Source organism: Hyperolius riggenbachi, chromosome 3 (assembly GCF_040937935.1).
Source record: "Hyperolius riggenbachi isolate aHypRig1 chromosome 3, aHypRig1.pri, whole genome shotgun sequence".
In the NCBI taxonomy this organism is placed as follows: Eukaryota; Metazoa; Chordata; class Amphibia; order Anura; family Hyperoliidae; genus Hyperolius; species Hyperolius riggenbachi.
Genome location: NC_090648.1, coordinates 314,683,546 through 314,753,257, shown reverse-complemented (window position 1 = coordinate 314,753,257; position 69,712 = coordinate 314,683,546). Strand labels below are relative to the sequence as shown.

Sequence of the window (69,712 nt, the reverse complement as noted above, 5' to 3'; positions counted from 1 at the left end):
AGCCTTCTCTTCCATATGCAGCAACCCCTATTTCATTTCGCGTACGAGAGGGATCGACGCGGGAGACTTGGGCGCAGGATACAGCCGGTATACGGCTGATCCTGCTGTTGCACAAGTTCCCGGCCATGTTAAATACTATTCCCCCTCCAGGCCGCCATGGATGGTGGGGAATGAAATAATTTGGCTTCCAGCGATTGCTAGAAGCCGAATTATTGTATTTAAAAGTAACTTCAGCTCTGTCTTCTGATGGCACCGAAGTTACTCCCTGTGCGCTGCTATTGCCGTAATTCCTAATATGGTCTATGGTAGCGCCGGCTGCGCCCAAGTCTCCTGTGCTGGTTTCACTGTGTTCGTTCATTTCCAAGTTCCCCTTGAGCAGCTACCACTCAAGGCCTGGGCCTTTGTGGCCTTTCCAGTAATCCGGCCCTGACAACTCTCCATAACGGTTTGCTGTAACTATGTAGTTGCCCGATTTCCACAAATCATGAGCTGTTGTCAGGGTTAGAGGGCAATGCAGACACTGTCCTTGATTCTACTGTATATCAGACTGAGAATATGAACACGATTGTTATTGTTATAAGTGAATTTTACAAAATTTGTAGTTAAACACCATTTCACAATCCACACTTAGTAAATCATGAACTGCCTCTCCAGCATCCAGTGTTCTCTGCAGCAGAATTACTGTATGTTTTGACAAAGGTTAGTTTGTGCCCATGTGACCAGAATGGTACCAGAATGATCCTGTTCAGAAAGTTTCACCTTTAATGTCTATTAAGTGCTTAGGTGCAGCTTAATGGTTCAGCTCTTTATGAAAGATAGTTGAAGATACACCGGATTTACTGGTGGTGACAGTGGTTCATCAGTGATAGTTTTATTACTTGACAAATAAAACATGTAAGACAGGCTTCAAAGCAAATATATATGATCTACTTACACAGAATGAGGAGCGTTCATGACATTTATGGGTAGACGGTTCTCTCTACAAAATGTATTATCAAAGTGGTATCACTAACGATCCGCCTACATTTACACGCAGTGTTAAAACAGAACCTTTGATAAAATTAATACTTTCAACGAGGACAGTTTCTAGGGGAAGTAGCCATCAAGAGCAATACAAGAAAATAAACAAATAATCATTCTGCCCCATCCGCTTTGCTGGAGTCCCAGATGACCCAGGGCACCTTTGGGCACCAATGAGGGCAAAGACAAGTGATGAGGGAATTCCCACAGCAGGCTGTGGGCAGAACCATATAATAGATGTAACAGGCGTATGTGATATTGGTACTTGATGGGCTTCCTCCACTGAAATTACATGAGGAAAGCCATATTTGACAAATTCCTGGAGGAGCCAAGATCCAATGAAGTTGACACTTAAGCCTAGTGAAAAAAATCACCTGAGGCTTCTCCAGCCCCCTGCAGCCGTCCTGTGCCCTCGCTAGTTCTGTCACTAGTATTGGTGGTTAATGGCCCATATGCAATTCACTTTTTCTCCTGAGTCTTCTCCTAGATAATATTTTCACACCTTAAAATAAAATACCTTTTTACTACCAACAAGCAAACAAATACTCAAAATAATTTTGACATAACTTTTCCACCTACTTTTTGGTACCTTTTCCATTGCAGAGTGCTAAAAAAATTATTTTAAATTGAAGATAAAAAATTATCTCCTAGAAGAAAACTCAGGAGAAATAGTGAATTGCATATGGGCCTATCAGAGGCAAATCATGCTTTGTTGATGCAGGTCTAAGCAAATTTTGTATACAGATGTATGCTGTTTGTGTACAAATGTATGCCGCTTAAAAATGGACTAATCAAATTCCACCTTTGCAGGAGTTTGGTCCATTTTCAAGCTGCATACCTTTAATACAACATTTGCATTATCCTGCATCAACTCAGAATTATTTGCATCTGAATGACCTTCCCTAGTCACTATTGCGACATCCAGGTGAGCTATTTCATTTTACTATGTATTTTAGTACATTACAAATGAGTAATCATTTTTTATTAGCTGTAATTTGTTTAAACAGGTGCATTTGAGTGTTAACACAAGTAATCATTGTCAGCTCCTGTACCGATTCTACATGAATGAGATGGATGACAGGGTAGAATGTCAGCTATCTTAATGCTGGGAATACACCATGAGATTTTTTGGCAGATAGATGGTTCGATAGATAATTTCCTACAGGTCTGATCTGATTTTCGATAGTTTTTTCTGATCAATTTCTCATAGAAGTGAAAGGAAATCTATCAGAAAAAACGTTCAGAAAATCGATCGGACAATAAATCTGCTGAAAAATCTCATTGTGTATTCCCAGCATTATATACCTTCAAAATTCCTAAGCTTTGGCAGTGATGAAATGTATTTTATGCTACATACTGATTGTTTAAAAGGAAATAAATGTTGCACCCTCCATATCCCTCTCACTGGATTCAGGCACATTTACGGACTTCGTAGCAGGGGCATGTCACCAAAGACTCATTCACACAAACGCATCAACGGCCATTCGCTACAGCAGTCCAATGCCGCAATGCACGTCATCACAATGACTGTTTGCATTTCGTCCTGGTGCTCACATGGCATAAGCCCAGCAGATGGAACACAATAGAAAAATGCTGGATAACTGCTCGCAGCTTTCCAAGTACTCAGAAAATGTGACATCACATGAATGCACCTACTGAAAGCCCAAGTCGACTTGGTCCTCCTCCCATTAAATACTCGGGCTATAGTTGTCTTGGGGGCAACCGTTTCTCAAAGGGAAATTGCCATTGAATGTGAGCCACATGACACTAGTGTGAATGTTTCCACTGGCTTCCTATCCAGTCCAGAATCAGATTCAAGATACTGTGTCTGACATACAAATCTGTGCACAAAACCTGTCCAACCTACATTTCCGATCTTACTCAGAGGTACACACCTAGCCGCTCACTCCGCTCTTCCAATGAACTTCGCCTAACCGCCCCCCGCATCACCCAGTCCCATGCACGCCTCCAGGACTTCTCAAGAGCTGCTCCAACACTATGGAACTCCCTACCTCCACCCATTAGGGCAGCCCCCTCCTTCAACATCTTGAAGAAAGCCCTCAAAACTCACCTTTTCACTCTGGCCTACTACCCCTCACAAGTGCTCTAAACCCACAGCTGAACTCTGGTCTCCTACCTCTCGTGTCCCTACCTCTCCCTTTAGATTGTAAGCCTTTGGGCAGGGTCCTCCTCCTTTTGTGTCCAACCTGATCATGCACCTCCATTACTGTGAACCCATGCTAGGCATCTGAGTGAACCTAACTTGCCTAATCTCCATGCTCCATCCAGTGACTGACTAAGCATTACCTTGTACTCATACTGTGCTGCATGATCTGATCTTTCTTGTATTCAGGTATTGTCATTTTGCTGTATGTCACCCCTAAATATTGTATGTATCCCTATTTATTGTCCAGCGCTGCGTAATATGTTGGCGATTTATAAATACAATAAATAAATAAATAAATAAGAAATTATAATTTTATCTAGTACAGCTGTTAAGAATCATTGCACACTAGCAGTAACTTCTTGCTGCTTAGAAATGAAGTGTAGCCATCTACAAGTATATGCTAATATGCTAAAATGTCACTTGTGTGCATGTCCCTTTGGGATAGTGTACACTGAACTTTGACTACAGTTCAGCTGTTATTTTAACACTGGTTTCAGTGCAAGTCAACTTCACTTTGAAGTCAGTTGCTCAGTTTTCTAGATGTACAAAGACCTTTTGATTCAGTGTGAGCTCAAGTTCAAGTTATTGGAACTCAAGACTCTGTGTACGCTTGTTCCAAGTTCAAATTCCAGAGTTCTTTAGCACAGGAGCAATGTGCACAGTGTGATAGGGTTCCTCTAGGAAATATGCAGTGTAATAAGGTTCCTCTGTAGGTGGAGGAAGTGGAAAGACACACCGTGGAGGTAAAAGGCAGCTGATACATAGTCATTGGATTAGACCATTCACACTATATGCATTGTATTATGTTTGTATTGTAGCATTTGCATATTACAATGCTCAAACTCACAGTTGTACAATGCGCGTCTAATTTTTACACTTCAATTACAACAGGATGCTTGTACGTACGTTTTCCAAAAATGTGAGAAGATGTGTGTAGACAGTCAGCAGGATGGGATAACAGAATCCACTGTGGTACAGAGACGTGAACCTGTTCACAGTTATGTGGGCAGTGTGCTGATGCATGGTGTTATTGCACACAACACAAGGTTGTGAATATTTCCACAAAGATGTATGGGATGTGCAGTTCAATGCGTACAGTGTGACTGAGGCCTTAGAGCTGTCCATGCTCTACACAATGACCTTGCATGCTACCTTAGCCATGACAAGGACAGCTTTTTTTAGTCGGTGTAAATCTTTTTCCACTCTTTTTAAGCATAAAGTTGTTTACTTCATTAAATACAATCTCCCACACAGTAATAGAAAAGAATAACAAAATGGCAGGCTTGGCAAACAAGGTTCATGTAGCTAATGGAAAGCTTTTAGCTTCAATGAATAAATGGATATTGTGTCAGTGCCAGCAGTACACACTCCCACACCCACCAAATGCCAAAAGCATGATAATTCAACATGTTGTTTCTTCCGTCGTTATCTCAAAATAAATTGCTGCTCTTCCTTTAGATTTATCATAAAATCAGTCTAGACAGATTAATTTCCACTCTTATAGAACACTTTGTGGCCATTTCTTGCATTTCTAAATGGATATTTTCTTTAATGTCTGTAGATGTGAGAACTATTTAACATACATAATATGTGTGGCAAGAGCTGAACCAATACAGTATTACAAAGTGACCTATCAGCAAAGCTACATAGGCATTCTAGTAGAAAAACCTAGAGCACCCTATATTTTCATTGGACTCTTTAGCCCTTAGACCTCCTACATGCGCTGGACAAAACATGGCTAAAACAATCGTTCTGCATTGTCACAGCTGAGAGACCAGCGCACGTACAGCTGCCCCACAATGCCCTTTAGCAATGTGCCAAAGCCAGTGGTAGGCCCACCCCAGTATGGGGTAGCCAAAAGTAGACCCCAGTAAAATTAGCCAGAAAGCACCCCAGAATTTGGTAACCAGAAGAGCCCCCAGGATTAGGTAGCCAGAGGAGCCCCCAGTATTGTCGGAGGTAGCCGCCCACCCCAGTTTTAAGTAGCCAGAATTGGCCTTATCATTATAGGTAGCCCTCTTCTCTATGGCTTTGGTGGCATCTCCTGTCACTTAACCCACTGGTATGTGCACACTAGTCATGTCATAACAGATGCCTCTAGAGTCCTGGAGACAAGATGCCTAGGAAGAATGTGGCTTGCATTGCATGAGTGCAGTATGGTAGTTACCGCTCGAATCAGCTCTGCTTGCCACTCTACCTTCCAAAGGGTCCTCATGAGGTCATGGCGGACACCTTTGATCGGGTTGCTGAGACCGGCTCTGTCACAGAACAGCCGTGAGAAACGCAGGCGAATCGGAAGGATTAGCACAGTCCAATTTCTGATCGCTTTCTGGTTAAATTTGTGCAGCCATTGCAGTAATCAGAAACAGACATTCCTGGTTTAAAAGACAAGTTTTTTTTTCCTCTCTTCCTCTCAGCAGAGGACTAGCAGTAATTTCGGTGTAGGGTGTCTTTTGATTTGCTAATGGACAGGAACAATGCTTGTGCCCAAGAAGAATGTTTACTTTTAATTACCTCAGATAGATGTCAATAGTCACCAAATGGTGTGCCTCTTCCAAGAACGGCTTGCCTCACAGTTGGGGGCCAGACTGGCTGGCAGCCTGGCACCGATGGGGGCAGATCTGAATGCATGTGTTGGATGATTTCTTGTCGGTATACGAAGACCGTATATCGCACAGCTATAAAATACATATAGTCTTATTCGGTAAAATCTGCCCAACTTGCTGATATGAAATTCATCGCAATAGCCCGTCCGGTTATTGATGTATGACCCTTCTCAGGAACTGGACCTGCTGCCCTAGTCACGTCTATTAACCACCCTGGTGTTCCATTATGATCGCCAGGGCGGCTGCGAGAGGGGTTTTTTTTATAAAAAAAAATCTATTTCATGCAGCCAACTGAAAGTTGGCTGCATGAAAGCCCACTAGAGGGCGCTCCTGCCGCGTACTTCTGATCGCCTCCGGCGATCAGAAGTAACAAGAAGGGCCGCGATGAGCGGCCCTCCTTGTTTTGCTTTTCTCGTCGCCATGGCGACGAGCGGAGTGACGTCATGGACGTCAGCCGATGTCCTGACGTCAGCCGCCTCCGATCCAGCCCTTAGCGCTGGCCGGAACTGATTGGTCCAGCTGCGCAGGGCTCGGGCGGCTGGGGGACCCTCTTTCGCCTCTGCTCGCGGCGGATCGCCGCAGAGCAGCGGCGATCAGGTAGCACACGCGGCTGGCAAAGTGCCGGCTGCGTGTGCTGCTTTTTATTTAAAGAAAATCGGCCCAGCAGGGCCTGAGCGGCACCCTCCGGCGGTAATGGATGAGCTGAGCTCGCCCATACCATTAAGGAGGTTAATCGGTGTTTTCTGACCATTAGGAATCTGTTATCCACCTAAATATGACATGTATCGTTTATGAGTTACGGCATTTTATAAGTTTAAACCTAAATCTCCTCCCAAGGACTTGAACTGTGGTTGGTTGGTAATTCAGAGGGGGCAGGCATGGCCACACCCCCAAACCAGCTTCATCAAAAGCACATTGCCATCAGGTGGACCTCAGTCCTCCACTTTGAACATCATCCTGATTATATCCTTGCCAGCTTGAGGATATGCTAGCACCTGGGTTGTTTGGACTTTGCTACTGAACTGAACTGAAACCAAGAACTTTAGATTTTCCCAGAAAGGGCATCTTTCCACGAACTAAGTATTTTCTCCCTTTTTATTTTCCATACTGGCTATTAATGTTTCCATAATTGTTGATTTTAATAATTTTCTGTATATATTAATTATTTATATTGCATTTCAATAAACCGATGCTATCGTCAGTTGTTTGTTCAGCTACCCTATTATTCAGCCACACACAGAAACGGAACCCGGGTCTCTGAAGAGACGCTACTATTGTCGCTAGCTAGACAGAATAGAGTGTGTTTAACCGTTATTATTAGCAGGTCTAGGCTCAGCCAGTCAGTGGGTGCCTCTGTCCCGTGATAACAGAGGTGGTGGCAGTTACACCCTGAAATAGTGTGTAATTTGTAACTCACAGGCTCCCTTCTAGTCGGTCTGCTGCCAAAATTCCAGCGGTTTCTGCGCACTGATCGCGACCACAGCTTGCATGGTCTGTGTGCTGAAACCGATTGGAAGGCATCCTGCGTTCCGGCCACTAGGGGTCCTGTGACAGCTCCCCTTGGCTATGGGCCCCATAGAAGCCACTATGGTGGCTATGGTGATCCCTACACCACTTCTAAAAATTAGTCATTGAATCTTTAGGGCAAAAGAAATTGAGCAAGTGCATGAACCTTAACTATCTGTATATTGCAGGATCCGCAAAGGGCTCTTTTGAAAGTTCAATAGGCTGTGGAGGAGGGAGTATTTTATGAAATGCATTGGTGAAAGAGCAACATTTGTTCTACCAACTTACCATGCTTTATAGATGTCAAAACTAGTTTTATTTCTATATTTTAAACTTAGAGGGATTTAGAATCCTACCATTTTTAATCATTTATTTTAAAGGACCACTGTGGTGAAAAATTGTAAAATTTAAAATACATGTAAACATATACAAATAAGAAGTACGTTTCTTCCAGAGCAAATTGAGCCATAAATTACTTTTCTCCTATGTTGCTGTCACTTACAGTAGGTAGTAAAAATATGACAGAAACTGATAGGTTTTGGACCAGTCCATCTCTTCATGGGGGATTCTTAGCCAGGCTTTTATTCTTTGTAAACACATTCCCTGAAATGGATTTATACAATGATGCTGACCAGCCTCCCTGCACCTTTTGACAGTTGGACCAGGGGCGTAGCAATAGGGGGTGCAGAGGTAGCGACCGCATCGGGGCCCTTGGGTCAGAGGGGCCCCGAAGGGTCCACCCTCTATCACAGTATTAGCTCTCTATTGGTCCTGTGCTGGTAATAATCACTTCTATAGATGCTTTGAATAGTAGTAATCCTTAACACACTGTTCTCCAACCCCTTCTTGCACCTCCGACACTGGGGTTGTACTTGGCAGGTTTTGGTGCGCCGTATCAATTGTTATGTATAGAGTGCTTGGGAGGGGGGGCCCATGTAAAACTTGCATCTGGGCCCACAGCTCTTTAGCTACGCCACTGAGTTGGACAGAGCAACTGCAATTCACTAAATGCTTTTCAAAAATAAAGAAAACCCTGAGAATCCCCCATGAGGTGATGGGCTAGTCCAAAACCTGTAGGTTTGGTCAGATTTCTACTACCTAATTTAAGTGACAGCAACATAGAAGAAAAGTAATTTATGGCTAATTAAATTAGGAAGAAATGTACTTCTTATTTGCATGTGTTTACATGTATTTTAAATTGTAAGATTTTCACGATAGTGGTCCTTTAACTAGGGAAAAAAAATAGTGTGCATCCATGCCCGGATATGAATTGCGACTATTCTATTGCTACAGAAATGCTGGCAGAAGAAGATATTTGATTCCTGTCTGTGCTGTGCAGTATGGCAAAAATACACTACTCAACATAATGATGAACTCCCACTCCTTATGTTCTCTCATCTTCTTAGAAGACAGCTAGTGCGACATCTTCCCTCCATCATGGAACACTCCATCTGCTCCCTCCTGCAGGAAATGTAAAGGTACAAATAGTGTTCTGCTTCCGTGCACAAGCTACAGGAAATGGACTATTTGTTCCCTGTTTATTTCTCTTCTGCTAAACTTGTCATTGAGCAGCAGTGTTCCCGCTAATGATAATACTGCAACAGGAGAGCAGGAACAAAGCTTTAAATAGAACCATCAAGCTTGTACTACGCTTTCAGTACTGACTGATATTCTGTTGCAGTGCACTCCTAATGAACAGAACAGGAACTAAAGAGCCTTAATTATGGGTAAGTACAAAACCTCAATACAATTAGAGTGTAAGAATTACTGTTTATTTGGGCTTGCACAAGTAAGTCTGATACTTTAGCAGACAGTTTTACTTCTATATTGTAATACTTCTCCTCAACTGTACAAATAGGATATTTTTGTTTGCGTTAAAGTAATGCCTGAAGCTGAATTTTAATTGCACATTTAAATATCACTTAGGTTATTGCAAGCATGTTGCAATATGTGATCTGGCTGATTTGTGAATGGTCTATAGGTCATATATTGAACTTGCACCTTATTGGTCCTGAGAATGGTATTGAGTCAGAGAAGTGCAGTTCATCTTCAGCTTGATACTGCTCTGCGATTATCTGAAGGGAGCACAGACGCATGCAACTTTTTTTTTTTATTAACTTGTTCATGTATTCATTCAGCTTATTTGAATGACTTTTGCAATGTTATATTGGTATGCACTGAGCACCGCGTCAGGGGTGAGTGGCTGTTTATATCCGTATCTTTTTTAGCTCAGTCACTTAATACTTAGAGGTCTCATTATAAAATGAGATACCTGGGACCTTTACATGAGCACAGGCATGCATGCTTATGCTCTGTAGAAGTACCCCGCTGTCAGCCTTATCTTGGGAGATCTGCAGTGATAGAGCAGGACATTCATACCAGGCAATCAGTTTATCCATCTAATAAGTCAGGCCAAGAATGTCTTTACAGCTTGACAGAAGGTTATAGTCTTGAAGCCCTTCACATTCTCATTTAGTGGTCATGGTTAGTAGAAATGGTCATTGAGATGATAATAAGTCTGACTTGTATGCAAATTATATGCAACTTGGAAATTGGCCAATCAAAAATCATTAAGAAGTGCATTTAAATGGTCTAATTCCAAGCTGCATACAGTTTACAGGTAGCTTGGACCTGGGATCGTCAAAAACAGCACAGAGAGCAATTGACCGTTCTAGTTGTCAGAATTTTCAGCATCTCTCGGATTGTTAAGTCACTAAAGCTCCATACCCACGACACAAGTGACGTTTTTGCGATAATGTATTGCAACATAGTTTCAGGAAATTTTTTTAAAGAATGTTTAAAGAAATGCAGCCACCCACAGTGGTCATTTGTATTGAATGATCATGATGATGGATCACTGAAAAGAGCGATCATTCAGATGACCATTCATTCCAATGCAGAATACCACAATCGTTTGAATGATCGTTCACGCTTGTCGTATTCCCATGGTACGCACTGTGGGAAGACGAATTGGGGAACTATTGTTCTTCGTAACACCGAAGATTCCCCGATAAATCTTCCAGCGGGGGTACTCAGCTTTAGGGTGTTGTTCTAATTAAACACTTGGTGATCAGGTCTGTGAACACACAGCTCCTAGAACTCGTATGGTAGGCATACTTGTGTTGATATGCCTGACAGATCTATCACTTTGACCTACTCACTCTAACCCTTATCTGATCAATAAACTTTCAATCCATTTTAGACACTTAATTGATAAAAAAAGGTCATTGTGTTTGGTGGTATTTCTTCCTAAGGGGAATGCATAAGAGCTTCTGGGGATTGATGTCTCCATAGCATAAGTAGAACAAAACTCTTGAGGGCCATAGTTAAATCAACTGTAGATCACATTACAGCAGAGATCTGATCAAGTGAGGTAAGCAGTGACATGGATCACATTTTTGATCAAGGAATGATCATCTGTCTTCCAGAAGGACCACAATCAAGTCACACATGATTTTAAATCTTAGATGCCACTAAAGGGGCCCATACACTTGTCGATTTCAGCCATCGATCTGTAATCAATTCTATTGAATCAGCCGATCGATCGATTTGCGGCCGATTTTGATCGATTTGATCTATTTGACTGGATGGAAAATCTAGGTCGATCTGCTGATGGTAGCAGATTGATAGCCCATGGAGTTGCATTGTATCTAATGGTCCAATAATGCATTTAGATCTATTTCCAAAAATCTGTTCCTAGTGTGCGGCACACATCAGATTCCCTTCAGATGCGACTTGACAGGCATCTGACAGAAATCTATCTGATGGTTGAATCTGCTGGAAATCTATAAGTGTATGGCCACCTTAAGATTTATTAGTGTAATTTAACTCTCCCATTAATTAACCCATTGTTTTAAAGAGACACTGAAGTGAAAAAATATATATGATATAATGAATTGGTTGTGTACTATGAATAATTACTAGAAGATTAGCAGCAAAGAAAATATTCTCATATTTTTATTTTCAGGTATATAGTGTTTTTTCTAACATTGCATTATTCTATAATATGTGCAGATTACACAACACTCAGCATTCAAAATGAGTCTTTCAGAGCAGTCTGTGAAGTAATGAACTCTCCTCTAGCAGAGGAAAAGTAAACAGTTCAATTACAGTTGAGATAATAAAAGTCAGATAACAGCCCTCTCCACGACTAAGTTAGTCTGAGAGCTTAATAGCTTTTTTGCATAGAGATAACAACTGGAGTTTCTCAACTCTTCCTGTACTGGAAACAATTAGACTGATGTATCTGATCTTAATGTTTTTTTTCTTAGCTGTACTACACATACAAATCATAATATCATCATTTTTTTTCGCTTCAGTGTCTCTTTAAGGCACCTACAGTATATGTGGCACAGGATTTTTGCACAACATCATTTTATGATGATCATGCAACTCATTCAAATGAATCTGAATCAACAAAACATTACTCTATTTGTGCTATGTATAGTGCAATTATTATAAGATCCTATTACTACTAATCTATTTGAAGCCCCAAAAAAGAGACCTAAAATGCATGCGTGGAATGATTTACTTAGGCTCGGTTTCCACTTGTGTAGAGAACGTACCCATTAGGTACATAAAATTAAGGACGTGAATCCTATTGTTAAATATAGGATCCGTTTCTTTTATGTATGTGAAACGCAGATACCCGCCTGTCCCATGGATTCTACTCAGCTGCTGCTGGTACCTGGCACTCGGTCTACTGCAGGAGAGAAGCTGGTATACACAGTCCAGAGTCTGGCAAGAGCATGGGGCTCCCCATTGCATTACAATAGACAATTGGGAATCAACCTTAGCAACAAGGAGGAGTCTCATTGGTTCATGGTGGACCATGAAAATCCTCCTTGTTGCCAGGGAGAGTTGGGCTATTGTAAGTCAATGAGGGGCCTCATGCACCTGCCAGCCTCTGGTGTGCTTATACAGTACCAGCTACTCCCTGGACCGATTGGCTTTGGTGGTAGACACTGGCCGGAGAAACGGATGCAAAACAGCAGGTAATGTGAATAATGGTGCGGACATGTGATGGAGCAGATGTGCTTTTACCATGCCATTTTGCATCTGCTTACGTCGGAACCGAGCCTTACGGAGGGCAATAATAAATTGATTGGCACATTCACTGAGAGGTTCATTAAAATAAACAAAGTGCAGAAGTCCAAAAATAGCTTGCAGTAGGGCTTTGTTTAGCTCAAGATACTTGTGAGCAAGTGCCGATAGCTTGTTTTAGTTAATAAAATGTGTCATTGCAAATGAAACTTGCCTGGCTGCTGTACTGATTTTGCTGTTAATACATTCTGAATAACTTCATCAGAATGAGCATATGCAGATCAGGTGCTCTGACTCCACTAGCCACATGCTTAGTCAGGATGTGTGACTCAGATCTACAGAAGCCAAAGGGGCAAAATGAAGCTAGGCACCTGGCATTTTTCTCTACAGGATTACTGTAAGGGATGCTCCAGTGGAACCCAAAACGAATTCTCTTGATATGACTTATTTACTTTTATTTAGCTATCAGTGAGTACATCCACCAACAAGAGATCTGGTGTACAAGAAACTGAAAACCATAATCTGTAGCTTCCATATTACTAAGGCCTCGTCCTTCACACTGTTGGCTTTGTGGTTGGTTAACCTTGAGCATCTGACTGCCCTCAAAACCAGTGGCCTGGCGCTTATTATCGCCTGGTATCAGTGCTGGACAGGCAGCCCCCCATGGAGTCACATCTCAAAGCGGCTGTAGCTGTGCTCAGACATGACATTTCACGGTTGCCTACTGCCGGGGTAGCACCACTGCATGTCAAATGCTGATGCGCATGGTGTTACAACCGCTGCCATTCAGCTGCATTTCAATTGCACCCAAATGGCACATGTGGGCAGCAGATAGGACACTGAATTGGCCGACAAGCACGCAGTTCCTTCATCCATCTGAAAGAAGCCTTAACCACATACATTTGTACAGAGCTGCATTGATGATTTCTAACGTGGCAATGGACAGCAGTAGTAGGAAGTGGCTTCCAAAAACTTTCTAAACTATACTCAAGAAGAGGGTAGCCCCTGGATCTTGTAGAGGTTTCCCGTGCTGTCCCGACCACTGCTGCTGCTTGCCGGGACCCTCCACAATATCAGGGTGCCTGCAATATGGTCATGCTTGTGCCTGAAGAGTAGTGATGCTCCGATCTTCATTCTGGCAAGCCCTTATTAAAATTCTATGGAGGAGGGGGGAAAGCTTGGCAACAGGGGACTAGAAAATGGCGTGGGAAGCCAATATAAGATCCAGAGGCTTCCCTATTCTTAGGTATGTGTTCTCGTACCTGAGTTTTGCCTGAAACTGGCCATTACCTCTTCTTTGTGGCTAGGATCACACTAGGCAGTGTGGAAAACCATATGTTTTCTGCATTGTGTTTTTAATTTTTCAGTGCATTTTTGTTTGCTTTTGCAATTGCGTTTTTTAATGCATTTTTGGTGCTTTGTGTTTCTCAACATTTTCCCTTTATCAATGGAGTAAAATACAGTATCATATTAATAAAAAAACAACTAAAACACATTATAATGCAGGTATATTATGAGCACTTTACATGCATTTTTGAAAAATTTGCAGCAAGGTGTGCATTTTGGAAATCAAGCATTGTAAAATGCACATATATGCGTGTTTACATGTGGCCCATAGACTTTTATTATCGGCATAAGTGCCCAGTGATTCTGCCTAGTGTGCCACTAGCCTAATGGCCCATACTCACTGGCAACCAAAACTGCATGTCGCTAGCACACGGGAGCGTGTGCGCGACAGTTCGGCGACAGCTCGTCACCACGTCCCTCCGCATCCACACTGCGGAAGAGGGACTAGTGGCGCGACGAAAGCTGTCGCCGACGTTCCTCCTCCCCACCGGAAACTCAGTGAGCCGGCTATGGGGTTGCTGTTGCTAGTCCGCATACACACGCGGACTAGCGACAGTTGCGGCGAAGTTGCGGCGGCAACTGTTGCTAGGCGATTGACCGGTTCAATCACCTGACGACATCAGCGACGAGCGACGGTTCGGGGTGCGCGCCCATGCAACGCCTCATACTCACGGGCGTGTTGCGGCGACAATTGTAGCCCGTGAGTATGGGCCATTAAGGTTCTTGCTTCATGGACAGCAGAATGTACTTGGCAGTGTGGACATAAAAATGGTCTGTGAGTTCTGGAGAATGTGCTGCAGTGTAGTGTATAGCACTAAGCAGCCACAGTGGTGACGGAGGATGACAGAAATGTAAATGTTTCTTTTGCATTTTAATTTTAATAAAAAAAAATCTTTGAATTAAAAAGATCAGCTGCATTCTTTGTTTTGCATTTCTTCCCAATGCCAAACTAAAGAGAGCCCCAAAACACAACATTCCTTTGTCAGCTTCAATTGGTATATAGCCAGCAGTGTGCTGAAACTGATATACATACATTGAAGAACCAGAGAGAAACATGAGAAGTGATCACTGGATACATTATAATATATAAATACAGTATAGCAGATATGCAGTAAAATGCAATGGCAGCTTTCAGAGCACATAAACTGTACTTTGGGAACTTGTAATTTGTAAATGGACAATAATACTTGTGCACACAAGCAAATATGATAGCTGTTTGGGTAATAAAAGTAGGACAACAAGTTTTTATTGAATATTATATCAGAGTTGAATCCCTCTTTAAGGAAGCTAATCAGTCAGTTACAGTATATAATGAGGAAGTCTACAGAAAAAACAGCTACAGGAAATTTGGAAACCTGAAATCCCTGCATAACGCATCACATTATATGGTGTTATAACCACTAGGAAGAGGTTAAACATTTGTGTTTTATTACAGTGTGCTTGTCAATAATAAATGCTATGGAATGTTTTTAGAAGTGTTTTACTGTTTTGCCTGTAAAAGCTCTCAAAGTCTGCCATTGCCCCCCACCCACCCACACACGCTCGCACCCACTCGCACTCCTGGATGTTTAAAGTGAACTTGACTTTATCCCACCACCATACAATCCACATAAACAGGCACATTGTATACTGGAAAAGATGGGGCTCTGCTTTATTACAGTGGTACAGTCATGCAAGTATGCTGCATACAAGGCTTTTTTAAGCAGTATATTCAACTTCAGACTTCAGAAGCTACTTAAAGCCATACACAGGGCTATTTCAATCAGCTTTATTGAATTTTCTAGTGATTGTTTTACCCCAGTAAACCCGATCAATAAACCAGGGCTGTGGAGTCGAGGAGTCTGAGTCGGAGCAATTTTGGGTAGCCGGAGTCGAAGTCTGTGGTTTCAATATACTGAGGAGTCGGAGTCGGATGATTTTTGAACTAAATCCATAGCCTTTGTAAAAAATATACTAAGGAGTCAAAGTCGAGGAATCGGAGTGTGTACCTGGAGCCGGAGGTTTCATAAACTGAGGAGTCGGAGTCTGATGATTTTTGTACAGACTCCACAGCCCTGTAATAAACACCTGATCAATTTTAATGATTGGAAGCATGATTAGGCAAGGCTATACATTTAGGCTGGTTTCACACTAGAAACCAGCGTTAGCGATGCGTTGTGCCCGACGCACCGCATCGCACTATCAAAAACAGGCCTTAAGTGTGACACGAGCATGATGTGCACTTGCTGTCACTTTCACTCTCTGGTATGCGGAATGTATTGTATAAATACATTTCCACAAATGCGCCGCAACGTTGCGCCGGTAATTTTTTAAAAATCCTTGCATCACCATAGACTAACATGACTTCCAAGCCGATGCCGATCGCCGAGATGTGGTTAAAAGTCACTTCCGTCATGTTGCGCAATTGAGTGGGTGGGGAACAGATAGCCACATCCTGCTCCATATCTTTTTAAAATATGTTTTCATAATATTTTAATAAAACAATATCACCTCACCTTAACAGGAAAACTGGTGAAGTCCAATCAATAAAATGGCAGATAGCCTTATTAACTTTTGCCAGATTTGCATATTACTGTAAGTCTTAACCCATATCATCCTTATTATCAACAGTGACTTTATGGTTTATACATTCTCCAAATTCCCTATTTCAACGCATAAGTTTATATTTGAGGGAAATCATAAATATTTATTCATATCCATAAAGACAAAGTAGGAGCAGTACTATTCCTCTTGTCTATTTGTCTATGTCGAGCGATCTTTCAGATACACATAGACTCTCACTGTAATTAATGTGATTGTGGAAACCATTGTTTCTGAGATAGTTTGTTTTTCGTCCGCAAATGACACTCAAAGACCAGGCCAGATGATTTGGAGAATGATTGTTCGTCGGCGGAGATTCCCTGATCCATCTGACTGAGGATACTCAGCTTTAGCTTCAGGGTCAACCACAAAGAGGATATCAAAGTTGTCTGTCTGAAATTTTAGGCTAGATCTCCAATATAGTTGAATCTAAATCCAATATGAGATTGAAGTGCATTTGCAGCATTCATAATTCACAGCTTTGCTGATTTTAAATATGAGAATTTAATATTGGGAGGGCAGATGCAAACCAGTTTTTTCACGAAACGTTCTGAAGTTTAATAACCAATAAGTGTCACCAATAAGTCAGTTTGTAACGATGTGCTCCGTTTCCATATTCCCTCTTAGCTGGATAGGGAGTGGAGTCTAGTTTCAGTGTCATTGTTAAAAGGTCTCTGCCTATCTTCAACCTTACAGAATCTTTTTCTAGATCACTTGAAAGCTCTTAAATTTGCTTCACATGTAAAATGGTGGAGAGCTCTGTGTAGAGAGGAGATGTAATGATCCGCTCAGCTGTCTGCACAGACAGACAGCTGTTTGACCATTCCTTAAGTCTGAGGGCTGCAGGTCTCTGGAAAAGAGACCTGTCTTTGCTTTGCAAGTTTCAGACCTGCACTGCTGCTGAGGAATTTGCATACATTCGTTATGCAAATTGCCTACTTGCCTCCTTTGAAGGTTGGCAGTATAAATACCATGTTCTCCCAGAGTCCTTTGCTGCTCATAGAGGTTTGTTCCTGCTGAACTCACCGGGAGTGTCAGCCATTGCTATCTTAGTGTAGTTAATTCTTGAAGAGTGCATTTTGCACTCTCACTAGTGCAGTCAGGTTTTGTGTTTATCTGTTTTGCCTAGTCCTGTCTTGTTGTTCTGTCGCGATTGCGCTATCGCCAGCGGCGGTTGATAGCGAATCGCTCTGTCTTGTTTGGATCGCACTAGCCTCTAGCGGTAGCGGCTGTGGATCCTTCTAATCTGTATTCTTGGAGTGTAAGCTGGAGTAGCGGTTGCTACTGGCTACCTCACCTGTCTGTCTTGTCTGTTTGTGCTCATTTATGTTACTTGTGGCTAGTTAGGGTGGCTTATCACTGGGCGCCTAACGCACGGTGATCGTGTCTATAACGCGTTCGCTGTTTCGAATGAGTGAGGTGTTCGCGTTTAGCTAGCGTTTGTTATTTTCCTTACGTTTTGATCATTGTTTATTGCTGTGTCTTTCTTGCTACTCTTGTGCTCTGTCTTGATTCGGTCTTGTGTCACTATTTGACAATCGCCATTCTTGCGATTGCGTTTCCACTTCATTTCCGCTGTTGTGTGTTCACCGTCGCTGGGTGGCGACTAGATTGGTGGGCACACATACATTCTGTCCCTGTGCTCATTCTCTCTCTTTGGGGGCTATCTTGCCCTGTGTTGCTTCTCTTCGTACAATTTCCATCTGGCATCTGTGGCAGCGCAGAGGGTTTATTCCTCTGCACTCCAAAGCTCCATCTGCCGGTGGGAATTCCCCTCTACTGGTGCTTTGCACCAAAAGCTGGGTTCTAACATTTGACACGCTTGTGGAGGACTTCCGCAGTGTCAGCGCACCTCTTGTGCGCTGACCACGGAGATATCCCACAATCGTTACAGGAGACCATCAATTGTGGAAGTCACATTTGACCCATACGTGGAATAAATTACATCCATAACTTGTGCTGATGCAGCTCTTTATTTACAGGGGGTTCTGATTTTTGTCTTTCAGGTGATGAATGATAGGGTACTGTGTTTGCAAATTGTAATTTTGGCTCTTTTATTATTAATGTTTATTAGCACCTCTTAAACTTTGAGTTTCTTCTTTTTTTCCTGTTGTTTCCGCATACTTTAAGTTATGGGGCATGTATTACCCTTTAGCAATTGCATTCTTTTCTGTGTACTTTAAATAACTTAAAGTTTCCCTGAAAAAAACCATGGTGTGATGACTAATTTTGTGTCACTAAGTGCAAACACTGCAATGTACATGCAAATGTGCCCTGGATGGCATCAATGGGCCATATGGCTGCCAAATAAGCAAATAAAATAATTCATATAACAATTGCACTTCTCTGCTTGCCAAACAAACCTTTGCAAATAGAAATGTATATTTGAAGTTATATTTGACAATTTTGATAATTGGCATCATTTTCTGGCTCCATGTTTTGTTCACCAACATTTTTTCCCTGTATCTGGTGTTTACTCTGCAGGAAGCTCCATCCCAACACATAAAACTGTAGCACATTCAATTTATATTTTCTCAATGGATTTGTTCCGTTCCAGGGTACAGATTGGTTAGTAAATTTCCTGGTATGAAACAGACAGCCTTTGGCACCTTTGTTAATCAGATGGTGTATACGCCATTGCCAAGGTCATTACCTCAGCATATCAAACCACAGCCATCTGCCATAATGTGAAAGAATCTCTATCCTACAAAACACGCCTGCATATTGGATTATTCTGTGAAACCGGATATATGATAATGAAGCGAGAGGAAAACAAGCAGCTTTGCAAATGTTTTTAAAATGGCAAGTGGAGGCACAAACAAACTAACTAAAATAGCCCAATAAAATCAAATGCCTTATGAAAGAGTGACTGCATGCATGTCATTACATTGAAAAAAATGCTCTCCAAAGCCTTATAGGCTGCATGCAAGAATGTGATCCTGGATGGTCAAGCGGAGCCAAAAAAAAACAGTTTTTTACCATTTTTTTATGAATAATCAATTTAATATTGCATTAAATGCATACACTGCAGATGCTTCCTGAACTGGAGGTAATGGTGAGGAAGCTTTCCAGGAAAATTTAAATATTGGAGGTGGAAAGTTAAAGATCGCTGCACTAGCTTTACAACCCAGAGGGTTACCATGAAGGGGTGGGGGAAGGGGTGTTAGTAAAGTAGGGAAGGGAGTCTGTAAAATTTTGCTAGATGGCCTCATAACTTGTAGTTATGCCTGTTTTGAAACCCTCTTTTTAATATTTATATCTATATGTATGGCACTTGCATACTTTTTGGTCTCTGTACCTAAACACCATCACTTTTCAATTTCATCTCCACCATTGATTGTAGAAACCCTTTCTAAATGCTTTTATGGTTCTGAAAGCCAGAAGTTGGTTTTTTTTGCAGGTTTTTGAAAAAAGATATGCTTATATAAAAATAATCAGCCTACGGATTGTACCCCTTTTGCCATATTGGGTGAATTCATTTCCAAGCTGTTTTGCTATTGGTTTCCAAACAAGAAAGGCAGCCTGGCAGAATATGCATGTGGTCTTTTCCCTGATAAACATGCTGTATAACCAAACTCGGGGCAAGCCTTGTACATGCTATTCTTTATCTGATTAGTTGGCAGTACCATTTGTATTTTACCAGGGATTTGATATATGAAATGTTTTGTTGTGTGTGTGTGTCTATGACAATCAAAGTCATTACTTGTGGGGAACCTTATTGATATGAAATGTAAAATATTTAGGCTCCCTGCACACTGCAAATTCGTTTTGCGATTTCGATTCCGTTTCCGATTTGCAATTCCGATTTTCCATGAATGCAATAAACAGAAAAACGGAGAAAAAAAACGCAGCATGCAGTAAAGATTAAAAATCGGAATCGGATGTAAAAACCAATTAAAAATCGGAATCTGAATCACATGCAGTGTGCAGGGAGCCTAAAGAGGGTTTCTTCACACACCACTGGCGTATCAGCAGGTAAGGCACTGCAGCAATGGATGGAGCTTGTGGAACAATAGGCCCATACTTACAGTTAAACCACAGATCGTTGATTACCCATAGATTGAAGGTTATAAGCAATCTATTCCACAGCATGCAGATTTGCTTAGGAAATACATAGTCATCAGTAAGGAACAATAAAATGTCTAATTTCTGTCACATTAACATTAATTCCACGGACACACCTATAGTCAAGGACAAATGGGATGCTTGACTCAATCCAGGAAATGCTATTTCTGGTTTTATATCACCCTGAGATTTGGTCCACTGTATACTGTGTTGGGTTGGGCATCTAATACATGTCACCATCTATCTGATTCTTTGAACGGCTACTGGTCATTTTGTTTGCCGGCAGACCAGAGTGAATGCTTTTTCCACTGCTTTCTGTTATACTGTCATCAGAACCAGCAAATCATTTGTCATTATATGAGACAGAACTGTCATGAGTTTTGCATGAAAGGGTATAGACCTTTTTCACAGTATAGTGTTTCTGTGGCATTTTAATCATAACCTAATGAATAGTACAGTAAGTATGGTATACCTAATAAATCCCAAATGTCACAAATGATCTACACTAACCTAAGTAACAAGTTAATGAAAGCTGGTCAACCTCACATCAGGCTCATAAGAACTACAGTAATTAAATATAACAGTAGCTATTGACAAAACAGTTTTTTTTGGTATTTGCTGGAAGTCATCTCTGTATTAATGGTGACTTAAGTGATTTTATTAATCTTAAAACACTCCTGAATTGGAACTGTAAAGATGGAGGAAAGCCCATGCTTTGAAAAGAGAATTTACCCTTTTCTCCTTCCCATGTGACCCCCCCCTTCCCCTTCCTTTGAGGACTGACTACATTCTATTCTCCAGAAAGTTAAACCTCATTGAAGTGTAGCGATGGTCGATGAAATGCAAATAATTTTGTGTTGATACAGATGTTATGCTAATTTGTAAGCACATTTATGGAGCTTAAAAATTGACTTTATTTAGACAAATGGGTCCTAAAAATTCCTATCACAGATAATCCTCCACAAGTCTGAGACTTCTCAATATGACCAATGTAAGACTAAGGAAGCAGGAGGAAATAAATTATATATAAAAGTACAAATTTTATTAATGACCAAAATACAAACACATATATATGTAAATCTATTTAAAATTGACCAGAACACACAGGTGGGCCACCATGTCTAGGCCAGATGGAAAAATGTAGGGGATAGCCTAAAAAAATATTGATAGTGCGCAATCCATCAAATATCTTAATGCAAAAAAGGGGGAAGCGATTTCTAGCAGGTAACATTGAAACAAAAGACCTTGGAGAGAAATATATCATTGGTTTTAAAGGCCAAGTGTCCAGGACCTAAATGGAAAAAGACATCCTAGTAGAAAAGCACAGGTGTATCAGATACTGGCTGTGTTGCTGCAATGTTTCATTGGTTTTAAGGGCCAAGTGTCCAGGACCTAAATGGAAAAAGACATCCTAGTAGAAAAAGCACAGGTGTATCAGATTCCGGCCTGTGTGTTCTGGTCAATTTTAAATAGATTTACATATATATGTGTTTGTATTTTGGTCATTAATAAAATTTGTACTTTTATATATAATTTATTTCCTCCTGCTTCCTTAGTCTTACATTGGGCTTAAAAATTGACTGCTGAAATTGAAATATGTGATGTGTCCATTTTCAAGCAGAATAAGGTGGCAAAAAAGTGTCAACTTAAAATTATTTGCATCTCAGTGACCACACTTCTTGTTGAACTTAAAAATTCCAAGATCTCACTTGTTTTTTGGTTTCATCATCTGATTATCTAGTCTTCTTTTACCCTCTTGAACAAAGTCCACCAACCTTGATCTTGTAGAATTAATAGCTCTGTCCTCAACACAAACTGCAAGAAAAGTTGTAGGAATATTTAAAACACCTTAAGATACTTCAGCTTATTCCTGACAGGAAGCCCACAAAATGTTTATTCATGGTTACATGATTAAATATCAACATGAGACCAAAAACTACATTTCCTCCCAAAAACACTTTTTGGAGGAGAAAATAATGAAACCCAAGGAGACAAAATATCTGTGGAAATTCTGAAAGAGAATATAAAGAACAGTTCTTTTTAATCTTAATAAATGACTTAGCATAAAATAAGATGACTAGGACAAAAATACTTCTACTATGCAAACAATTATTATTATTATTATTATTATTGATTAATAAAGCGCCAACATATTCAGTGGCGCTGTCACACTGTGTAAGTCTGGAGACTTAATAGAATTTCGAGGTGACAAAATAGAGTGAAAAGCAGGGCTGTGAAGTTGGAGCAATTCTGGGTACCTGGAGTCAGAGATGGTGGTTTCAGTAAACTGAAAAGTCGTAGTCGGATGATTTTTGAACCAAATCCATAGCCTATGTAAAAATCAGACTGAGGAGTCGGAGCAATTTTTGGTACCTGGAGTCAGAGTCGGAGGTTTCATAAACTAAGGAGTCGGAGTCAGATAATTTTTATACTGACTCCACAGCCCTGATGAAATGTGTACTTACTTGTCTCCATAAAGCTATCATGATGTGGACTGCAACCTCTCCGGTCACTTGTAAATCAGCCCAGGCTAGGCCCCGACCCAACTTTGATCCATAAATCCCTGCACATCCGCAGTTTGTCCATTTACACCACACGCATGCGCAGTTTGAATTCACAAGACACACGTGGGGAAGATGGTTGGGGCAGGCGGATTCTTGAAAAGAATCAGGGGATTACTAGTTTATAAAGAAGCTGAAGAGCTCTTCTGCAAAAAAGTGCTGTTATTTCAGAGGAAATGATGGCACTCTTTACATCTTCCCATTTATAAAAATCCTAATCATTTAGAAATATTATCACTTTTAAAGATATAGTTAAATCAATATCCAGTATTTTTATTTTGTGTGTGAATGCTGTCCATTTCACTGACTGTGATGCAGTATTTTGTATTTCTTAGATTCCAAAGGTGAGATCACTGCATCTTTTTTCTCCTCTCTTGACACCCGACACCTGATGTAAAAGGGATATGAAGGCTGCCATATTTATTTCCTTTTAAACACTGCAAATTGTCCAGCTCCCCTGCTGATCCCTTGCATCTAATACTTTTAGCCATAGACCTGATGCAGTACAGGTGCTCTGGCTGAAGTTTGACTGGATACATTTTATGCTTATTTCAGGTGTGTAATTAAGACACTAGTGACGCACGAAAGATCAGCAGGATGCCAGACAACTGGTATTGTTTAAAAGAAAATAAATATGGCAGCCTCCATATCACTCACTTCAGGTGTTCTTTAAAGAGCACCCTAGTGAAACATCAGTACAATGAAATAATGCTTCACTGTCACTGTAAATGCAGAGCATGATGTGAGCTACCCCAACCAGACCCACCACACCCAATGTGAATGTACCATAGGAATATCCTTGCATTGTGATACAATGATATTGTCTGTTGCCATGAAAAGCAATGGGCACAGTATAAAAGGAAGCATCTCAGGAACCTTTCCATTACTCATGCTGCCCCTTCCTGTGTTTCCCGTGAACATGTGTTCACTCCATGGCTGTCAATTAGAAGGGTGCATGTGGGGTTACAATGGGGTGGGCAAGCTGGGTGCACAGTGATTCTAAGGGAGGGTAAGAACCAACAATGCACTTCAGTAGCATCAACAATGCAGGATATGTTAAAGAGGAACTCCAGCCTAAACAAACATACTGTCATTAAGTTACATTAGTTATGTTAATTAAAATAGATAGGTAATATAATCTCTTACCCACCCTGTTTTAAAAGAACAGGCAAATGTTTGATTTCATGATGGCAGCCATCTTTTTGGTTGAAAGGAGGTGACAGGGAGCATGAGACACAGTTCCAACTGTCCTGTGTCCTGATCGCCTCTCCCAGTTGCTAGGCAACGTGAATAACAACATAGGAAATCCCATCATGCTCTGCACAGCATCAGGGAAAAAAAGCCTGGGCTTTTTTTCTTTGATGGGTGGAGCTTAGATAAAAATGCAGCTAAAAATGATGCTTTGGTAAGAAAAACAAAGTTTTGATGCTGTGAAACTGTTAAAAAAAACACCAAGCCTTTTCAGTTCTGCTGAGTAGATTTTTAGTCTGGAGATTCACTTTAAAGTGATTGTGCAGAAAAACGGAATTCATTAGGTATATTTTTAACCTAGATTACCTGTTTACCTCCAACAAAGGCAAGCAGAAAAAATATAGGTACATGTTATGAGCAAGTTTAACACACATTTCTGCATTTTTAATTTATTTTCAATTTTAGTATGAAAAATGCGGCTGAGGAAGTGAGACCATTTTGAAATGACTCAGGAATATGCAAAACAAGGAAGTTAGGAAGCAGAGAGAAAGCTACCAGCTGATTTCAGCCAACCATTATTTTCTTGACTGATGACTTTAAGCTAAACAGAGGCCACACCGATATAGCAGCTGAGTTTTAGATTTTAGAATCATTTTTTATTCCACATTTCCTAACAAAAACCTATGCTGCTCTTTACAAAATGTACTAATATAAACCCCATATTCTTTGTCTGTTTACTGTACTTTTCTAGTGGACAGATTATCATCTCATGACTACCAGTCATTGAATGAATTCCTATTGTTAATCTATTTTAAACAATAGTAATGACTACCAGTAACTTCTACAAACCAGAGACTGATGGAGATGAGCAGAACAAACTCCAAACACACTTCACTAATGTGATCCCACAGGTCACAATATAGTCAGTGTAAACAAACCATGATAGCCTAGCAACACATTATCATCATGAGGTCTCCGATGAGTAATGACAATACATTCTAACACAGTACCAGGCTATTGTCCAGGATGCTCTGTAACTACACAGACAACAAAAAGAGATGTACAAGATGGCTGGAATCCCTTTTGTAAGCGGAAATACTTATGTGACATGGTTGCACTATTTATTTGCTTAATATTGATTGTATCAGGAAATCATTGCTTTTTGTAGCTTGAGAAGTAACAGTCATGATTGCATTCTGGATGCTTTCTTCAGGTCTGCAAGATAGGAACAGAGTGGTACTGCATCACACACCATTCACAGAGCACTCAGTTCTAACCTACAGACTGGGTGCTGGATCTCCATAAGAATGTGGTGCTGTTACGCAGAGGTCTACATTTTTGGAGAGTTATCACCACAATTACAGTAAGAGATGTTGTTTAAAGCGAAGTCCGCGCACTCCAGGGTGTAAAAACATCTAAAACTTTTATTAAGCGATCAGGTACAGCATAAAATGGCTTTTGGGTCCTTAAAGTGGTATGAAACTCTGCATTTCTTCTTTGCTCTAAAAGATTATTTACACCCTAATCCCTATTACCGCAAAAAAAAAATTAAAGCAAAGACAGCTCAGAAATGATCACTAGATTTTAATATATAAATGCAGCAGCTATGCAATAAAATGCAATGGCAGCTTTCAGAGTAGATAAACTGTACTTTGGGAACTTGTAATTTGTAAACAGACAATATTACTTGTGCACAAAAGAAAATATGGTAACTTTATGGGTAATACAAAGTAGGAAAACAAATTTGTATTGAATGTTTTGTCAGAGTTTTATCCCACTTTAATCATAGCTCCCTACTGTACTGTAAGAGAGTTGTATGTAGTCAAGTAAAGCTGCAACTTCCCTCAAAACAAACCACGTTCTGTGTCACAGTGTGTTCTTACCACCACCAATGGGGTGTATTCACTAAACAGTGGTAAGCAGAATACAGTTACATGCGTAAAGTACTGCACAATGAGTAAAGCATAATGCATTGCATGTAGTGTATTGCACTCCGCTCTACTCATCATTCACTAAGACTTTAAACATATAAATCTGCTTATTGCAGTTTTGTGAATACACCCCATTGAGTTATATACACAATATGTATTCTTCTGTAGCTAGTGCCAAGATATTTGTAGCTAATCTATCTGCCATTCTTGTGATTATGAGGTACACGTCCCAACTAGGGATGGTCAATGAAATCCAAATAACTGTGCATTCAAATTTAATGTAAATTATATGCAGCTTGAAATTGGACTAATCAGAATAACTTCCTGTTAATTTGTATTGGTGCAAGTTCAAGCTACACAATATTTACATAAAATTTGAATGAAAGGATAACTTATTAGGATCTCATTGATCATCCTTAGTCCCAGCACTTCCACACTTACCTTATTCTCAGTGGCCATGCAGCTAGTCATATGACTATTCTCAGAACGACAGCAGCCAGCAACTTTTTGCACAGATGAGAATATTTGCAGAAACATATAGGCATGAGAAAGGAGATTTTCGCACATAGAAGGATAGAAAGAACAGATAAATATTTGCCTTTAACAGCACCACTGTAATACTATATTGATAGCTGGAAAAAACTCAAGTTCCAGACAGATAATTTAATCAAAACAATACATAATTTTATTATTGATAGCCAAAGAGACAAAATGAATATCGATTTCCCATATCGATTGCTTTGTTTTTCACAGAAGAATACATGCCCAAATATGTAGACATGGGAAAACACATTTTCTGCAAATGCATTGAAGTCAATGGATATGAGAAAACAAGCATTTCCGCAAAAATGAGAACTTTATTGAAAATTAGCTGAAGAACCTGCATTGTTGGCTGTGTATTTGGCTGTTGTTGAGCCTGGCCACTTTGAAAGTCTACAGGGCTTTCATACCTTGCATGGTGCCCCGCAATCTGGAAGTCATCTAAGTCTAGGGCGGCACATTTTTAAAAAAATTGTACGGTGTTAGTGTTGCTGCACGCATGTGTGAAAGCGTATTTTTTCAATACACTTCTGTGCAATTTGACTTTTGGCCACAGAAAGTGAGCGCTAGAGAGCCGCACTTCCTGGTTAGCTTGCAGCCAGAAAGGGGATTACCACGATAATCTCTGATGGCTATTTTTAGTGTTGCAATGGGTTCATTGCACCGCAAGCTCTTATACTGCAGTTTCAAGTGTAAAACTGGCCTGACACACAGTCACTCAATGACAAAGTGTGTGAGCTTTGGGGTCCTTGGCATCAATAATTAGAGAAGGGAAGCAGTTTATCTATCAAATCTATCATATTTTCTGAATTTGAACCCCCAGTTGCCCAATGACCAACTGTACCAGTTTTGAGACCTCTGCCATTAACAGCTTAAGAATGGCAGCAATTTAAATATTCCCCTTGAAAACCAATTGGTGAATTTTGATTGGCTATTGTAGTTTCCACTCACTTTCCTGAATATGAATCCCAGTCACCCAGTGAGCAAGTGTGCCAAGTTTGGAATCCTGCCATTAATAGTGTAAGAATGGCTGCAGTTTATATTTTCTCATGTACAATGAATGACTGAAATTTGATTGGTTGTTTTATGCTCCACCCACTTTCCCTGAATTTTAAACCTTGGTCACCAAGTGACCAGCTGTGCCAAATTTGGGGACTCTGCCTATATTACTGTGAGAATGGAAGCCTTTTAAATTGTACCATTGCTGTGAATGGGTGAAACCTGATTGGCTGTTTGTGGTTCCACCCAGTTGTGCTAGGAGAAGGGGGGCCTGAGACCCCCAGAAGATATCTTCCCAGGGTGTAAGGGCCTATTTCCAATAAACACAGATTCTGGATGCAGAAAACTGACTCCAATGAATGCCTATGGGAAATCTGCATCAGAAAAATTGCGTTTAGTGGAAACAGGCCCATAGACATTCATTGGAGTCAGTTTTTCTGCATGTAGAATTCGCGTGTAGTGGAAACAGGCCCTAAGGGATCAAGTTTCATTGAAATGGGTCAAGGTATATTTGAGTGATGGAGGCACATACTCACACACGATTTTATATATATATAGATTGTGACTGGCACAGAGCCGGATTAAGGCTAAATGGGGCCCTAAGCAAAGTAACTGATTTGGGCCCCCCCATCATGTCGTAATAGAATCAGAAGATGCAGCTGCACAGCAATATGTCGCACACACCGGGCAGCTGAGCTACTGGTTGCTATGGGCAACAGCACGCTTTCCTCTGTGGGTGCACATGCAGGGAATAGCAGCGGCAAAATGCAGAGTGAGAGATGAATGGCTGGGACATTTGCACTCAGGGGCTGGGGCACCCCTGTGAAGAGGGCGCCAGATATCACAGCAGCAGCACTTTCCCCCTGCATCTCCAGCCTGGCAATAGCAGAAAGCTCTGGACACCGCCAAACCGGAAGCCGTTCCCCAGACAGAATTACATAACCACTCCCACCACCGAACAACCAATTTCCTCCCAAACTAGACAGCCACCATGCAGCCTCCATCCCAGTGAATACGATAGTCCAGCAGAGAAGGCAGCCGCAGTGGGGGAGAATGACAGCACCAGATGAATCACATTCACCTATTGCAATCCAAGCAATAGAGGTCCCGTCATCCGCAGCCCATCTGTCTCCTCTAGAGTGCTGCCGCTCTGTTACTACTACTATTACTACTTCCTACTTCATGTCTGATCTGAGAATCAGGAAGTTCAGAGCGAGCGGCTGCACTGTAGAAGAGACAGATGGGTTTCAGATGACGGGATCTCTATTGCTTGGATCATGGATAGGTGAGTGAGCGTTTGCCATCTGCTGCTATCATTCTTGCTGCAGCTGTGGTTCTCTGTGGGAAGGAGGGTGGAGTGGGCAGCGGCAGAGCGCACAGTAGCAGGAGGGGGACCTAGGAGGAGAGCCTGGCTCTGAAGACAATCAGCAGCGCACGCCATCATTTGACAAGACAAGACAAATAACATTTATATCGCGCTTTTCTCCTGGTGGACTCAAAGCGCCAGAGCTGCAGCCACTAGGACGCGCCCTATAGGCAGTAGCAGTGTTAGAGAGACTTGCCTACGGTCTCCTACTGAATAGGTGCTGGCTTACTGAACAGGCAGAGCTGAGATTCGAACCCTGGTCTCCTGTGTCAGCGGCAGAGCCCTTTAAGGGACTCCAAGCAGTGCCTGTGGATATGCCTTTAAGCATACCCACAACTAATTCATTACATCCTCACACCTACCAGCATGATGTTTGTAATTATATCCCCCTGGGTTCCTTATATTTCATTGCATTGTGCTGAATCGAGCTGCCAACTTTGGAGAAAAGTCGTCCTGTGGCCGTGATTTCGATCGTGAAAATATTAAAAACTAAAAGGCATAGAGCAGCCGTTTATATATCATTGGAAAAAGGAGAAAAAGAGCTTTAAAATGATATGCATCTTTCCATAGTTACTGCACTGCTCAGAGTTCCTTTAACCATTATACCATCCAGCCACCGCTGACTTTGGAGAAAAGTCGTCCTGTGGCCGCGATTTCGATCGCAGACATATCGAAAACTAAAAGGCATAGAGCAGCTGTTTATATATCATTGGAAAGAGGAGAAAGAGAGCTTTAAAATGATATGAATCTTTCCATAGTTACTGCACTGCTCAGAGTCCCTTTAACCATTATACCATCCAGCCACCGCTGACTTTGGAGAAATGTCGTCCTGTGGCCGCGATTTCAATCGCGGAAATATCGAAAACTAAAAGGCATAGAGCAGCCATTTAGATATCATTGGAAAGAGGAGAAAGAGAGCTTTAAAATGATATGCATCTTTCCATAGTTACTGCACTGCTCAGAGTCCCTTTAACCATTATACCATCCAGCCACCGCTGACAGGATGGCAAGGGCTGGTTTATGTGCTAATGGGGCCCCTTTGACTCTGAATGGGGCCCCAAGCGACTGCTTTTGTTGCCTGGTCGGTAATCCGGCCCTGGACTGGCACCAATGTTACAGAACACATGGAAAACTTTAAAGGCGTTCTGGCATGAGTTTGGCCATGTTATTGATAAATGTGTTCTGCACAGGACTCCAGAGAAATCTAAACAGTACTGCAAGCTCCACTTCCTATTCATGTACCCATACCTCCCAACTTATTGAGATGAGACACTTTTAAGACACGCCCCTGACACAACCTTAGCCATACTCCCATCACTTCTCAAGTCACACCACAAGGAACATACCACAAATAACATAAGACACACTACACTGCTCTTTTCTATCGTCAATAGTTTTCCTTCATATTAACATTTGAAAATAAATTAGCAAATGATAGGAAAAAAGTTTAGAGTCCATTAAAAAGATTTTCAGCAGGAAAATACATATAGTTACATAGACAGATATAGGAGTCCTGAAAGAGGAAGAGAGAGTGATAGAGGGATTTGGTTTCTGAAGAGGGATTGTCCCTCCAAATACGGGACAGCTGGGAGCCCAGAGTACCCCAAGGGTGATCCTTTTGGGTTCTATAAATTACTCCATTCATTTTGTGCAGGACATGGCAATGGTGCTTCAACCGCTGAACCACTTGCTACAGATAGGACAAAAATGGGAGTGGACTGAACAATATAAGGAAGCAAAGTGACTGATCAAATCAGGTGACCGGCCCTTACATTTCACTCCTGACAAAAGACTGTGATGCATCCCTTTACATGCTGCAAGCAATTAGCTGTTATGTTATTCTGGATGTTAACAAAAAGTCAACAGCACTTGCCTCTAGTGCTGAAATGAATTAAGCCGGTTCACATTGCATAAAGCCAACGGATCAAGTCAAACGGATCCGGTACATCGGATCCGGTTTCCACTTCACTGCATCTGGATGGCTTGGTGCACACTGGCAAATGGATCCGTAAAAACGGATCTGATCACCTATCAATCAGATTGGTTTTCACTCCCGTTTGCCAGGTGAGGGAGGGTGCAGCAGCCGGGCAGGTGGATGAGTGAGGGTTAAAACATACTGAATGGTCTATTGAAGCCGGCGGTAGAGAGGGTTTCAGGCTTTCCGTCTTCTTCCACATCATGTGACTACATGAAGTGTCATGTGACTAGTCACGTGACACGTTGTTAAGTCACATGACGCGGAAGAAGACGGATGCCTGAAACCCTCTCTACCGTAGGCTTCAATAGACCATTCGGTGTGTTTTAACCCTTGCTGCAATTTTTATTTAAACACAATAGCACTGCTTGACGTAGTTTTCCTGTTATTGCGTTTAGGTTGTAGTCTATAGGTGTGCACAAAAATCACATAGCAAACATGATACTATGCAATAAGTGAAGTGAAACCCAGAAACTCATTTCCCAAAAAGTAGAATTGCGCCATAGTAAACGCTGATTGCATAAAAAAATTGCATCACACGATATGGGAAATCGCATTTACAAACCAATTCCAATCGCAATCAGAATCTCAGCATATTTGCAAATGCAATCACGAACTTTTCCACTAGATGCAATTCTGATCTGATCTGTCATTGATGCGATTTTAAAAAGTCCTGCATGTTGTGTTTTTCTCCTTGAGTTCCTAACATCCAGTGAAAATCGCATCGGAAATGGAATCGAATCAAATTCGATTCTGGACCGCATAGCGATTTGCAGTGTAAAAGAAGCCTTAATCAATTTCTTTATGAATGGTTACACTTGTAACTTGATCATCAGCTGTTGGTTACAATCCTGCACCCTAAAAAAGGAGTGTTCGTAATTGCTGTATGAATGCAACACTGGGCTTTATTATCTTCTGGTTATGATTATAGCTTCGAGTTCAAGTGAATGTCAACACATGCAAATGCATGTCTCACACTCCACTGCTTGCTGGTCAAGCTTCTATTGAAACTGCCGATTATGTTAATGTACATCAGATTGAGTGCCTTCCACTGACATGTCAAATTACTGAACGGGAAACAAAAACAGACCCCATGCTAGTACGAGTTTACGGGCTCTCCGCACTGCATGTATTCTTATGTACTGTTTTAAGCAGATGTGTATTTTAAGCACATATGGCCTCAATTCACTAACCTTAACTCCTGTCTTTAATAACTCTTCTGAGCTGTTTTACAGTTATCACCATGGTGATATAATTGTGATAACTGTAAAACAGCTCAGAAGAGTTATTAAAGACAGGAGTAAGGTTAGTGAATTGAGGCCATAGTGCTTGATTCACAAAGCGGTGCTAACCTAGTTAGCACGCCTAAAGACTTTTGGACGTGATAAGCATTGCACTAAGTAGGTTAGCACCGCTTTGAGGGAAAAACTTGCGCGCAAAAGTCCAGTGCGCGTGAAACGTCGCATAGGGTTTAATGGTGTTGCGCATGTAAACTTTGCGCGCAAAACTTTGCGCGCGAGTTTATTTTATCATGCCTAAACTGAGTTTAGGCATGATAATGGGCTTTTCACCAGCGTGCTAACAGCACGGCTTTGTGAATCAAGCCCATACAGTGGTTTGCAAAAGTATTCTGCCCCCTTGAAGTTTTCCACATTTTGTCATATTACTGCCACAAACATAAATCAATTTTATTGGAATTCCACGTGAAAGACCAATACAAAGTGGTGTACAGATGAGAAGTGGAACGAAAATCATACATGATTCGAAACATTTTTTACAAATAAATAACTGCAAAGTGGGGTGCACGTAATTTTTCAGCCCCCTTTGGTCTGAGTGCAGTCAGTTGCCCATAGACATTGCCTGATGAGTGCTAATGACTAAATAGAGTGCACCTGTGTGTAATCTAATATCAGTACAAATACAGCTGCTCTGTGACGGCCTCAGAGGTTGTCTAAGAGAATATTGGGAGCAACAACACCATGAAGTCCAAAGAACACACCAGACAGGTCAGGGATAAAGTTATTGAGAAATTTAAAGCAGGCTTAGGCTACAAAACTATTTCCAAAGCCTTGAGCATCCCACGGAGCAATGTACAAGCGATCATTCAGAAATGGAAGGAGTATGGCACAACTGTAAACCTTCCAAGACAAGGCCGTCCACCTAAACTCACAGGCCGAACAAGGAGAGCGCTGATCAGAAATGCAGTCAAGAGGCCCATGGTGACTCTGGACGAGCTGCACAGATCTACAGCTCAGGTGGGGGAATCTGTCCATAGGACAACTATTAGTCGTGCACTGCACAAAGTTGGCCTTTATGGAAGAGTGGCAAGAAGAAAGCCATTGTTAACAGAAAAACATAAGAAGTCCCGTTTGCAGTTTGCCACAAGCCATGTGGGGGACACCGCAAACATGTGGAAGAAGGTGCTCTGGTCAGATGAGACCAAAATTCAACTTTTTGGCCAAAATGCAAAACGCTATGTGTGGCAGAAAACACTGCACATCACTCTGAACACACCATCCCCACTGTCAAATATGGTGGTGGCAGCATCATGCTCTGGGGTGCTTCTCTTCAGTAGGGACAGGGAAGATGGTCAGAGTTGATGGGAAGATGGATGGAGCCAAATACAGGGCAATCCTGGAAGAAAACCTCTTGGAGTCTGCAAAAGACTAGAGACTGGGGCGGAGGTTCATCTTCCAGCAGGACAACAACCCTAAACATAAAGCCAGGGCAACAATGGACTGGTTTAAAACAAAACATATCCATGTGTTAGAATGGCCCAGTCAAAGTCCAGATCTAAATCCAATCGAGAATCTGTGGCAAGATCTGAAAACTGCTGTTTACAAACGCTGTCCATCTAATCTGACTGAGCTGGAGCTGTTTTGCACAGAAGAATGGGCAAGGATTTCAGTCTCTAGATGTGCAAAGCTGGTAGAGACATACCCTAAAAGACTGGCAGCTGTAATTGCAGCAAAAGGTGGTTCTACAAAGTATTGACTGAATAATTATGCACACCCACTTTGCAGTTATTTAAAAAAAAAAAATGTTTGGAATCATGTATGATTTTCGTTCCACTTCTCACATGTACATCACTTTGTATTGGTCTTTCACGTGGAATTCCAATAAACTTGATTCATGTTTGTGGCAGTAATATGACAAAATGTGGAAACCTTCAAGGGGGCCGAATACTTTTGCAAACCACTGTATGCACAAGGCATGCAATATTTCTAAATGTGCATAATGCTGATTTTTCAAATAAAAATGTTTTTTGCTTCTTGAGAGAGAGAGAGAGAGAGAGAGAGAGAGAGAGAGAGAGAGAGAGAGAGAGAGAGAGAGAGAGAGAGAGAGAGAGAGAGGGAGAGTTTTGAATGTCCAAATAAAATGTTCATTTATATGTTCACTGGCAAACTTAGATAGGGATTGTCAGCCACAAAATAAAATTCTATTTACCAAGTGCAAATGCAGCCTGAAACCTTACTCCGCATTGCAAGAAGCACTTCAATCTATTCAGAAGTGTTTCTGCTGTAATGAATCTAATCTCAGTCAACCTGGCTCTTTTGTTGCCATTGCCAACGAGAAGAAAGCTTGTCATCACCCCTCCCACACAGTCCTGCTCTTCACTGATTGGCTGAGGGCAGTTCAGTGAGCTGCTAAAAACTGTTTCTAGGAGAAAAAAGTAAGGGAGGAAATTACATCAGCATTGGCTTCAGTCAGAGGGAACCAAGATATAAAATGGAAGGAACATTATTTTTGTTACTATATAACATTGACTAAAATAAAAATGTGGACAGTACACTACATCTGTTATGTAAGTTGAAAAAGTAGTTATCTACTTATATATGTGTTTTGTTTTCCTGGGATAGTATGGCTGACCCCGCTGCTCTAAAGTACCCATGAACTGACCCCACATTTACTAAATAAAGGCGTAAGGTGGGCTAGATTATCTGCATGTGCAATTGCTGCTTGTTGTGTCCCCCCTCCCCCTTTTCTCTAAACTCCACAGCCGCCATGCGGTGCAGAGCACATCTGAACAGCTTAGGTGCCAGTTCCAGACTGCCCCTGAGCACTGAACTCTTTCAATGCTCAGGGGCAGTCAGGAACTTACACCTGAGCAGTTCAGAATTGCTCTGCACCCTATAAATCAGCGCTTTCTTTCACTGTGCTTGCATGATTCGGGAACTGCATCGGCTCAGATATCAATGGAGTTAGTTCAGGGGAACTTTAAGACAGGGCTTTTTGAGCAAAAGAACCTTGCGGGCGCGGCAAGATTTTAATCCATTATGGTGTAGTGAACTAACTATAGTTTACTTCAGGGCCGAGCCTGGGCGGGTGCAAGGCACCCAGGCGCCTGCCTCTGAGAGGCGCCGCCCGGCCGCCGCTCTCCCCGTGGCTGAAGCTTCTAGCCGCCGGCGCCGCCGCGTCAGACCTCGATCAGGCGGGCGGGCGATAGGACCTAGCACGCCGCACTGATATGCGGAAGTGACATCACTTCCGCATATAGAGCGTGTGCGTCCGGCGCCCTCTTCCTGGTCGGGTCGCCCGCTGATTGAGGTCTGAAGCTGCTGCTAGGTGAGGGAGCAGCGGAGGAGGGAAGCGGCGGCGGGGCGCGCTCCTGTCACTCACTACCTAAACGGGGACCCTATTACCTCTGCCTACATATACTGGTCACATATACCCCCTGGCTACCTATCCTGGGCACATATACCCCCTGGCTACCTATCCTGGGCACATATACCCCCTGGCTACCTATCCTGGGCACATATACCCCCTGGCTACCTATCCTGGGCACATATACCCCCTGGCTACCTATCCTGGGCACATATATCCCTGGCTATCTATTCTGGGGACACTGTCTGTTTGTCATTATGTGCATTTACTGGTGAAAAGCTGTCTCTTATGTGCATTTGCTGGTGAAAAGCTGTCTCTTATGTGCATTTGCTGGTGAAAAGCTGTCTCTTATGTGCATTTGCTGGTGAAAAGCTGTCTCTTATGTGCATTTGCTGGTGAAAAGCTGTCTCTTATGTGCATTTGCTGGTGAAAAGTGGTCTCTTATGTGCATTTGCTGGTGAAAAGTGGTCTCTTATGTGCAATTACTGGTGAAAAGCGGTCTCTTGTTATGTGCATTTACTGGTGAAAAGCGGTCTCTTGTTATGTGCATTTACATGGGGAAAAGCGGTCTCTTGTTATGTGCATTTACATGGGGAAAAGCGGTCTCTTATGTGCATTTAGTGGGGAAATTTTGTCAGTAAAAATCTTTTGTCAGTAAATTTTTAGGTATTTGTCAGTAAAAAATAACGTGAAAGGTTGGCAACACTGGCAGGCTGCGTGGCGCAACGGGAAAGATACAGGCAGCCCACCTTGGGCTTGGCAGGGGGGAGGAGCCGACTTCAGCGAGCGAGAGTAGGGTGGCCGCAGGCAGCCATAAATACGCAGTGTGTGACTGCGTCGCACTCGCAGAGCCTCTCAGCCTGAGTCAGTCCAGAGACTAGCAGACTCGCAGGAAGCCAAAGCCAGCCAGGAGCAAGCCCATGGAAGAGGGGTAGGAGTGGGGTATCACATGCATGCGTAAATAGGTGGAAGGTGTGGGTGTGATTAGGCAGGACATGGGTGTGGTTATGTGGTTGGGCGTGGTTAATTTAACCACTCCCATAGGCGCCAGAGAAAATCTTGCACCCAGGTGCCAGGCACCCCAGGCTCATCCCTGGTTTACTTGGTGACTATGGTCCCAACTGGTTTCAGATCATTAACAAGCTCTTTTACTGTAGTTGAATTTACATTTCTCATGATCCTTCTCATTCCATGATGCAAGATCTTGCATGGAGCTCCAAACTGATGGCAGTTGATCATTATTTTAAATTTCTTTCAGTTCCAAATAATCGCACCAATAGTTGTCATGCTTTTTGCTAATTGTCTTGTAGATCAATCCAACATTGTTACGGTCAATAATCTTGTACTGGACAGTTTTGAAGGTTTTTTTGGTCTTGCCCATGGTGATGATGAAGTTGTAATGAAAGAAACTGATTCTGTGGACAGGTGTGCTTTATACACAAAATGAGTAGATATCAGAAATATCTGCAATTGTTTGATTGTAATCTGTCTGTCCCCTGGGCACATATCGAATCTGTGGGAGGCACAATTTTGGCTGGATTGAAGGAGAACAATTTTTAACTAAACGACATCCAATTCAATGTACAACTTTTATGTGAAGTGTTGTTGTTTTTCTGGAATTTTAGCTGATATTTGTATGTATTAAAATGAAACTGCCACAACAGTTGTGTTTCTTTGTAAGTGAGTAAACTTGTATATTTAGCAATAATTATTTCCTACATGGTATGCTGAATTCTGCAGAAATAGCATCATTCTTCTTACAAGCAGACTTTGTAAACAGGCCCTAACTGCATTGCAATGTTTGATATTAATTTAAATTTGTGATATTGCACGCACTGCGTGGCACTTTATTCTGCACTTCATCCCCACAGAAACAATGGGCCTTTACTGTTGTCGGAAATTATTTGTGTACAATTTTTATAAGTGTAAGTGCCCTTTCATACAAAGTCTGTTGCATTGTAATGGACAATGTCATTGCGCTGCAATGATATTCCTATGGGGATTTCACAGTGATTACAGCGCTGCAGGTTCCGATGCAGTAAAGTACAGCATGCCATGCGTTAACTGGGTAACGTGTGTGTACAGTGGCAGTGGGACATACTTTCATTGTACTGTATGTCTCACTTTTTGGCTACGTTGTGATCTGATCCTAAAACAAATGCAGACATCAAACCAACAACGGTTTTGATCCAGTTTTGTATAATGTCTGAAGAAGAAACGTTTCCAAAGCAACAATAAACCATGTACAGTTAGGCCACGTTCACATTACACGCGCTGTCGTCCGTATTTCGGCAACACATGCGGGAGGCAGAAACGCACAACATCAGAAGTGCACAGACTGCACTGTCTGATGTTCACACTGCATGTGACCAGTGCGGTGTGCGAACGCATGCTGCACGCATTTTTTGCCCAAACACATGGCTGTCCCATTCACTACAGTGAATGGAAGTCAGCCACGCAACGCATGCAAACGCAGATGGCGTGCGTTTGTACGCATTGTGGTTCTGATCGCACGGCCATCTGCATTGGTAATGTGAACGGGGCCCAAGTCACTAAATGTATCACCAGAATCAGTGTTTATTGGTTTGATGTCTGCACTTCTGCTCCTCGACTAACACCAGAACGATCCCAAAACAACTGATTGAGTGTGAAAGGGCACTAAAGGTAGCAATTCTCTGAAGAACAGGAAGTTGGACTGATCTAAATGATCATCGTCTTTCTTGATGTGTGGCGATCACAGCGGATCAAATCGTTTAAACCCCAATGACTCCCGCACAGTACTGTAATTGTTTGAGCTATAGATTGCGCCTGTTATATGCCCCCTTGGTAAAAGATGGATCAGGGAACGCTCGTTCGTCGGGTTGCGGCTCTGTAGCATAGGCAAATGCAGGGGGGGGGATTACTGCTGCCTAGAATCCCCCCTCAGACCAGAGCCGGTGCAGTGTCTGGGGAAAGACACAAGTTGAGACACCAGAATATCTGCAAGTATCCTGAAGCTCACAGCACTGCCCCCTTTCTTTCCTGGCTACAGTTGACTTTGGATGAAGCCGCAGCGTGTGTACAGAGCATGGAGCAGCTCTGGGGAACTTAAGAGTCAGGTATGAGCACAGCCCTGTGCCCCTACTGTGTGAATGCTTCACTTTCCCCTTCATTACCAGTGTTGGCTGTCCTCATTATTATCTGTATACAAACTGTTCCTGATCTATCCCGTTTTCGGTCAGACGGGAAATTGCATTATGTGTACCCAACATGATGTCCTACCATATTATTATACTGTATTGTGCTTGGCTGAGGTAGACCTTTCAGGAATCCCCTCCGGGAAAATCCTGCGTTTGCCCCTGTGTAGGTACCCCGAGTCATTTTCTGGTGAGTACCCTGCTTTAGGATGGGTGGGCAGCAAGGTGGCCTATGCAGCATTTGGTCCATGGTTTGATTCACAGCCAGTTCACTACCTGCATGGAGTTTGTATGCTCTACATGTGTCTGTGCAGAATTCTTGCCACATCCAAAAAAACATTCAGGTAGGTTATGTCAGGGGCTAGACTGGGAGCTCCTATGAGGGAAAGTTAGTGACAAGGCAATATATTCTGTATAAGTGTTGCATAAGATGCCAGCACTAAATAACAATAATAATTACTGGACACCCATTAGAAGTGAAATACTGATGTGAAGGCCAGACAGTGCTGCCTCCTGTGCCAGTTCCCATCCTGCCTCTCCACGTGTGCAGAGAAGCCGGGGGGCAGCTGCTTCTCCTCCCCAGGGAAGCCCTGATTCTCTCCTCTCCGCTTCATGCTCCATGTCCCACACAGGAACAGCTGCAGTCCAGCCACAGCCAGTCCTGCACACAGTTCTGTCACCAAGCTGGCAGCAAAACAAGTCTTCACATGTGTATCGTCGCCGCCCGCACCCATCGCTAGCCCAGCATTGTGCGCTTATGGCCTCTGTTCCACCTAGCTGCTACTAGTACACCTACTATTAGGAAACGAATTATTTTCATACTAAACGAAAATATGTCACTTTAACTAAGCCGCTGTAGCACCAATCGCTGTCAGCTGCTTTTTTCACGTTCTCTTGTAGAATAGTACTTCTACTACACATTAATCCAGCAAATATCAAAACCTATTGGAGAAAGCAAGTCTGCAATTTAGGCCTAGTGGTTCTTTAAGGCTTTGGATCTACAAGCCCGACTGCATGACTTTTACGTAGGGATACATCTATGAATAGAAAATCCGCTCGCTGCTTAGCAACGCCCCAGCCGCTTGCAATCTGTTGGTCACTGGGCGACAACATGTCTCCTCCCCCTCCCCTCAGCAAGCGACCGACGCCCGGGACCTCAGCGTGACAGGCTGCTGCCCAGGTCGCTGTCGCTGTCACTCCCCCGGTGGTGCCGCTTCCGTGGGCGGCGGCGCCCCCCATTACAGTGAGAGAAGGGTGGTGATCGCGGTGGGCGGGGCTTAAGCTCCCGGCAGAGCCCCTCCCACACTGACTCCCTCGGGAGCTCGCCTGGGAGCGGAGGAGGTAGCGGGTAGAGATGGGAAGTTCGGATCTTTTCAATGATCCGGATGATTCGAATCGGATCATTGAAGAGATCCGGATCTTTGATCCGAATCTCGGATCATTTTACTACCGGAAGCATTCGGGGGTGAAATGAACAGCAGGACAGGTCTGTGGACAGGAGAAGGGGAGGGGGTGGACACACAGAGAAGGGGAGAAGATGGACAGAGGGCAGGGAGTGGACAGAGAAGGGAGAAGGGACGAGCAGAGAGCAGAAATGTTTGCATGTAATACCCACATGCTGAAGTCATGCTTTACATGTATTTCACCTATATGCTCATCTGTACACTTTGAAAGAAAAGGTCGCACAGTGAAAGAAAGCATTCCCAGAAGATATGTGCAGCTGTTTAGTGCCGAGTGCAGGAGGATCATATTGCCTTTCAATCACACTGTCTGCAAAGTTACTGAGCTGTGCTGAGCCAAAAGCTTCCCATGTGATCACTGTGCACAACTACGGAACAGCCAGCCTATAATGGGCAGCACGTTATAGCCAGTATGTGTGCTCTACACATATCTGGCAGTGGCACCCATGTCCCCTCTCTCTCATCTACCTGTCCCTGCAAGGCTGCCTCCCTTCCAACAGAGCGATCCATCTCAGCTCTGCATCCAGGACTCCGCTGCCCGCTGAGAGGGGGCGTGTCGCTCATGGCCCCGCCCCTTTTTGCGATCCGAATCACTCATTTTGATGATTCGGATGATCGACTCATAAAATAGATTCGGATCAAAGATCCGAATCGTTCATGATCCGGACAACACTAGTAGCGGGGCCGCCCGTGTTGTGCTGGAGTTCGGGGATGCCGGGGCGCTGCTGCTCTGATCGGGGAGAAGAGGTAGTGGAGTCGGTGGGGGATCATCAGGCCGGATACGGAGTTCAGGGCTCTGCTCCCCGCTGGCCTCTCCCTCCACATCCGCCATGTTAACCAGAAAGCCCTGTGCGGCTGCCGCCGTGCACCCGGCCGGTAAGAGTGGGGCCCTGCTGGGGGGGGGACTGACTGTCCATGCTAGCAGCGCTTCTCCCGGCCCGCAGCCGTACTCTGTGCCCCCCTACTGACTGCAGTGCCATGTGTGTGCCGGAGGGGCCTAGCAGCGCTGCTGGAGGCAGGCACGTTGTTGTAATGGACGGACTCCTAGTTTGGGAGCTCCGCTATCCTCCCTAGAGCGCAGGTTTCCTGTTGTTGTATATGAAGGAGCTGCAGGCCTGTCAGATGTAGGCAAGGCTTGTGTCACCTCCCCCACCTTTGTTTTGTCTTTTCTGTTACTGTGTACCTGGGAGATAGACACTGTATTCATGCTGCTGCTGGGCTGCCTGCACAGCAGCAATATCATTTAATGCCTGGTACACACCATGCAATTTTGCATCAGATTGACAAGTTAAATCGATTATTTCCAATAGGTCCAATCAGATTTCCAATTGAGTTTCTGATCAAAGTCAATCAAAAAATGCAAACAGAAACTTCATTGGACCTTTTGGAAATTATCAATTTGACATGTCAATCTGATAGGAAATTGCATGGTGTGTACCAGGCATTTTGACAACAGTAGGAGAATCCTGGGATGAACCAGACAGAGGCAGCATAACTGCAAATACAATGCTGTCTGACTTAGAAATCCTGTTTGCTTCATTCTCCATTTGCATTTAGTGTCAGGCTAATCTTGGATCATGGGTTTATCTCTAACAATGGCATCCTTTACATAGTTAGCAGATTGTTCAGGCTGAGCTATTTAACTCGGGCACTACCATCTATGGCTTGTATGTCTCTATTCTATCCATCTCTTTTCTTTGGCCACAAAAGCCAGTGTTGCAACACAGCAATCGATATGAATATAATTTGTATGTGGCAAACCTAGAGAAATATAATCATGAAATATGGTTTGTGTGTTTTCTGCTTTAGGCAGAGGAAGTGAAGGCACTAGTCAATTGCAACCATCTCCAGCTTTGCCACGATCTGCGGCCGGGACAGGGCCATCATCGCCTGTAACGTTGCCACCCTTGAGAACCAGCAACGCAGCGCATACAGTAAGCATTATACATGGTTTTTCCATACATTGATGTTGTTGCAATCTGTAAATGCAGAAACCCCATAAAGCGGTAAAGTTTTACCTTAATATTCAGATTTCAATGTTCTAGTCTCTGGTGTTATTGCAAATACAGCCAGCAACTTGGTATTAATAGATGTAAATGTGCAAGGTGCAGTCAGGCTAGCCATTCTCCCATTTCATGTCTCTGGAACAGACCGGTCATTCATCCAGCATCACATTGTATCATAATCTTAGGAGATAATGTTAATAACTAAGATGGCTTCTCTGGGAGTTAAATGGCCTAATCTCTATTAAATAGTTCACTTAGCCTGTTCCCCTGTATGCCTTATTTTGCTTATTCTTTTATATGCTGTTTTAGTATCCTTGCAGTGTATACTAGATTGCCCATGTCAATTTAGCATTTGTCAAAATATGAAATGTTTGCTGCTGTCAGTGCAATACCTAACTGGTGAACTAAAATAATTAGGATCCATATACCAGCATGTAAGATCTGATCTGCCATTTATTATCATTACAACACACAGGGTGTATTGGTACCAAATATTTGTTGTCCAGTATAACTGCACCAAACAGTCTAAAAGCCATTCACCTCAAATGAACCCTTAGACAGAGAGAAAAAATAGGTCACAATGTCATTACCTCCTCGAAGAGATCACTCTCTCTTAATAAAAAGATAGTGTGGTGACTGATTGCATGCTTTATTTGTGTGTTGACTGCACTATGCAAACAGGCCCAGTTCTTGTGGAATGACAGCTGTAGTGTATTGCTTGGACAGGTGGCTGGCAACTGCTAAGGAGTCTCATACTTTAAAATCATCTCAAAACAAAATGTCACTACCTGAGAGCTGAATATTGATTTCTGTAGCTGTGGTTAATTTGAACTGTGCTGTGTTTATTTAATGAATGAAGTAGCAGGTTCCAGCATAGTTCTGGGATTTCCTAGATTTCAGGGAAAACACCATAGACTTAGACAGCCCCAACAAATAGTACAGGAAGATTACAGCAGGAAGAAAAGGTATTAAGTACACACACACGTACACACACACGTACACACACACGTACACACACGTACACACACACACGTACACACACACACGTACACACACACACGTACACACACACACGTACACACGTTTTGCTGACATGCATGTTACAATGTAGTGTATCTGTCACTACACTCCATTGTGGCTGGTGAGTACATACGTTCCATTCAACAAATGTATCCATTCCGCTTATACATTGTTACAACACAGTGTAGAGGGTACAGTGTAAACTGACACTCATGGCCGCAGCCCTGCCTCACGCGCGTCTGTCAGCGTGTATCTCCGCCTCTCCCCCGCCCCCTCTCAGTCTTCCTTCGCTGAGAGGGGTGGGGGAGAGGCGGCAATGCGCCGCTGATAGACGGCTCTGAGAGGCAGGGCTGCAGCCGTTAGCCCTGCCTCAAGCGCAGCAAAATCTACAACCAAGTTGGTCGTAGATTTTGCAGGGGGGGGGGGGGTTTGGGGGTGAAGGGACCCCCGTTCAGCCGCGGGATAGCGGCGTTTTTAGCAGGGGCTGAATATAAGCACTGAAGCAAGTTTTATTCTCGCTTCAGTGTCTCTTTAAGGGATAGTTGTAACTCCTGTTTGAATTGCACAGTCACATTAGGTGCTCAACATTAGCATCCATTTTTGATTTCGGAAAACTACTGCATCAACAACTTTGACTAGAGCTTCAGCAGGCTTCCATTTTTCTCCTTGACGGGTCACATGATGACATAAACAATGATGCATCTACTGACCTCTTTAGAGGAAACCTAATACTAAACATTGCTGCCATTATTAAATTTGGGTTTAAAAAAAAAAGGGCATTGATAACTGTTTAAGCGCCTATACATTTTCTTGGGCCATGGAAAAAAAAAAACTTTTTTTTTTTTTTTATTCAAAGAGAACCTACAGTGGAAGGTAAATAGATTTCAGTGATCAAAGGAACAGAGGCACCAATAAAGGATAAAATACATTAAAATCTGATTTAAAAGGCAGGTAGCGGGGGACTGAAGCTGAATACTAATCACCTAATGGAGGAAGATGGATCTAGCGACCTCCCCCTGACAATGAGCGTTCCGCGATCCATCTTCCAGCCGACGGGTAAATGCATCATCACACAAAGGGCTTGAACGTCGAGCAGTCGCTGGAATGTGCGTGGAATTGTTGGGAATCTTAAAGATCCACTGTGACTGTCTTCTCCACGAATCGCTAAATGTCTGCCTAATCGCGCGTCTCTACCCGCGTCTGAGATCGCGGAAACAGTCGCTCAAAAAGTCCCAGGTCGTCGGAAAAAAGTTGGAAAATCATGTAATGGGTACGGGCCTTTACTTCCAGGCTGTGAGACTCGATAGGACAAATTCTAAAAACAACTTTTATTCTCCAATTGCGAAGTTTTGTGGGAGGAACCAGTTTCCTTAGGCACACATGTTTGGAGTATTTGTAGTTCCAAGGTTTCAAGTTTCGTGCCTCTGTGACAGTTGTTGTAAAAATAAGGTGTTTTTGAAATTTTACCTCTGCCTCCCTTGTAATCAGTTTTTAGTGTATTTTATCCTTTGTTGGCGCCTCTGTTCCTTTGATCATTGAAACCCAATGATCTTCACCTTTGGTAGAGGGGTATATCCCTTATTTCTACTCTACAGAGAATGACTTCTTAACAAGAGTGAGTTCAGGTCTAATCTCTCCACTTGCCTTTACAGTGGTTACCTTTGTGGTAACCCTCATTTGATAGTATTTCTCTTTTTTTAAGCTTGTAAAACAATACCAGCCATTAATAGTACATACTACACTATATTGAGCTCTCAATTAATTTTTGTCTATGCGTTAAACAGAGGCTGCCACGTTTATCTCCTTTTAAACAGTATCAGTTGCCTGGCAGTCCTGCTGATCTCTTTGGCTACAGTAGTGTCTTAAGACTTGTACATACGATATGGCTGCCCCAAAAAAAAAAAAAACTGCACTTAACTGGGGCTTCTTCCAGCTCCTGGCAGTCGATCGGTGCCCTCGGCGCAGCTCCTCTCACTCCCGGTGTCCAGCAGTGAAGAAGCCGACCTCGCCAGGTCAGCTTCCGGGTCGGCTTCCTGTGCGCTCCACGGTGCGGGTCATGTGGGGTTGGGCTGCACGATATATCGTTTTTTTTTAAACGAAATCGCAATGTGCATCATACCGATTTCAGAGTGGGTATTTTTTTTTTTTTTATTTCATTGCGGCTGTTTTTCCGCAGCACTTGTGAGGAGGAGGAGGATAGTGAGTGACACTGCCGCTATTTCAGATAGGAAGCCAGCTTCCTAGTTCCGGCAATAGGCTCCGCCCCTCCTAGCGTCTGCTGCTACATGTAATATTGTTTTCCTGCTACTGTTCTCAGCATAATCATCCTCCACGCAAGTCCCCGGTAAGCTCCAGGCTGCCTCCAGCTTCATCTAGCCGAGTACCCTCTTTCTCTCTCTTCCTTTAGCTGCCTTGGCTGCGCTGAAGCACGCATTGTTATCTCCGATTCACCTCACAGTCACACAGGCTCTTGCGCAGCGGGACCAGAGAACACGTGGCAGAGAGATAGACCACACACAGACTGTATACAGCACACAACGCAGCGTCCTGCTAAAGCCAGTCTAGCTGTCCGTTAAGCTACATACCCGTTGCATGCATACACGCGACCAGGGAGCAACAGCTGTCCACGCGTCTTGCCAGAAAGGCAGAGGCGCGGTGGAAGCTGTTTGTGAATGGAGCATCCCCCGGCCGGATGCTCCATTCACTCGCGTAGGTCTCCTGTCACTAGCCCGCATACACACGCGGGACTAGCGACATTTGCGGCGACATGTCAATCGCCTGGCGACAGCTCCGACGGGCGACGGTTCGGGGCGCGCGCGCGCGTGTGTCATACACACGGGTGACCTGACGCCGCAACACGCGCGGGCCACGTAGTTGCGGCGACAGCCGTACCTCATGTGTATGCACCATTACACAGACAGCTCTTAGCTGTAACGAGCTTTGCTGGCATTTTGAGGTCAAAATGGCAGGATCCTTAGCCTCGCAGCCCATCAGATAGCAATATGGGCAGTGACACCAGTGATGACAGCAAAGATCAGATTACAGCTAGAGCTGTCTGTGTAAACGGACAGCTAGACTGGCTTTAACAGGACTGTGCTGTATACAGCCTGTATACAGTCTGTGTGTATGCTCTATCTGCCTGGTCCTGCTGTGCTCTCTGTCACAGGCTCTGTTTCATGTCCATGCAGCTTAGCCACAACTTTAACTAGCCTGTCTGCCTAGTGCTTCAGGCTTAACAGTGGCAGTTGCAGAGTAGTCATTGTAGCTGCAGGGGTTAAGTGTAGTGTAGCTGGAAATGGGGGCAGAAGGTGTTAGAGTAGTGCATTGTAGCATAGCTGGTGGGCATCAGGAGTTAGCTTAGTGTGTTATTGATGGGAATCAGAGGTTAGCATTGTGTAGTGGAGTTAATTGGTGGGGTATCAAGATTCAAGTTAGCATAAGTGTAGTGTATTGGTGGATCATCAGGTGTTAGCAGAGTGTAGTGGGGGCAATGTGAGTTTAGTGCTAAAGCTTGTTTTGAAGAAAATCGTGAAAAAAATCGAAATCGCAATTTTTGAGAGAAAAATCGCAATTTCAATTTTTCCTAAAATTGTGCAGCCCTAACGTGGGGTACGTGACGTCATCGAGTCTCTACTGCGCAGGTAGACTTCTATAGAGATGCTTTGCTTGTCTCTTACTATGGAGTATGGAGGAGTGATGACATGCAGCACATGCTGGGCTGGTGGGGTGAGTAGAACAATTCACTGGGGGGGGGGGGGGGGGGAGGTGTCGGGGTTGGTTGCTTGGGCATCAGTGATCACTAAAGATCCAAATTGCAAGATCTTAATGGAATAATGAGATGAAGATGTCAAAATAAGGCCCTATATATGTTCTGGTATGGTTGCAGACACTTACCACATTGTCTATTCACCTCTGATTTGTTCCCAATGCTTTGAATTTGTCATGTTAACGGACCCAACCAGAGTGTCAGGGACCTCTGGCATGCATGCCATGTGCAGTAACACATTTTCTGCTGTCAGACCACTCTCCCAGTTCTCTCACCAGCAAACATAAGGTAGATTCCAACCCCAGCTGGTTTGTTGCCCACCGTGGCCAAGTTTAATGCAGTGTGTTTGTAGCTTTAGATCAGATCTCAGCAGCAGTCTGATGTAATATCCCTCTCTTCTGCAGCTACTAGCTTTGCACTGACTGCTAAAGCACAGAATCATGGAGCCTTGCTCTTGTGCCTCCCGTCCATGGCTACACCATGCTCGCCCCCGTTTGATTTCAAAAGAACAGCCTTTTTTATTTAGATCATTTTGTGTATTGCCCACATACATTTTCTCCTTTTTATATTTTCCCCTATATAGTAATTTTTTTTAAATACTTTTCTGACATTGAGTTTGTGTACAGGTGACCCATGAGCTTGTTTAAGGCCTCTTTCACAGTGGGATGTTAAAGTCGCACAATATAAAAAATAACGCAGACTAACGCACAGCAATACAAAGTCTGTGCGACATTCACAGTGCACACGTTGCGTTGTGTGTAACGTGTAGCAATATTTAGAAAGTGCTGCATGCTGTGCGTTTAGCAATACATTTGCTGCGTTGTGTGTTGCACATGCTCAGTAATGTTTTTTTTTTTTTTTTTTTTTTTTTAAATGTAACACATGCGCTGTTTTCGTTCCATCAGTATGAGATGAAAACAGCGCACCAAGAGACACAACGCAGTGCAAAATAACGTCCAATTTTATAACCTACATGCGCTGCGTTATGGGCACGTTGTGCGACTTTAACGTCGCATCAAACGCAACGTCCCACTGTGAAAGAGGCCTAAAGACATAGAATGCTGGATCTTTAACTCTTTCCCGACTGCTTAACGCTGATAGGCGTCAGGTAGGTGCCAGCCCCAGGACTGCCTAACGCTGAAATGTGTCAAGTCCTGACGCGGGGTTTTGCAGGGGATTCGGTCCATCATAGATCTACCATCGGTGATCGCCACTAGGAGACTGTTAGATGGCGATTGTACAGCGCTGTGAACTACGGCAGCGCTGTAGTGGGTACAGCCGTGTCACTCGGCTGTCCCCTGGAGAGGCTCAGAGAGCGATCGGCTCTCATAGGCTGATACCTATGAGAACTGATCACTGTGATTGGTTGGCGGAGGGAGGGATCGGGGATACAAAAATATTAATAAAATAGACATTTTTATTAGAACACAAATAATAAATAAAAAGGCTACTGCAGCGATCAGGGCCCACCAACAGAATTCTCTGTTGGGGGTCAAAAAAGTGTGTGTGTGTGTGTGTGGATTAATTTGTGTGGCTCTGCAGCGAGCTCTTAAAGGTGCAGAGCCCTAATTTGTAAAGCATAGCCTGGCCACTGGGGGGAAGGGGCGCGGGAGGGGTTAAAGCCTGTGGTTCTTAAATGGTTTAACAGTGACCCCCAAGGGAGTTGTTGAACTCCCTTACCCCTTTCGTCAGAATCAGCACTGTTGTGTTGTGCCATCATTCCTCCTCTTTCCAATAGTAACAGTATTTGCCGCCCTGCTGTACAGCACTCAGCAACAATGGGTATTGTCATGGTCCAGTTCAGTCAGAGAGCTGAGCATGAGAGAAAATCATTTTTGTTAATCATGTCAGGCATTCTTTATAGGACAACTGAATTGAGAAGAATATGGAGGCTCCCATATTTATCTCCTAAACAATACTAGTTGCTTGGCAGCCCTGCTGATCTACTTGGCTGCAGTACTTTCTGAATAACAAGCATGCAGCTAATCTTTTCAAAAAGTAGGTACAGTGACCCTTGAATACCCAAAATTTGTTAACCACCAAAAAGAACTAGGGATAACCTTCAAGAACACAAAATCATCAATGACGTTGCTTCCACAGATACAACATATCTTTTATTAAATAAACTGTATGGTGTGTAGGCTCTCCCACATAATAAAGTGACAGACAAAGTTCCAATCATTTTCAAAGTCCTCCTCCACACAGAACGACTTAGATTTTGATCCACTATTAACATGTGAAGTAATCACTCACCAGATCTCAAGGCTGACCAATAACAGACCAGCAATCAGCGCTTAAAACATCCACCCATCTCAACTTCTTGTCCTGACAAATCCTTGAAAATTCCAAAGAAGAATCGCTTATACTATGGTATTAGTGACTCCAGTTGTTACTTCTTATAAAACCTCATCTACACTGTACAATTTTCCATCATAGATTTGGGGTAATTATCAAAGCAAAATCTATCGCAAAATTGATCTGAAACAATTTGGACGTCTACACAGGATGAAATTTCTTATTAGATCTATCTAATAGATCCGTTTATCTGATGAAAAATTGTACCGTGTAGATGAGGTTTAAGACCATGCACATGCACTACTTTTCACCACTTGTGATCCCAATCACCAGTATACTAATAAACCGCTCACCAGATAAACTGGCTGACTGACCACAGACCAGCAATAGAGCATTCACTGCAGATCAGATGTCTTTTTTCTGTCTTCTCACAGGAATCGGTTCTCAATCACTAGGCTCAAACACATCTTTACATAGCATAACTCTGTTTATTAGATATAAAAGGGTTATAAAAGTGCACTCACATTCAATAAGAACATATGCGCATGTAAAATTAAATTTCCCGAGTGGCTGCCAGTGTCCTGCATGCTCCGTTTTAAGCCCGCCCTATGCGTTACGTCCCTTAGGACTCATCAGGGGCTGCGGTGGACATGGGAAACCTCTACAGGATCAGAGGCTTCCCTCTTTTTTAAGTAAGTATCTAGTTGTGTGTTTTTTCTTTTTTTTCTTTTTTTTTTTTTACATCTTGGGTTTTCTTTAAAAAAAAAAAAACATTTCTTATATTGTGGCCAATCTGTTGGAGCAGGTGGGAAAAACCAGTGAGCTTAATTTAATCAAAACAATGAACATGGCAGAATATAAGTGATCCTGAAAACCTGGCCTGGATTTGTGAAAACGTTTGCAGCTTTTGGCATATTCTGGACCATTACTTGGGTTGCTCCAAGGTGAATGATTTAGTGGTCGTGCTTTTGCAGTTATAAGCAGGGCTGTGGAGTCAGTACAAAAATCTTCCGACTCCAACTCCTCAGTTTCTGAAACCTCGACACTGACTCCTTAGTCTAATACTTAACAGAGCTGTGGATTTTGTACAAAAATACTCCGACTCCTCAATTTATGAAATCAACGACTCCGGGTGCCCAAAATTGCCCTGACTCCAACTCCGACTCCACAGCCCTGGTTATAAGCATAGCCTTTTTAGCCATGTTTTTGTTTAATAAGGTTGTTTAATAAATCCATGAATTAATGAATTTATTAATAAATTTATTTATTGTTTAATAAATCCATGAATGTAAAATGAAAGGTACTTGCTGTGATTGTTTGTACGTGACTGCATTCACACAACTGTTCATTCACTAACCTTTCTGTACCCCCACTATGGCCCGATGCGACCCACAGCAGATGATTCTTAATCTGTCCAGACCGGCTTTGCAGGATCACTTGTGACCTCTGATCTCCTGCCCAGAGATACCTTAGTAAATCAAGCTCTCTGAGGCAAAGCTATTTGACAGGCTGAAAAGTGCCATTAGGAAACTGCTAAATATTCTTTCTCAATTTTCTATCCTGCTCTAAACAGCTGTACATGGATTTACTTTGGTAAACAACTGACACTCTTGTTTCAGACATACATTGAGACAGCGGTCATGTTTAATTCACTAGTAGCAGGTTATCACTGACAGTAAGGGTGATACATTTTCTGTACGGTTTGTTTTTCATCCTGGTCAACATCATATTGCAATTGCAAATAGGATACTGTGTTGGTGTTTGCTGGCTTTGATGGTTGTAAAATATGACTGCTGATCACATGTTATTGAGGATTGTACTTTCTATTTTTTCTTTCTAGATTGGAGGCAATAAGCACACAATGAATGAGCACCTGCACATTAGCAGTCACGGACAGATCCAGGTGCAGCAACTGTTTGAAGACAACAGCAACAAAAGAGCTATACTTACAACACAACCAAATGGGCTTTCTTCTGTTGGAAAGACTGGGTTACCTGTTGTTCCAGAAAGGCAACTAGAGAATACACATCGAAGACAAGGAAGCTCCAGCTCTTTGAAATCTGCTGATGGGACAACCAAAGTAAAGTCCTCTGCATTAACTCCAGAACAATCAATGAAGCAATACATGCAAAAACTAACAGCTTTTGAGCACCATGAAATTTTCAATTATCCAGAGATATTCTTTATGGGTCCAAATGCAAAGAAACGTCAAGGTGTAATTGGTGGCCCAAATAACGGTGGATATGATGATGACCAGGGCTCGTATGTGCAAGTGCCACACGATCACATTGCATATCGTTATGAGGTTCTCAAGGTTATTGGGAAAGGAAGCTTTGGCCAAGTTGTGAAAGCATACGATCACAAGCTCCATCAGCATGTGGCATTGAAAATGGTAAGGAATGAAAAGCGATTCCATCGTCAAGCCGCAGAAGAAATAAGAATTTTAGAGCATCTGAAAAAGCAGGATAAGGATAACAACATGAATGTCATCCACATGTTGGAGAATTTTACATTCCGCAATCATATCTGCATGACATTTGAGTTACTTAGCATGAACCTTTATGAGCTAATAAAGAAAAACAAGTTTCAAGGCTTTAGTCTGCCTTTAGTTCGCAAATTTGCGCACTCAATCTTACAGTGCTTGGATGCTTTGCACAAAAACAGAATAATCCACTGTGACCTTAAACCTGAGAACATTTTATTGAAACAACAGGGTAGAAGTGGCATAAAAGTCATAGACTTTGGATCTAGCTGTTATGAGCATCAGCGCGTTTACACATATATCCAGTCTCGCTTTTACCGAGCTCCTGAGGTTATTCTTGGTGGACGTTATGGTATGCCTATTGACATGTGGAGTTTGGGCTGCATTCTGGCTGAACTTTTGACTGGCTATCCGCTCTTACCTGGAGAAGATGAAGGTGATCAGTTGGCTTGTATGATTGAATTACTTGGAATGCCACCCCAAAAACTACTTGATTCTTCAAAACGAGGCAAAAATTTTGTCAGCTCCAAAGGGTATCCTCGATATTGCACTGTTACAACTCTGCCAGATGGATCTGTGGTACTAAATGGTGGTCGCTCTCGAAGAGGAAAATTACGAGGTCCCCCTGGGAGTAGAGACTGGGTAACTGCTTTGAAGGGCTGTGATGATCCCTTGTTTCTTGATTTTCTGTCACAATGTTTAGAGTGGGATCCAGCTTTGCGTATGACTCCCAGCCAGGCTTTACGGCATCACTGGCTACGTAGACGCTTGCCGAAACCTCCAACAGGTGAAAAGACATCCAAAAGAATAACAGAAAGCTCTGGTGCTATAACATCAATTTCTAAGTTACCTCCAGCATCAGGCTCTGCTGCAAAACTAAGAACTAATTTGGCCCAAATGACTGATGCCAACGGGAATATTCAACAAAGGACCGTTTTGCCAAAGTTGGTTAGCTGATTTCATGAACATTTTTATTTGGACACCTTACTGAGCCTTATGCCTACAGCTCGAATTCATAATATTTTTAATTGCTCAGTTTATATCAACACTTTTATCTGTGCAGCCATTGTAATTTTTAGTACCAATGCAATTTTGTATTTAAACAATGGGGACGATGCTTTAAGGTTTACTATTCTATTTTAAGTCTTTCGGTTATAATTGGCTTTGCTTAGGAAGTGTCAAAATCCAGTGGCTGGCCACTGTCTATTGCTTGACTGTTAAACCTAATTTATTGGTGTCAGAAGTTTTAGCTACAAACCATTCATTTTTAAACTATTTGCTTAAGTGCTCAGAGAAACTGGCTCCACAATATTTTATTTGGTATTGTAGAGTGGCACATTGTGGATGTATCTGTATGCTCACAGTATGAAGGGTCATAATTTTTTTTTGTTTGCGCACGTATGCATTTCGCATACGCTGCACCTCTTCATGCAGTTGAGTGCAGTGTTTTGAGTATGTTAATAATGTAGAGGTATGTGTTAAGAGCAGTGATAAAACCTTAAGGAGTGAGTGTTTGCAGCAATCTATCTTGGGCAGTCAATCATACACTTTCAACAGCTTCATGTGACTTATAAACCTCACATCTGATCGTGTGACTGTATATGCCAGCAGTCTAGCTAGACTGATATCCCTCATCTGATTGGTTGTTATGGATAACTGCACCACTGATAGTAAATAAGGATTGGTTTTGTATATTTGCCCACAAAAGAGAAGACAAATTGTTCTCCTTTACCCTATCTTCATTTGAATGGTGGAGTCACCATATTTAGCTGTATTTTTAAGTAGCAACTAGTCATTTTGTATGGCATGGAATTCCTCCTAATTGATATTTCTAGGCAAATCATATTCATATGCCTGTGAATTCCCAGAGAAGAAATATTTCATTGTGAATTTTAAGGATAAGAACTTTTTTTTTTATGTGAGTGTTGGAGTGCAACCTAGAGCGGTTTTGACTGTTAATTCTTTTCATTGGCTAGATAAGAGTGTAGCTTTGAAGGTGACATTTTACATTACATCCACATTACAGGTGTTTGCAGTTTCTAATGACACTTAAAGCATTGTCCCCCCACAGACATGTCTAAACCAGATGATGATACATTATCTGCTTTCCTCTTAGCACTGTCAAATGTGGGACATCATTTATTTCAACACACATTTGTCTTACAGTGTTTGTAATAACCCTTCTCACAAATAGGAATGTATTTATAAATTGGTTCAGAGCCAAGAACTAAAATATGAAGCTCGCCTCTCCCTCTCATCTAAATATAGTAAAGTATTTATTATAGCAGGCGATCCCTACATATTTATCCAAACATGCTTATTATAGCCACGATGTTAATTTCAACATTTTGTCTGGTGGTATATAAAGTTGCAAGCTGGCATTTTGTTTGGCCAGCATGCTAATAACAATATAACCGAAGTATCTTTTTTTTAATGATCGGCCCATCCTATGCTTCCTATGCCCACTGGGAATTGGAAGCACTTAATTTCTGTAAACTATTTCTTGTGTACAGATTGGCCCAACAACCTTTCAGATTTGGAAGGGAATAGTCATGAAGTCATCCAGCTCTTATGTCCTCTGGTTGGTTTCTACTTTAGGATTATACAGAGTTGGGTTTATATTTCTCAGATACAGCAGTTTTTTTCCTTTTTTCATATTTTGTAGCTGTACTTCTCCGTCACCCATGGATGGTTAATGCAAACACAAAGCATGTCGAGAGCAACTTTGTCATTATTTTAAGGGCTCTGGTGACTGATCCTCTGTATGTCGTCCTAGTAACTGTATTGTCTCACAAGTTCCCATTGTCTGGGGACACCTCGTCTATTTACAGCAGTAGTGATAGCACAATATGTTGCTGTTTCTTTGGTTGCAGTCTCCTTTGGCTCGCTTTGCACCCATTGGAACTTACTTGACACGTAAGTGTATTGCTGTTTTAATTACAACTGTTCAACAACAGAATGATTTACTATTAACAGTACAGGAGAAATTGTGCCCTTTGTGAACAATGTGCCTTTTATCAATGCCATACTGGGCATGTTTTGGCCTCATATTTGCTATGTAGATGGTCAGTGGTTTGAAAGGTATTTATATTGCAGATTAATGCTACTTGTCTTAAAATATCAACCATACTTAGAGGCCTTATAAGTAAGTAGAACAGTAGTATTGTTCTTATTGCGATCCCGTCACACTGCTGGGACATACTTTCATACATTTGAAGGATTAAAGGAACTGTCAGTCAACAGGTACTATACACTTGCTTTTGTACACCAACCCTTCATTTTTGTACACTGTATTATGTCATGCTTCTACTAGTGGAAAAAAAACACAACCGTATTTAATTTTGTAAAAGTTACCTCAGATGACTTTTAATTTTTTTGTAGTGTGTTCAATCCCAGGGCATTTGGTAAAAACCAAAGTGCATTCCTTTTGTAATGGCTTCACAGCCATTTACTTTTCCTAGGTGCACAGCATTTGAGCCACTTTTCATGTATGACTTTAGAGTGTATATGCTCTCATCATTGGGTTATATGGTAAATGTGAGAGAAGCGGGGTGTACAACCAGTAGAGCTTTATGATAGAGTTCTGTCTAAGCCATGCTTCTCCACAGATTCCAGTTTAGCCCAATTTCATAAACACAGCAATGTGATGTCTCACTTCCTGAAACTTTTTACATCTTCAGACATTTGGTTCTGAATCTTATATGTTAATGCTTTTACAAACTGGCTACAGTTGTTTTGCCAGTGGTTCCTAATGGTGCTGTCAGACATCCTATACATTGCGTTTAGAAGTTCTTCAGGCAAGATGGAGAGGAAGGATGAAGTTACATTTGTCATTCATTTTGTACTTCAGAGACAATGCTTGATGGGCAGTACTTACTGCTTTTGACCTCATCAACTTAAGTTGGCCATTAGCTGATGATCAGCCACGGTTGTCTAAGACCAAAAAATGCATTTCATTTTTAGATGTGTTGTAAGAAGTTAACTATCCGCACTGATTAAACTTTGCAATGATAATTTGGTCAAGCCATGGATGTATGTACGGTTACTGTCACTTAGGTTTCGGTTGTTGTCTGGGAGTTCTCGATTGGCAGATCTGTCCATACAAATATAAAGCAATCTTGTGCTGTATTGTAAACTGTCAGAAAAAGCTACATGCTATGTATCCTAACCATTCTCTTCTCTGACACCAATTCTCCCAAGCTGCATCGTATCCTGCCATCTAGGTAGATGTAGGGAGGTCACAAGGGGCCTGATGCACTACACTGCGCTAAAGTTGCTAGGCACAGGGAGTGTACTGCAATGTTACCGTTGTGAATGCCGGGGAGTACCGTGTGTTAACCCCTTAGCGCTATGGGCCTTACTGTAGCAATGTTTGCAATTACCGTTGTAATGCCTGCGTGCTAAAGGGTTAACGTGCAGTGTTATCCTGGCATTAGTAACAGTAAAATTGCTGTGCGCTCCATGCATAAGGCAACTTTACCTCTGTGTAGTTCATCAGGTTCAAGGAGCAGTGAAATGGAAGGAAACAAGATGCTAAATTTTGATACATATTGTGGGACCCACAGGGACACATGACAATGGATAGCTCTGCTGACGCAAGGCTATATAGTATGCAGCCAAACTACCAGTTTTTATTTCTAGTGATGTTTCTCCCGATAGTTCAGCTTTTTGGCTCCAGTGAATTCATCTGTAGGTTTCTTTTCACCGTGAATAGTCAAAGTGTACCTGAGATGCCAAAAAAGAAAAAAAATTATACATACCTGGGACTTACTCCAGCCCCTTTTAGGCTGATCGGTCCTTCGATGTCTTCCAAAGCTGCCTGGATCCTCTGCTGGGTAGCCTGGTAATTCTGCCAGGTGGAGCAGGTGCAGTCTGGCCGCGCGCACCCCTCCATTGTGCTATCATGGCAGGAGCGATTTGTGCCCAGTACTACTGCATAGACAGAGAACGCTCCCAGCGATGGGAATGCGATGGGGGACATGCTGTCTGGCCTTGCATTCGCAATACTCCCCAGTTGGCGGAATTACTCACCCGCATAGTGGAAAATCCAGGCAGCGTGGAAAGACTGTGAGGGACCGATCAGCCTGGAGGAAACCCCAGGTATGTATTTTTTTTGCTTTTTATGCCTCTTGGGTTTTCTTATAAGGCCAGAGTAAAGTTTTATGGTGTACATTCACAAAGTTATCTAAATTAACCATTGCTCTTAATGATCTGTAAATATATTAAGTTGGTACAAATTTAAGCAGTCTCTTCCCTCCATAAGTTGCCAGATTCCACCTAATTTTTCTGGCTTTACACGCTGATAGAGATAATATAAGTGCTACAAATGGATCTTTGTAAGCCAAAGTGGTATTTTGCATCATTCGATTTGTGCAGATTCTACTAACAGATCATTTAGATCGATTATAAATTGAGATTGTTTTGTGTATGGCCAACACTAGAATTGGGTTAGTTAGATAAGTGTTCTGCTGGTTACACAATTAGAAATTTTACTTCGTAGCTGATGTGCCGACATCAAATAAACATTGATTCAGGTGATGCCTTTAATGACTAACTGTACATAGTTTACTGCAAGCTTTCAACACTTTAGGTTTCAGTTCTGATCCAGTTCTGTATCATGCCTGAAGAAGAAACTGAATGTTTCAAAATCTTGCAATAAACTATGTACAGTCAGTCATTAAAGGTTTTACCTTAAACAACTTAGTCTGATGTTGGCATATCTGCTCCACCACTAACCACCATGCTTTAATTGCTTCAGATCTGATTTGTCAGTTTTAGAGGATTGTATGGGTAGTCCTCCCATACCACATAGTTTTTGGTAAATGGTATTTATTGAACAGGATGCATCTGAGGCAGAATCTCTGCATGTGTAATCAGCAGCAGGGTTTGGGAAAAGACTGGTTGCTTTAGGGGTCAGCTGAAGTTTATGGTGTGTAAGGAATTAGGTTTACCACCTGTGGCAGTGATTGGGTAATGCATGTTTTTTTCATTGGCATTCAAATTCATGTGCTAATCTTTACTGCAACAATCTCATGGTGTCGAACTTGAAGTTAGCGGAGATAAGACATTCATAGGGATATCTGCAGAGGAGTTATTCCATGTCAAATCAGTACAGTGTCTTCAGATTTTAGTACTTATTTTGGTTACTTGATGGTATCATGCCGAAATGAAATCAAACCAAATCTGATCTCTGTGCAAGTTAGAAGCTTTTGAGTTATAATTCCAGTTCCTGGTAAGTGCAGTCATTTTACTTTGATATTGCTTGCCTTCTAATGCAGAGTGGGGTAAGCCTATCGGCTTTCATATGATTTGCAACTCTGCAGCACAGATGCACTGTACTTCTGTGGTAGTGTCTGCTACACTCAGTAGCAGATATGTGGCATTCCAAGGGAAAAAAGTCAACACTTGCACAGTCTGAAAAAATAGTGAGTTATGGGAATGTAATAGATAGGCAAGGTCAGTGAGATGCAAATAATTGTGCAAGTTTTTGCAGCTGGAAAATAGACCAATCAAATCTTGGCGTAATTCAAATTAGTCCATTTTAAGCTTTCTAAATTTGCAAATTTTTTTTTTTTTTATCTTATTTACTATCCCTAGTAATGGACAGTCCCAGACATAGTGGAGATGGACATGGGTGAATTGCTCCACGATTTCCCGTAGACCAGCATGGGTCCTGGTTGTCCATTGGTCCTCTGCCATCCATTGTATTAACTGGTGTGGCACAGAACCTAATGTGAACAGGCCCTCAGTCTTGGAATTACAAAAATGTTTTCTAAAGTTCAACATTTTGATATCTGAAAAACTTAAGGACCATCCATTCTGAGCTGCATATCATATGAAAGCTGCCTATTTTTTTTTTTTGTTTTGTTTCTTTAAATGACCACTTTCACCCCTACCGTCTATCGCAGTTAGGAGTCAAGCCATATTAAATGAAATAAAACTTTAATTTCAGGGACATTCGGTCAAGCTATACTTCAAAAAACGCTAAACCTAGCCAAATGTGTTTGACTTCTTTCACGCAGGAAGTTGAACTGGACGCTTGTCAGGCAGTTCAGCCTCCCGACTGCCAGCCACCTCCTCCATACAGGTGCAATTTAAATGCAGCCTTTGAAACGCCACGCATCAGTGCTTGTCACACGGTGGGGTTAACACGGTGGGGTTATCAGTTGGCAGAGAACCATGACATGTTGCATCTGCACATGGCTGTGCTCTGATACGATTCCATGGGGGGAGAGCCACTAGTAAGTGCCCGGCTGATCCACAGGATCAGCTGACAGGTGAATTTGCTGCCTTCAGCCTCCCATGAGAAAGAGGCTTTAGGATATCAGTTTGGGTATGGTGTCAAAATAGAAAAAAAAAAATCTCCATACTCTGAGAGGGTCAATTTGAAAAGGTGTTGACTTGTGATGGGATGATCCAGTGGCTGCATTGTTGCCCATGAACATGTGACAGCTTGGTGATCTGGGCAGATGAATTGGGCCAGCGTCCTCTCATGCCTGAGTCCTTCAGTTTTTGAACTGCATCTAATTATTTTTTGATGTTGACTCTAGGTTTAGCACACATTCATGCAGTCAGTCAAAACTCACCATAGAAACATGCAACTTGATTTTGATTTGTTGTGTGTTCCTGACTAAATAAATGCACTTATGATGTGTCTCTCTCTGAAAGCGTCATAGATGTGGTGTGCAGACAAGGTGGAATGGTCACCGCCTGGCCTCATGGGTGTGTGCACCCTTAGAATGAATCAGATATTAACTACCGTACTACACCTTTTGTTTCCTGTGGGAGACTGATAGACAAGCAGTGTTATAGGTGCCTGCATACACAGTTAAGAACCTCTGGTCTATGCTGTTGCTTTGCTTCTTCAGCAACATCTTAGACATGTGACTGTAATATGCTGCATTCGTGTGTACTGATATGTGAAACATTTGGATTGAATGTGGACTTGTGTATAATTTGTGTACATTTTCTGTGCGATGCTGCTGGCTCCACTTATGCATTGGATATGTTTGAGTGGACTGAAAACAGTGGCCAGTTTTATACTGTATGTATTGTACAGCAGATGACAGAAGTACAAATTTTTAGTGAATATTTGTTAAATTTTATTGTTGTGGCCACAGATCATTTCAGAATAAAAAATGTATGTCTTTTTGCTTTGTTTTTCTGTACTGTTTTTGCATGGGGAAAGTTACAAAAATGTGATAAACAGATTATATTCACAGTTTTGACATTAAATCATAGCATATTCTGTACTTCATGTCAATATTATAGAGGAAGTTACAAACAGTTGAGTAAATTATCGGCGCTATGAGGCCCGGAACCCACTAGGAGCACTTTTATGAACACTTTGTGATTTTGAAAAGCGCTTGCTAATGTAATGCTATGAGGGTAATCCCACTTGAGCGATGTGATTTTATAAAAATCCCCCATAGCATTGCAGGCCTTGGAGCCTTAGTATGAACATTTATATAAAAGTGGAACAGAGCCTATTATCAGAACAGTTAACATGGCTATATGTATAGCCCAAGATGAATATGCTGACACTCAAGATGGGAGGAGCCAGACATTAGACTGGTAAAACATTCAGAATTACTAAGCTGTGTCTAGTAGCTGTAGGGTATTGCACCGTGTTAGCCATCAGTAAAAGCAAACTTTTTGCTTGGGCTGCAGTGTTCTCCCCAGATTTTTTTTCCAGCCGGGTGGCATGAAATAGTAGCCGGGTGGCATGAAAAAGCAGCCGGGTGGGACGAGATGAAAATGCAGGGCAACTCTGCTTACAGCATATTAGGAGGTGAGGAGGTGAGCCGATGACAGCCGGGTGGTCACCAAATCTAGCCGGGTGGAGCACCCGGCTAAAAGAGCCTGGGGAGAACACTGGGCTGTATCTATAAGCTTGAACCATTCAGCTTTGGTGGGATGGTTGGTGCTTAACCGGTTTAGCACAATTTGTCTGGCAGTAAATAGTTTGTCATGAATATTTTAGTATTTGCCTGGATACTCTCATTTGAGAAAACTCAGAATACATTGAATTTGGCTTTTTGAAACTGGACAACCCATTTTATCATGAAGAAACTGGATAATCTGCTGCCATATTAAATCAAAAAGGGAGCTAAGGCACTGCACTTAGGGCACACATGAGGTATTGCACTGCTTATTTTATTCAATCTGGAAGGGGTCATTTATGCTTGATGTATGATGTATGTTTGCTTAAAGTGATCCTTAAGCCAACTAAAAAAAATGAGATTTACTCACCTGGGGCTTCCCTCAGCCCCCAGCAGCCGATCGGTGCCCTCGCAGCTCCGCTCCGATGTCCCAGGACCCGCCGGCGAGCACTTCCGGTTTGGCCGTCACCGGCCGACAGGCATGGGAACGCGAGTGATTGTTCGCGTTCCCAGCCTGTATATCGCCCCCTATGCTGCTATTGCGGCACCTGGCCGCAATAGCAGCATAGGGGGCGATATACAGGCTGGGAACGCGAACAATCACTCGCGTTCCCATGCCTGTCGGCCGGTGACGGCCAAACCGGAAGTGCTCGCCGGCGGGTCCTGGGACATCGGAGCGGAGCTGCGAGGGCACCGATCGGCTGCTGGGGGCTGAGGGAAGCCCCAGGTGAGTAAATCTCATTTTTTTTAGTTGGCTTAAGGATCACTTTAAGACTCTCTCTAAGATTTGGGGAAAAACTCTTAGCAACTTAGGGCCTCATCCCGGTCTTTGTCATCCAAATCCTTAATCAGGAACCCACTTGGATTTAGAATGACTCGTGTTCTTTAACCACTTGAGGACCGTAGGCTTACATCCCCCTAGTGACTAGGCTATTTTTTTTACATTTCAGGCCACTGCAGCTGTAAGGGCTGGCTGCAGGGCCTTACAACTACATTTTTTTTAAATAAATGTTGCCATTTTCTAAATGTATTTAAATATGGCGCCCCCCCCCTCCCAGCCAATGATGGCAATCGGCTGTCATAGGCATCAGCCTATGACAGCCGATCGCTCCTGTGCCTCTCGGGGGACAGCCGTGTCACACAGCTGTCCCCAGTACAGCGCTGCTGTAGATCGCAGCGTGGTACAGTGTAAATAGATGATCGCGATCGCCGCTGGGAGACCGGTGATGAAGCGGAGCTCCGTCATTGAAATGGAGATGTGCGCGTGATCTCCTGCAAATCCCCGCCCCAGGAATTCACTCCAATTGACATTGAGCGGTCTTGGGGCTGCCACCGTGTTTTACGCCAATTGGTGTGGAGTGGTTGGCAAGGGGTTAAAGCATTATATTTAATTAGGTTTCTTTCACATCTGAGAACGCGTGCGGGAGCCGTTCTCCTGCATGCGTTATGGCTTGCGGTGTGTCATCTGGATGTTGTGGTGCGATGCAATCAGCGACGGTAGTTATTCATTCACTCAACGGGAAACGCTGACTCCGTGCGATTAAAAGCTCCCGGGTGCGTCAACTACAATACACTAAAAACGTAGTGTCTGACTTTGCGTTTAAAACGTGGAAAACAGGCTCAGATGTGAAAGAGCCCTTAGTACTTTATAGATACCTCCTAGGTGGTGTTTTGCAGGCCCATCTTTTATGAGTGCTAATACAGCAAAGTCCCTGTTATCCAGTTCTCAGGCAACCAGAAGTCTCAACCGGCATGCCTAAGGTGTTAACAGGGACTGTGCTTTGAGTGGGTTTTTTTTTTTTGGGGGGGGGGGGGGTTGCAGGGTTAAAAATACTTACTGAACCTCAAGCGCTGTCTTCTAACCTTCCTGTAGCTCTTAGTTTTTAGTGGTTACACAACCACTTCCGCACCAGCAATGTTTGCTGACCGATGGTGTGCCCCTTCCTAGTACCAGAAGCAGACAGCCTCAGTAAGTCTAACGCAAAGTTGTCAATACCTGCCTCTAGGGTACCCATATGTTTCAGGCTTACCAAGGAACCAGCATGCAAGTTGTTGAGTCTGAGCAGCTACATAATATTTCTTGAAGGATATTTATTTCCTTTTTAAACCATGCAAATTGCTTGGCTGTCCTGCTGATGCTCCTTCTCTAAGGGCTGTTTCACGCTGGGGTGTTTTTCAGTGTTTTGCTGATTGCTAGCAATCAGCAAAAGCGCTGTACAAATGTACCCCATTGGGAGTACTCTCGCTGCAGCATTAGCGATTTGCATAAATCGCAAACCTGCTGCGTGCAGCATATTGGGGCGTCCGGGATGCGATTCTTGTTCTCTTGAGTGGAAATCACAATCGCAAAATTTTGTGCCGCAAAATCGTGATTGTGAGTGCAATTTGCGCTCAGAGTGTGAATCAGCCCTCATACTTTTAACCATAGACTGTGAACAAGCAGTCAGATCAGGTGTTTGACTGCATTTGCTGCATGCTTGTTTCAGGTGGCTGATTTAGACACTACTGATGCATAAAAGATCGGCAAGGCTGCCAAGCAACTCTTATTTTTTAAAAAGAAATAAACATGGCTGCCTCACTGGCCCAGAAAGAGCATGCCGATCAGATGCTTTGACTCTGGTCTGACTCCACTGGCTGCATGTTTATTGCAGGTGTGTGACTCAAAAACAACTAAAGCCAAAGTTCAGCATGACGGTCAGGCAACTGGCATTGTTTTATAAGGGAATGAAGATGGCAGCCTCCGTATTCCTCTCACATAAGGTTCCCTTTAAATGTTACATTGACGATTGGCACTACAGTATTATTCCTATTGTATTTTATCTCATATGTACAGAGATGTAATTGGGTGAATAATACAGAGTACAAATATAAATCATATCCAGCGACCTCTAGAATTGTTTACCAACAAAAAATGCATTTCGCATCGCGTCTCCCAGAACAGTGCACAAGTCCAGATGCGGCTGTCCTTCACTGCTGAGTGGGAATCGCATGCATGCTGCAGAAATCTGCAGCATGCAATCCATATTTTTCCCTACAGTGCAGTGTATCTCTCCGCAATGGCATAACTGCATTCAATGGAAATTACTCCATTGCTTTACATTGGTTGCAGAGCCATTGCGGATAATCACAATACAAATTTGTGTTCAGTGGAAACGAACCTATAACCAGATTTGAAGTGGAACTTCAGGTATTAAGTTAAATATAGTGTTTGTGACAAAAAAAAAATGTAATGTCCATTTTAGTGCTGTGATTCAGATGAACAACACAGAAGAGCCAGTGTAAAGTGGTGTGTGTGTTATCCCCTTTCCTCCCTCTACAGCCTCGGCGGCCCTGCCTGAGTAAAGCCTTTCCCTAGCCTGCATATTGAAAGTGCAAGTCAGCAGTTATCTGATGAGCTCATCATTCTGCTGTGTAGACAGGAGCACCCTGTTGGGTTAGGTGTACGAGGGTGCTTGAACAGCACTTGTGTGCTTTCTGTCTCTATGAAATGTAGCCTGAATGGAAGCTGCTTATAGGGTTTATTGGACCCTGTTAAACAGCTGTAGAAGTATAGGGCAATGTTACTGAACACCATGCAGACTGCACCCCTACAGAGTTTTGTTGTAAACAACAGATGTTCAGGCTGTAATCTACCAACATTAATTTTACTGTGCTGGCTCCCTTCTCACTATTCTTACAACCTAATGGTACGTACACACATCTAATTTTGATTGGCTTATCCTTGGACAAGCACTTCCGTGTGTTAAGAGGGCCAACAGATTTTGAATATTGTGAGAAAATTGTTTAGGAAAGCTCTCATACTACATGAAGGGGTAAAATTGGCCAATCAATTGGATGTGTGAACACCCCACTAGTGATACAGTCTTGATTGTACCACTTTTATGTAATATGATGGACTGCCTAAAGTATCCATTCAAAATATTCACAGTTTATTATTTTATCTTAATTTGGTACATAGATTATGCAATCAAGATTGTGTCATTTGTGAGCACCTTTTAGATCAGGGATGTCTAACCAGTCCTTCGAGGGCTGAGACCCTCACATATTTTTGACACAGCTCAAATAAATTGATAGGTCTGAATCAGGAAAGGTGTGGTCCATCAGGTAGAGCACATTCCTCTCTTTTTTCTTGTTTTTTAGATTAACAAAAACCCCTGGTAATTGCCTTTGAAAGAACACCTGACCCCCGTGGCAAAGCTACCTAAGGTAAGCACAGAGGCATATTCATCCTGGATCCACATATCTCTGTGTGTAGTGTGTAGTCTGTCCATCTCTTCATTCCCTCCCCCCCCCCCCCCGGGCCTGTAATTACTCCATGTAAAAAATGAGCTAAAATACAATTTTCAGATGAGGTGAGCATGCAGCAAAGTTCTCTCCTATCACCCTCCCTTCCCTCATTTTTTTTTACTCCCAATTTACTTCCCTGATGGTTAGGTAATGGGGGCAGGGGAAACATTGCTGCAAGCCTTCCTCTTCCTCTCTAAAAAAATGTGACGAGCCAAAAGTCAAATTTTTCAAGGACTGATTGGGGGGGCTTGAAGAGAGGAATGGGAAGACTCACACAGCAGGTATGTGAATCCAGCATGAACATACTTCTGTGCTTACTTTAGGTGGCCTTGCTCGGGCCAAGTGTCCTTTAAAGTGAGCCTTAACTTAAAATAAGAACAAGAGTTTCACTTACCTGGGGCTTCGACCAGCTCCCTGCGGCGTACCAAAACATTTCTCCGTTCCCCTTTTGCGGTTTAGTTTTGTTTGTGCTGACTGATCAATTGGCGGTTCACTGCGCATCCTCGTTCACGTCGGGGGAATGCGTCCCATGCAGATGCAGTAAGAGGTTCTCTTACTGCGCCTGCGCAGGACGCTCTCGTTGACGTGAATGCATAAGAGGATGCATGTGGCCAGGGCCGCGCAGCCGCAGTGGACAGACGACTGATCAGTTGGCAGAAATAAGACTAAGCCGCGACAGGGGAACGGAGGAACTGTTTGGCACGCCACAGGCACAAGACAGCTGCGGGGGGCTAGTCAAAGCCCCAGGTAAGTGAAACTCTTGTTCTTATTTTCAGTTGAGGCTCACTGTAACCACTTTACAGAATAAATAGACGGCGGAGCTCTGTCATTGAAGTGGAGATGCGCGTGCAATCTCCTGCAAAACTCCGCCCCAGGACTCCTGGGGCTGCCACCGCGTTCACGCCAATTGGCGTTACTTGGTTGGCAAGTTGGTCTGAAGCGAAAATGGAGAAAAAAAAATTACCTGAGGGGGAAGTCTCTAGGTCCTATAGAGACTTCCCGATTCTCTCCTTGTCCTGTCGTTCCTGTACTTGCTCCACCCTCAGCAGTCTCCGATTGGTCGGAGACAGCTCTCTTCCGCTGCGGGGCTTTGGAAGTCTTCAGGAGCAATCGGGCTCCTGAAGATGGGCTGCTCCATAGTGCCCTCTCACACACTTGCATGTGTTCAGTACGGACCCGCTAGTCTTCGGAAGAACCTGGACTCCTCCTGAAACCTCCTGCGGCAAGAGATTTAAACAAAGGATCCTGCGGGAGTACTAGGGGATGGGGAGAGAAATGGGAAGGTGCTGTAGGACCCAGAGCCTTCCCTATCCTTGGGTAAGTATCTGTTTTTTTTTTTTCTCTTTATTAAAGGGAACCTGAGACGAGAAGCGTCCCAAGTTCCTTACTTACCTGGGGCTTCCTTAAAGAGAATCTGTGTTGTTAAAATCGCACAAAAGTAAACATACCAGTGCGTTAGGGGACATCTCCTATTCCTGTCTGCCACAATTTCGCCGCTCCCCGCCGCATTAAAAGTAGTCAAAAACAGTTTTTAAAAGTTTGTTTATAAACAAACAAAATGGCCACCAAAACAGGAAGTAGGTTGATGTACATTATGTCCACACATAAAAAATACATCGATACTAAAGCAGGCTGTATACAGCTTTCCTTTTGAATCTCAAGAGATCATTTGTGTGTTTCTTTCCCCCTGCAGCTCTCACCCACTGAAGAGTTACAGGCTGAATGTTTCTTCCTGCAGACAGCTCTGCCCGTGTCTGTAATTCCTCAGCATGTGACTCCTTTCACAACAGAGGATTTATCCAGCTTGTAAAAGATAAGAGAGCAGAGAAAAGCTGGCTAATGTAAATAACACACACACACACAGACGGGAGTGTGCATAGAGGGGCCTGGAGGGGGGCGTGCATAGCAGATCAACACTGAAGAGTTGGCAGCCTTCCAGACACAGGGCAACAAGTCCGACAGGGGAAAGATAAGCTGATTTATTACAGAGACGGTAATAGTAGAAAGTGCTGCAGTAAGCCAGAGCACATTAGAATAGGTTTAGGAACTTGTAGGATGGTAGAAAACAGGATGACATTTTTGTTACAGAGTCTCTTTAAGCCCCCTCAAGACTGCTTGTCCCTCGCCGTCTCTCCGGTTCCCTGCAATTCAGCCCAAAAGCATGGGCGAGTCACGCTTCATCGCCCAGCCAAGCGTGCTCCCCCCGTCTTGCTCCTGTCCCTGGGAGCACTCTGCGCCTCCGTAAAATGCTCCCAGCCGCGGGGGCCCGATGGTGCATGCCTGGCTGGACCACGCTCTGCTCAATGAAACATTCATTGAAGTATTGCAGAGCTAATCTCTATGAACTATTGACTCTCTTTATCCCTTTCTTCTTCTCAGAAGCCATTTTCTGTTCTATGGCTGTAATTATTCATTAGGACACGCTAGGCAGAATCGCATAAGTTTTTCCCATAGCACATAGTAGAAAACGCATATGCGATTCTGCCTAGTGTGTTCCTACCCTTAGTGAGGGTTATTGCTATAGTCTGAGGGGGTCCCAACTGGACAGAAAATGTCAATTGCATTCCTGATGTTCAACTTTTTCAGGAACAAATAGTATAGTTGTTTGCTCGGCACTGTACATGCACATGTCTATCTTGTCATGTCATAGATTGCCCAGCATGCTCATAGTGAACCAGGACACATAGAAGTAACGTCAGCCCCTTGTACATTCCTAGGAGTTTGCTCGGTAATCTGTAACTGGGTGCTTCAAGTCTTATGCTGGGAATACACGGGTCGACCGGCAGCTCGATTGGCTGCCGGATCGACCCCAGCCGCGTCCCCGCTTGTCCGCGCGGATTGATTACTGAACGCACCTGCCGGCGCATATCAGCGCTCGATTCCCTGCCATTGTCCGCCGGCGGGCATCGAGCGGGCGGGGGTCGAGCGGCTTGATCGGGCCAGCTGAATATTATCAGTTGGCCAGATGAGCTGGTCGATACACGGTACAGAAACGTACCGTGTATCCCCAGCATTACACCACAGAACCATGTTAATCCATGCCATGCGCTGAGGATCAACCAATTTGAAACGGGCTGTATGCATGCTGGATTAGCTGGGCTCTGTAACATTTACAAGCTGACACGTCATTGCATTCCAGTGGATCTGGAGGTGTGCTAAACTATCAGGGACAACGGAGATGATTTGCATATTCAGCAGCGATGCACTGTGGGGCACCTCAGAGCTCACTCCAACCTGAATAATCTCTAATACCTTCTGTTTTAAGAAGGCAAACTTCTGTTTCATCATGTCACATGTCACCTTGTGTATCTTTTAAGGGATTAAACGTCTTCAGCTACGTAATGTTGCTTTTCATTTGAACAGCAGAAGATATTGGGAATTAATTCCCCTCTCCAGTCCTCTTAATGGTAGAAAGAGACGATTTGCTCAGCAATCCCCCCCCCCTTTTAGTAGAATTGATAAATAAAGGTTGTACCTTTTGTATATGCCCTTTTGCTTTAATTAACTTAAATGCAGAGCTGGCATTGGGTGCAAGTGGAAAGGGCTCACTCTGCTAATAGGATTATCTCTGAAATGCAGAACTGTTTTCAACTAGCTAGCAGTCTTTCTTTGCCATTCACTGCTATTACTTTGCAAGCACATCCCAATGATTTTGAATGGGAGCAGCAGTGCTATGGGCCAGACAGAAATAGCTCTGCATGTAGAGATCCTGTCACTCGGAATAAGCGGCTTTCACCTGCTGTCAAGACTACATTGAAGGTTATTAAGGCAAAAGGGCGTTTTTATCAGGTAGAACTTCTTCATTTAACAAATCTGTGAGGGGTGTTAGGAGGAAAATACCCGGGTAGATGTCGTCATGAGACTACAGGTAAATCCTGAGATGTTAACCTCATGACATGAGTCTAATCTGAACAATTACCCAGAAATCTAAAGTAGCAACCAAAGAATGACACTACCTGTCCTCTTTTCTGTCTCTATTTAAAAATCTGTAGTTTTCAGTCATGCACCTCAAACAATTATAGTTTGGGATTCTGAATATCTGATATACACACTTGCAGTGTAACTGAGCCAGGTTACAACCAGGGAAGCAGTGGTTTCAGATAGAGGTCTGTAAGTCTGCTTACATCCCTGTTGTTTTTGGTGTGTGTGTGTGTGTGTGTGTGTGTGTGTGTGTGTGTGTGTGTGTGTGTGTGTGTGTGTGTGTGTGTGTGTGTGTGTGTGTGTGTGTGTGTGTGTGTGTGGGTGGCGCGAGGAGAAAAAACATCCCACTGAATTCAGACCTGTCAACACCTGTCTGGCCGGTGTGCTCCTCCCTCCTACTGGTGTCATTAGAGGTGTGCGTCGCTGATCCCGTGATGCAAGGCATATGACGTCAGCTTGCACATGCTGGCATTACACAATGACATGACATTAGTAAGGAGAAGATATGGGTTCAGTGAGCAGAGTGAAGAAGGGACTGTGACAGCAGGATAGGTGAGTATATATCCTCTCCTCCACACTCCACTGCTAAGTGCGGTGGGGAGGGGATTTGGGGGTAAAGGTTCATACACACCTACTGTCACAGGAGCCCTTGTGGCTGACCGCACTTAGCCTTCTAAACGGTGCCAGCGCACAGATCGCGCGAACTCTGGTCGCAGTCAATGCGCAGGAACCGTTAAGAATTAGCCGCAGACAACTCAGAAGGGAGCCTGTGAGACACGGGTGATTACAACGTCACCTACTGGTTCAGAGTAAACTGCCACCACCGCGGTTACTATGGGACCGTGGGGCCCACTAACTGACTGACTAATCCTGCGAATAAAACGGTTAAACACACGATATTCTGTCTAGCCAACA

At 42.9% G+C, this 69,712-nt stretch overlaps 1 protein-coding gene across 4 annotated transcripts; it reads left to right on the top strand.

The window, feature by feature from the left end:
* Window positions 1-8,988: 8,988 nt before the first annotated feature.
* DYRK2 (dual specificity tyrosine phosphorylation regulated kinase 2) lies at window positions 8,989-59,858 on the top strand. 4 transcript variants are annotated; one of them, XM_068276720.1, is made up of 3 exons: window positions 8,989-9,026; window positions 41,948-42,072; window positions 51,066-59,858. In XM_068276720.1, the coding sequence occupies exons 1-3, from the start codon at window positions 9,023-9,025 to the stop codon at window positions 52,662-52,664; spliced, it is 1,728 nt and encodes a 575-aa protein (XP_068132821.1). In that variant the 5' UTR covers window positions 8,989-9,022; the 3' UTR covers window positions 52,665-59,858. The 4 variants fall into 4 exon arrangements, with proteins under 4 accessions (XP_068132821.1, XP_068132822.1, XP_068132823.1 ...); XM_068276721.1 differs by lacking the exon at window positions 8,989-9,026 and adding an exon at window positions 39,764-39,921; XM_068276722.1 differs by lacking the exon at window positions 8,989-9,026 and adding an exon at window positions 39,778-39,858.
* Window positions 59,859-69,712: the final 9,854 nt, after the last annotated feature.

Coding starts and splice junctions, on each gene's coding strand:
- DYRK2 (XM_068276719.1), top strand. CDS start 40,969: ATGTTAACCAGAAAGCCCTGTGCGGCTGCCGCCGTGCACCCGGCCG. Junction 41,015..41,947: donor TGCCGCCGTGCACCCGGCCG/GTAAGAGTGGGG, acceptor TTTCTGCTTTAG/GCAGAGGAAGTGAAGGCACT. Junction 42,073..51,065: donor CCAGCAACGCAGCGCATACA/GTAAGCATTATA, acceptor TTTTCTTTCTAG/ATTGGAGGCAATAAGCACAC.